Genomic DNA, 72,089 nt, shown 5'->3' on the forward strand with positions numbered 1-72,089 from the left:
CCTAATTAAACCAGTCAATTATGTCCCTAGCTAAGGGCATGTACAATGGTGGCATATGTATACAGATGCCCCATGAGAAAATGTAGGTTGAGGCATCTACATTGATTGTTTCTCTTCAATGCAAGCTACCACTAATGGGCCTCATCAAGGAAAAGAAAATATATACTCCAACTACACATGCATCTCTACTCTTCACTTCAACTTTTTCAGCTTTATGCATTGGACCACATTTTTTCTCTTCAAGCACCCGCTTCCTCCAGAAGATCCCGTTTTTTCATCCGAACCTACTTTTTCTGACACCCGACCCTATATGGCTAACGGAGCATCACCCTAAGGCTATGCATTGGCCATGCCCTAACATGCTTTGTCAGGGAAGAACAACTTGTTCACAATCCGCTGGAGAATTTCCTTCCTTCGGGACTTTGAAGGGTTGAAAGGGGCCGGTGGCTTTTTTCCAAGATTTTTCACTAGCACGAGGCACCAATTTTAGTTTTGGTCTATCGCCTTGGTGAAAGTAGCCTGGAAGATACTTTCTGATGTGAAGCACACGCTACGGTACAACGCCGTGTTGTAGTGTCGGGAACTCGATGACAGGGGGCAAAAAATGAAGAGGACATCCGCTAGCCGGACCAATTTGGAGAGAGAAGAGTACATGTCGATGTTAAGTAACAACATTGTTTGCTTATACTTTGAGTCATCCGCTGCTTGTTCCATGCATCCGTCATTTGCAGATGGCACGGTCGGCGCAAGTCTTACATATTTTCTTGTGAGGCTCGTTGTAAAAGTCGGAGCTGTCGTTTGCTTGCGCGTATGGCTATATGTTGGCATGTGTCGTCATGGCGTATTCCATGTCAGTGGCCAGGTTGGCCGACGGTGCCCATGTCATGTGGGTTGTGTTGTATCAGTTTTAGTCCGGTTTTCCATCGATTAACTGGGCAATTCTCACTCTCTTCTTAATCAATAAAAAATGGCAAGTCTTTTGCCTCGTTTCAGAAAATTATTATAGAGACAACGCCGCATTCTCAGCAACATGTCTTTAAGAAAACACAGACTTAATGCAGTCGTCACAAATTTACTCCCTTCGTTCTTAAATATAAGTCTTTGTAGAGATTTCACTATGGAGCACATAAGGATGTATATAGATGCATTTTAGAGTGTAGATTCATTCATTTTGCTCCGTATGTAGTCTATAGTGGTGCCATTTGATCATGCGCTGGTCTTGAGCTTACGGAAGGCCATGGTTGCACCGTCCATCGGCCTTGGGTGTGGAAGGTAACCGATCTCCGCATTCGGATTCGACAGCTCCCATCTGAATAAAATGATCACATATGCTGTTAACTACCAAATGAGAGTTATATTGCTCACATATATATTATGGTGGTGATTATATGCATAAATAAGAGTTTAGTTAATATACTAGTAGCACTCACTCGTATCCAATGGAGAGGTGATGCAACATGATGGTAAGCTGCAGCCTAGCGAGCATGTTGCCGGCACAGATCCTGTAGCCGCCACCTAACACCTGGTACGTCCCTGGCTTTGCCGGCTCCTGCATGAACGCGTCCATATCGATTCATCCATTAGTTTATTCGCTGCCATTAGCCGATGAATGATCGATGACATAACCAGGTATAGTTTATGTGCTTACATCCCATCTATCGGGGTTGAAGGTGAGGGGATCCCGGTAGAAGCTGGGGTCGGTGTGCAGCGACCTCACCCACACCAGCACCGACCACCCTGCCTGAATCATGTACCCGCCGTACTCCACGTCCTTGTTGGCCACGCGGTGCACCATTGGCGCGATATTGGCCATCCGGATCGTCTCCTCCTCCATCTTCGCCGTGTACTTCATCTTCGGGAGGTCGTCGTGGGTGATCATCAACGGTGAGCCGGCTTTGCTCTCGCTCAGCGCCATGTTCTCCTCTCGGAGCTTCGCGAGGGCGGCGGGGGATTTCGCGAGGTGGTAGGTAGCCCACATGATGGCGCTGGCAGTGGACTCGTAGCCGGCGATGACGAGGGAGACGATGTTGTCCACCACCTCCTCGTCGCCCAGCTTCTTCCCCTGCTCGTCCTTCATGTGCATCAGCCCGCTCATCAGATCGTCGCACTCCTTGCCCACCTTCTTCCTCGCCTCCAGCTCCTGCCTGAAGACCGCGTTGAGCTTCCGACGGCACTACACAAGCCATTATTTTTACCCGCGTTGAGCTTCCGACCGCGTTGATCTGGCCAAACTGGAGCGTCTTGTGGGAATGAGTTCCAGCCTTGGTGGGATCTACTACTAGGTTGGAGAGCCGCGGGACAAAGCCAAGAAAGACCGCGCGGGTACTCCTCCCGCTCCTCTACGTACGTACTACTCCCTCCTTTCCGGTTTATAGGGCTTATCACAAAATTTCTGTTTTTTCATTTTATAAGGCTCAATATGGTTGTTCCTCATTACATGTTCAGATTCCAAGTTGCATTAAATCATTGCATGCAAATATTAAGAGGAAATTGACCAATGCATGTACTTTATGCATGCATGCATTGCAATTAATACATTGGTAAACATTATTTTTTGAGGAAAACAAGAGCATTAATTAGGTGCTTTTGCAAACTACAAAAAGTATTCCACCACTCATCATCTATCTTGGTTGGTGAGATTTTTGAATTGAGCCCTATAAACCGGAAAGGAGGGAGTAGTATACTTATTGGCTCGCGCAACAGAGCAGAGCAGAAAAAAAACGGCAAGGACCGAACCGCCTCGTCCCATGACAGCCGCGGAGTACTTATTATTACTAGTAAATGCGCACGTGCAATGCACGTTAATATTTAGGGAATATATTAATTGCACACGGATATTAGGTATGCTATTACTTTGTGTATTAATTCTTTGATTAGTGTAATATTTGGTACGATATTAATTGCACGTTAAACACGTTGAACGCTCGCCATTGGAGCAGTCTAAATCGTTGGATTGACTTAGTTTGATAGCTGAGATCAGTCTGTCCCTTTGGGTCTTTTTATATTGGTATAGATATAGATATAGATTAAACCGATGGATCGGGAAAAACAAGGAGTCTCCTTTTGCCGTGTCGGCGTAGGACTCCCGCGCGCACGACCGACAGACCACCCCCAGCCCCAGCATGCAACTCGTCAATCGCCGTGAGTTGAGCTCGCCTCTGCTCTGCTGCGGCCTGCTCACGTACCGTACCACCGCGAGGATTTGCATGTCTCCTTCCGATCAGCGCCGCCACTCCGGCGACTCAGTTCCTCCTCCTTCCTTCCCGGCCTTCTTTACCGTGCGTTTAGCCAGACGGCGATGGCGACGGCGACGACGGCGGCTACTGTGCCGCACGGCCGCCTGGAACGGCCTAGCCCAAAGAACGCACGCCACACACACGCGGAACACCTCGATTCCATTCCTTGCCACGCCGGCAATCGCGATTCAGGGGAGCCATAGCTCGTCGCTGCTAGGCGATCGATCGCCTCCCTCGCCGCCAACTATCGCCTCCTTCCTCTCCGGTCAACACGGAATCGTCTGTTCCGTCCGTCCGGCAGCTCCGGCACCTTGTTGATTCCTCGCGCGTACAGACCTCCATCGGTTCCACAAATCCGTCTCCGCGCGCGTGGGCGTCCGCCGGCCGGCCACCTCTGCCCAATCCCACCACCATCCTCTCCGAACCTGAGTACTGGTACGAATTTGTGGTCTCCGCGTGCTGTCTGCTTCGCCGCCGGAACCGCCATTTCTCCTCTCACTGTCGCTGCCGCAGCCGATCCCTTAACTTGCGCGTGCATGCATGCGTGCGACGTGGAGCGCCAGCTTTCGCACCGGCCGTTTACTGCTCTCCCTCACTATTTGCTGTTTCCAAATACGAGATTTCAATATGAACTACCACATGTAGTTTATGTTGAAATCTCTTTGACACTTTTCTAATCAATCCTAATAAAGTAGTTCCATTTTCATGAAATTTCAGTTTCTTAAAACTTTTATCAGCTAATGATACTGCTCTTTTTATTTTTAAAAGATTACAAAAAAAATGGCTCGCGAATAATTGTATTTTCTTTTAGGGAAAGCGAGTAGTAATTGTCTTGACAACGCATGTTACTTTGTAAGCGATCATGACGAGACGCTTGGTACTACTCTATTGGCCGGCATGACGCTTCATGCCGGCCAGGGAGCAGCCATGGAGACAGACATGGGTTACGGACCATCTGCTAGCTAGTCCGCACAAGAGTTCTCCATTGTGTCATGTGAGCTAACATCGGTGCCCAACAAGCATGAGTTCAGACCCAAAGCGACGCCGCACGGATGACAACTCTCCATATTTAAAACGAACGCTACCTCAAAAGGTCTCGAATAACCAGGGAAGCATCTTATATAATGGCGATCCCCTCGCAAACTAAAAAACCAAACCTAAACACACACGCTGTGCTTAAACCAACACACGCCCACCTAACATGATGTGCTTTGTTTCACAGCCTGAACTCCAACTCCATGATGAATCTCCCAAAACTTCAGGAGCCCAAAAGATTTGGTGACAACGTCAACAAGCCAATCATTCATGCAGTTGCAGTTGCTTCCCCAATATTAGCGCTACTTATGGTGACATGAAAAATTTAGATTAGTAGAATCTCGCATCCAATTTAGTGCAACCTCGCTGTTTCTTATGCCCGGTGGGAACCATTCAACCAAACTGGTGGTGGACAACACCATGGCATGGTCGAGGACCGCCAATGGTGCAGTTAGCACTTGGCGACTCCCCTTGAGGCCGTAAGACATCTTCTCTTATGTGGTTTTAGACATGTGGTCGGGTCCAACACCGAGCAAGTGACGGGTGATCATTTCTAGCATCGTTTTTGATGGATTGGCATCTCAAGGTTCTTTGATGGGCATAAAGAGATTGTCTTGGTAGCAACCACCAAACTAGTATAGCAAATTAGGTCAGCTCTGCAGTTATTCCTTGTGTAGTTTCATCCATGTCTTGGTTCTTTTCAGGAATAGTTGATTTCACGAGGCGAGCATGATCTCTTGCGTCATAGGTGTAGTCGGCACCACGGTAGACAACAGTGCAACTGAGCTGCCTTGTTGCCGCCGCATGCGTGTGCGGATGCCATCGTGGCGGCGGTAGTTTGTCACCAACTGCTGCTGATCCCAACTAAGTAATTTAGTCAAAATCATTGGCTAAACAACCCTCGACCTAGAACTGGAGCTGTTAATTTCTTATGATTCAGACTGGTTTCTTGGCACCCTGTCCATGCGTGTGCTGTTAACCACTCGGTAATTATTACTAGTATGTGTTGTCAGTGTGAGCATTCTATATTTATTTATTTATTTTGTCTGCCTTCAAGCAAGGGTATGGATTTACAAGATTCTATATGCTGCCCTCATATACTCAGAATCCAAAATGCTTTCAACAGTCCAGTACAGTATGATATTTCTTGGATAACAAACAACATTGATCTGTAACTTTGACATCCATCTAGTCTAGTAATGAAGCACATAAGGTTCCATATCAAATGAGCTTATTTTACTTAACCCACACGCTCATATATGCAGGAAAGGCAGCTCCGCTCCCCAAGATGAGGGGTCTGCATGCTTGGTGATGCCCAGCATGTGTGGGCGGCATGCGCCGTTTACTGGTACCACTAAGCATTTTGCCTTTCCTCTGTAACATATATGGCGGTGCTAGTGTTTTTCCATCGCGTCGTGGAATTTTCATCTGTGTTCTGTTATTTTGCTTCTCTATCAGCTGGTTGCTTGCTTCTCTATTAGCTGGTTGCTTGCTTCTCGTGGTTAGAAGTTCGAACGTCCTTTCTATGGTCCTGACAGACTTCATGTAGATGTATGTCATGATTTTTTGAACTTGCTAATTTGAATGGAATTGGCTGTAATAGAAATGACATTCTTTTACTTAAACATGGTTATGTTGGAATGATTTGTAGATATGTGAGCACGCTCATGCATGATGCATCGTGTTGCTGATCATGTGAGAATTTTGTATGACTAGCGTACATGGATATATGCTTGCACTGATGTATGATTGTTCCTCTGTTTAAATTAGTTTTTGGCTATGTGGTTCTGTACTAACACCATCCCCTTTCTAACTCGCTTGCTCTCGCAGGCTTCGCCGCCCTCATCCAAACACACCAAGTTTGGCAGTGAGTAGGAAGCTGGCGAGGTAGACAACCTCGCCGGGCCATCACAGACTCCTCCTTGGCCTCCCGCAGCATCTCCGACCCCCCTCCCCATGGGCACAGGCTGCAGGCCCTGGAGAGGTATGCACTCCTCTCCTTCCTTCCCCTTCCTGTCAAATGCGTGTGTTTATAGGCATAGCAATCTTGCTGTTACCAACTTTATATGTTGATTGCCTTGTTTATGTTCTATGTGTAATGACTATCTGTTTGCTAGATCCCCCGGTTAAATTGCAGAGAAATACTAGAATTTCGGTAGGAGGGTACTGTCCACAGTTTAGACAACTTCTTATACCTCCGGAGGAATAGATTTCTTGTTAAATTGGAGAGAAAGATTGCAACTTATGTCTCGTGGGGACATGGCAAATCTTTTGTTTTTTCTTCAAGTTTGTGACCCCTTAGAGTTTACCTTGTCTTAACTGTTGAGACTTGATAGCGTTCATCACATTTGGCCAATCAAATGATGCCCTTATGCAGTCAGAATTCAGAATGCATTCAATAGTCCAGTACAGTATGTTATTTCTTGGATAACGAACTATATTGATCTCTAACTTTGATATCCATCTGGTCTAGTAATGAAGTAGTAAGCACATAAATCTTCATACCAAATGGGTTCATTTTACTTAACCTATATGCTCATATATGCAGGCAGGTCAGCCTCGTGTTCTGCACCCCAAGATGATGGTCTGCATGCTCGGTGACACTCAGTATGTGGGGGAGGTATGTGTTGTTACTGGTACTACTAAGCAGTTTTCATTTTCTCTGTAACATACATATATGTCAATGCTAGTTTTATTGTGTTAGTGTCTTGGGGATTTTGAGCTTTGTTCTGATGTACCATCTTTTAGTTCACTTGCTTCATCTGGTTGGTTACTTCCCGTAGTTAGAAGTTAGAACAACCTTTCTTCGTTCATGACTGCATGTAGATGTGTCATATATTTACTTAGACTTACTAATTTAAATAGAATTGGACATAATAAAAATGACATTCTTGTACTTAAACTGGTTATGTCGGAATAATTTGTATATGTGTGAGGACGCTCATGTATCGAGTTGCTGATTCTGTGAGAATTTAGTACTACTAGTGCACATGGTTATATGCTTGCACTGATATATGATTACACCTCTATTTAAATTCTTTACTGGTTTCCAAATTAGCCCCTTCCTGTACTGTTTGAGTGCTGTGATACTTGTAGTAGCAGCAGCAGTGTGCTCCTGTACTGACGCTACCTCCCTTTCTTGTTTGCTTGTTCTTGCAGGATAGGCCGCCGTCTTCCAAGCATGACAAGTTTGGGTGAGGCAAGCAGAAGAAGATTGAACCCCTTACCCTCCCGCTATCTATCTCTATATCATGTTGCTCTCTCACAGCCTCATCGAGTTTATTTATTGTGTTGTGGGTGGTTTGCAGAAGTGTAGCAGTGGGCAGAGGAAGGAGAAGGTAAAAAAATGAGGTGTCATTCGACCATGCCACCTATGACAAGTTGCTCAACCCCTCCGCCCTCTCTGAGCGCCTCATGCTAACACCATCCTCCTCTAGATCTTACAGTCATCTCATTCTGCATTTGCAGTTGCAAATTGGTCAAAGCATTCTGCATTCTGCATTTGCAGTTGCAAATTGGTCAAAGCATTCAGCATTCTGCATACTTGAAATTTTATAACAAGTAAGCTGAAGATGGGGGATATGTGATGCAAGGTTTGATGATCTGCTGATTGGGGGGTTGTCCCCAACTTCCTGTGAGGTTAGATGAGCAATTTATTTTATTAGTCAACTTGTGATGCGAGTTGCTTGTACCCCTTGACCGTGCTTGCTAGATCTTGGTTGCAATAGTGTGCTAAGCAATCACATGTGGTGCCCGACAATCATGTCAGGCCGTTTTGTGATCATGGCCTTTGAGCAGTGGTAATTTTTAGGGTAGGTTTGGTTCGTGGTGTGGTATTTGCTTAGTCAGTTGAACAATGCTTTGCTATTGTGTTTTTCATAAATTTTTTGTTGCATAACTAAGCGGTTTTATGAACTCCACTGATTTGTGCATACAGGCATATACATTTATATTAGTTAAAATATCAAATCTTTGTTACACCAATTGTTGGGAAAATGAATGGTTGTCGATTAAGTATAGGGTCTCTTTCCACCAAGTGTTGCGTTTTTTCTAGAAATGGTCTCTTGCATGCATATATTCTCTGTAAGATGATAAATCCAGATTTATGGGTCTTGATTGGGGCCTACAGCGACGTGAATTCTTGATATGCGATGGCAATGTTTGTGCTTCCCGTGATTGCCTTATAATAAGAAGCGTCACCATTTTAGTGGATTTAGCATTTGAAGTACTATTGTGATCATTTTATGTACTAGTGATATGATTATCTGATTCATGGTGTTCTTGTATGGGCGCAGGAGCGTGACTTGTCAATGGGCATCTAGCAGTGGTTCTCTCCCCATGCAATGGCAGCGAGTTCACCGGGCCGCAGACACCATTCCTTCGGCTGTGGTTCAGGTAACTACTTGGGCTCCTCCCTGCTCTACTCCATTCTCTATGGTGCCCAGCCATCGTGTCAAGGTCGTGTACTTCCTGCTTTTGAAAGTGTTTCCTTGCCGACGGGCATCTTGACAGGATGTCACTCTTACCCTCCCTCGAGTCTGATCTCGGGAGAGCGTTGTCATCATGGCCTTTGAGCCATGGTAATTTCTAGGGCAGGGTTTGGCTTCTGGCGTGGTCAACTGGCCATACATTGCTTTTGTGATAGTGGCTGTAGCAAATAAACTCTGTATTATATTATGTCAAACTGTGGAGAATGTCACGCTATTCTGGAGAGTGCTCTATGGGTTCTTGTTTATCTGGGTGCTAGCTCTTAGCTCATTTTGCATCCAATTGTTGTCTCTTTGAAACCCAAGGTCCTGCTTCTCTTTAGGAGAGGTGCATGTTTTTTGGAATTTGGAAAATCATGCTTGGTACAGTAGTTGTGTGATAAGTATTATGCTACTGCTTTTGATCCTGTGGTGTGTAGGTTTCATAATAGTCTAGCAAAACACCCAAAGATAATGATGCGCGCTTCCCACAAGAGCTCTGGTTTGAGTCTATACTTTTTTGTACCAAGTATGAGTATTCCAAAATATGAAATGCAGTGTGGCGTCTGACGAAATAGTGTGAGACTGTTGTTCTTCATGGTAGTATACCGACCTTGTTTGATTGTTTAGGTCCGGCATTCCAGTGCTGAATATTGTGCTTTGAATGTCCAAAGGATGTCCCAGGAGGTCCTGTCATGACAACCAAATAAGTAATATTTGGTTCTTACTGTAGTAATACGGATTGTCAATATTCCTGCAGAACTAGTGAACGTCCTGATGGATCATCCTCTGGTTTTGCTTTCTGAATTCCAAAGAGCTAATTATCTTGGTGTTTGATAAAAGTTCATCTTACTTCCGTTGCCCTTGTAGTAATAGGGAAGCAGTGTCATGTTGAAAAAGGCCATGCTGGTGAATTGGCCTTTAGAGTTTAGATTTCCTTCTATCAATGCATCAAGATGTGAAAACGCGTGCGTTGTCTTACTGTTAAGAACTGTGCCATACACGATCTACTCGCGTGTTTTATGTTGCCAGATTTACTTGTTTTTTTCCTTTCAAGATTCTATAGGATTTGCGATGTTACTTACTTGATGAATGTGTTTGTGCTTCAGATGGACGACGGTGGCAGCTTAGTGCGAAACTTTGGCCCATTGTTTGGTGTTGGTGCCGTTGAGATTAATTGATCCTGAAAGTGGCAAAGGCATGGAGGAGAGAAGTGCCATGGGGGAGCAGAAATTTGGAAGCACTGGATAAAAGAAATGGCAAGACTTGCTACTACCTCCTATCCATAATAAGTGTCGTTGTTTTGTTTAGCCCAGTTCAAAACTGCGGCACTTATTTTGGATCGGAGGGAGTACTTGATATATTCCTAGTGATATTGTGTTGTACATACAGAAATGATTAGGTGGCTGGTGGCTGGTGGTATTGAATGAACTTAAGGATGTTGCAATGCAATGAAACGAATATTGTGTTGCTTGTGCTTTGTTTTCTGCCCAACTACTGGTGGCTGGTGGTATTGAATGAAACGAATTCTCTTCGGGGACCAAGAGTGATATTATGTATATACTGGATCGCGAAGTGATTTATGTATGCTTTTGGGTTGCTGCTGAATGTGGAAGTGATGTTGCTCATCCAGTGCCTGATGGGCTCTTGTTTTGGCTCGTTTTCTATTCAAGTGCCGTCGTTTTATATTTTGTGATTTTCAAAGGCATGCGTTGTTGTGGAATGATCCCATTGGAGTAAATGGATAGGCTTCTGATTTTCAAAATTTGGCGCTATTTGTTGCTTTGAATCCGAACCAGATTATGAAATTGTGCGCACAGCTCAAATAAGAAAAATTCATGTCTTAGGGTAGTTTGCAACTTATATCGTAGTAAAAGAAATTGTTCATGGTGCACTGCCGAAGGATGCTTGCTTGGTAGAAGTTGTGCAAAATCTAGTGAAAAGTTGTCAAAAAGAAAAATTGGTCACAATTTGCAAAGCTAGTCAAATGAATCCAGTACAATATTAGTAAATCTGGTGGTACCTTTTGTGAGATTGTAGTCGAACCACGATGGAAGAAAATTGAGTAAACCCTTCAATTCAAACCTGAGTATAAGATAACCTCTCGTAAACCTGAAATGGATTTTAGTCAAAAAAAATATGTACGACTAAGTTACGGGTTGATGCGGGGCCTTCTCTCTTATCTCTCTCCTCCAAACCTCCCGATTTGGTCGATCCGAAGTAATTGGAATGCCAGGTTTTCCAGATTAAAAAAAAAACTATCCCCATATCATACGGGTTCTAGTCAATCCAATACCAGGTTGCCGATGCCGAACCAATCTTGTTGCGTACGCTCCTTAATTGACTCGTACTACGTCCTTCTCCTTGAAACCAGGCGCTCCTTCAATCCGCTCCCACAACCAACGCAACATTGATTGCAACCGCTCCGCCCCATGCACGCGCGCCTCCAACCCCATTACTCCCTCTTCCCCCGTTCTCGTTGCAAGATCCGCGAGGTGCGATCCATCCTGCCTTGATCCATTGGCCGCGGCCTCCTCCCGCGCGCTCACGCGGATCGTGCTCTCATCTGACGCCTCCCCTTTCCCCGCTCGCTCTTCGCTGGACACGACGCCGCGCTCTTCTCCCCTCTATAAATGGACACCCCCTTCCCTTGATCTTGGTCTGCCCCGCCCCACACGTTGACCCTCTTGCCTCCGCTAAGCACCTCCACCTCCTTCTTTCTCCTCAATCCAGCGTGTAGCATTACCTACATCGGCGAACTTGGCCGGCAGTCAAAGGTTGTGCCATGCCACTCCGAGGCACTGTCTGGACGCCGCCCGTGAGATGGACTGCAGAGGGCCACGCCGCTAGACCGGTCAGCGTCGACATGCCTGCCGCCTACCAATCGTTCAAAAATGTGAGGCATCTTGGTTTAGTCCGCCTTCTATCTAACAACATGCCGTTTCTTGATCCAACCTCCTTCTATATATATAAAAACCTTGGCATGCTTGGTGGCACACCAATTGATGAGTTTTTCTTTCGTGTGAACTTGGTGTAGATGGTTCTACTGGGTGTGGAACAGAAGATATAGCCAGGAAGTTGCTGGCAATGTTTCAGATGATTCAGAAGATTTAGATGAATCGTTTCAAGCTAAGTTTAGTGGAAAAAAATCTAATGCATCAGCATTTGATAGATGCATCATTTCGTTTGTAATGTTGTTTTTCTAGGCCTTCATGATTTTAAAGTTGTAACAATAAAGCAAATGTGTGGGCAGGAAGTCGTCGGACAAGAGCACAAAAAACCCGGGCATTGGGTGAGACACGGAGGTACATTCCGAATGACGGGACAACTGTGTGCATGCCATGTTTGATACAAAGACGAGCGAGTCAATTCAAGCAAAGGATAGACGTGCGAGCACTATGCGGGCTGGATGAAGCGCTGCGTGGAGGTATCCCCCTGGGCATGCTCACCCAGGTTATCAGGCCCTTGGGGAGCAGAATAAGCAGGTGCTTGTATGAATTTTTATGGTGTATATGCAGTGTTAGGTCCCATGTTTTTCTAAAAATTTAACTACATGAACATGCAACAACAGAGCTGTAGAAGAAGTGGACCTTACCAAATTTTGTTTTCTGGCACTACATTACGATTTTGTTGTTGGCTGATTGCTGCACCAAGGCTAGCTAGTCCAACTTTCGGTTTGTGTTATAAAATACATTATTCATGCATGCTTTATTAATCATGTTCGGCCCCAAGACATTACAATTTTCCCTCTATAGTGAATCCAAGTACTATGCTAAATTGATATGTCAAGTTCAAGCCACTTACTTTCTCTCGAGTAATTTTATCATTTTATTCTATATTTAGTCTGTATTACATTGTTGAAAGGTCTAACACTTGGCAGTTTTATCCGAAACGCGTACTGTTAGCAGCTTTATTAGAATGATACAGGGGTTTGAACTGCAGAGTTGTGTATACTAACACTCAATGCCAGTTCTTTTTATTGAGGTAGCTTAGTTACAAATTTCAACTCCCAAGTGCCAAGCTTCATGATATACTGCAAGATGATTGAGATTGGCCAGAAAAGCTTTCCTCAAATATTTAGGCAGGAAGACCTAGCACAAAATGTTTAATCTTTCACCTTTACAGTTCTGTTCTCACATACACGACTTCTTCGGCTTTTGTTTCACACCTTCTATTTTTTTGTGTGCAGATGATGGTTGGCAGGATCCTAGTGATGCAACCAACATCATTATTTGATTTCACAAAGAAGTACGTTTTTCTCACACTCAACCAGTGGAAGGTTGATGTTGAGTGATTATCGTTACAGGGTCCATTAAGGATCAACCTTCAGTACCAATTCTTTATTGCTCATCATCAAAGCAAAGGTTTCAAAGCTCACAAACACGAGGTGGAAGGAGAGGGTTTCGTGCTGCTCAAACTTTTGCGACTTTTCTGCTTTGTCTTCTTCTTTTGTTTGCTTACAAAAGGAATGCGCTGGGCTTTTTGCACTTCTTTTGGGATTCTTGCACTTGCTATTCAATGTTCTTTTGGGCTTCTTGTACTTGCTACTCAATGTTCCCACTTGATCTAGTTTTTTTGCGTGCTATTATGCCATGTCCAGTATTGTTAGAATGGTAGATGTTTAATGAGAGTGTTATGCTTTAGTAGAGTTGTTGAATTTAGCATTGGATTTGCCATTTTTTGGTCTGAGCACCAAAGGATCATTTGTTTTATCTTTTAGTTTGTCATTTGTTTGGTCAATTGTTTTTTGCTTATAGACAATAAAGCTTTTTATATAGGGAATGCGTGCCTTGTTGTGTGTGTGTGTGTGCGCGCGCGCGTGCGCGCGCACGCGTGTGTTGCATTTCTGTTGGCCATTGTATACACACTTACTTTCATGATGTACTTTGGTTCTGAATCTTTTTAAGAAAATTGTTTTTTATTTTATTTGATTGTCTTTACTTATCTTTAAAAACTAAAAACATGTGATTTTTGTTTTCTTATTTTTATTTTTAGTGTTTCTCATCTTGTATTTGCAAATCCTGAATATTTAATTCTCACTATTTGAATTTTTCTCGAGTTCTTGTAACATTGAGAAAGTCAAATGGTGAGAGCAAAGCAAGAAATTTAGACCCATATTGTCTTCTTCGCCCACCTTTTTTTGAAACAACCTCAAGCATGTCATAACTATGATTACAACAATGAAGCAAGCCCATCAGTTCTAGTACAAGCTTTGATCAGATAATAAAAAACTATGACCTATTGCTCCTTATCACTAAATTTCAGATCCAGTAAAACACAAGGTAGCATATGTACAAAATCGAACATTCAACATCGCCTAGGGGTGCTTCAAGCATCCCAAGTTTGTGAAACCAGATAGCATAAAAATGTGATTGAATCTTTGTGTAACCTTTTGGATTAAAGATTAAGAGACGTTTAGGCCAAAGTGTTTTCCATTGCTGCATACTTGTAGCTACAGATTGACTGCATTTATGCCTTTTTTCATTTGGATTTCCACTTCACCGAAACCCTCTACTCTTGTCGTCAGCATACCTGCGACTGAAGATTATTGAAATAACTCTATCATCGGTGTCATGATCTTGCACACGGAAGTTTATTTAGAAACTATGTTGTTTTATTTTGAGCTGTTTGATCTTACATATTGGTACAAAACAGAAGACATGGTCATGGAGTGATTGTCGTGTTATTGTGCATGCATTTCTTCCCTTCGCGTTATGCTGCCAAAGTTTGTAGGAAAGGTTCACACGACCTTTCATGTTTGTTTGTTTGAATGGTTGGTCCTGCTTTTGCATTATTTCTGCTTTAGTTTATGTAGACGATTATTCCTTGTTTTGGTTTCCAAAAAAACGTTGTGGAGAACAGTTGAGATGGGTCCATAACACCTCTGTCGAGAGGTATCCAGTCTTTGGTGTAGGTTGTTTTGCTCCTACAATGGTGTGTTTATCAAGAGTTTTTTTAATTTGGAGTTGGAGTTGCCATTGTTGGCTTTGAGCTACAATGGACTACTTTTATTTTATTGTGGTAGTCTACGAAAGATCATAACATTTTCGTTTGTTGCTTGACTGGTGAAAATAAAAAAATTCTTCTAAAAGGTAAAGCTTTGTTTACAGAAATAACTGGAATTTTTGTATGTTTACTTTATATCAGCCGTTCTAGGTACAAAGTAACGAGGTCATCATATATTCTTCTCGGTTTCATGTTGCACCTGGCTTCTGAATCTTTTAGGACAAATGGTTATTTCATTCGGGTTTCTTTGCTCATCTTTAAAGCAAAAAAAAGGGATACTTTACCATATTTTCATTTGGATGTCCTTGCTCATATTCCGACAATGAAGCAACCAAACAAGTTTTGGTACACGTTCAATCAGATGATAGAAAACCTACTAGTGAAGCACATCCTATTGCGTGTAGTCACTAGTCATGTTGTATTTGGTTTCAGAATCTTGTTAAGGCAAATTTTTGGTCTAGAATGTACACAAATTTTGGCAAGGAGAAGATGTATATTTTTGGGGATGAGAAAAATGAGAGAGAGGAGAGGGATCCAATGCTTTGTTGCTTGTGTCATTTTCTTTGCCATGACAAATTGCGATCGCTGATCTATACAGAAGAGAGACTATCTCATAACTGAGACTTTTAGAGTTGTTGGACAGAGCTGTGCAAATGGCCTCAAAGCGGCTGCAAAAGTTTGTATGCCTCTCATATTCAGGGTCTAATCAGTACGCAGGTTCTTCCAAGGAAGAATAGAAGCACATTAGGAAGGCTGCTATATTCCTTATAAGTGTTCTATACTGACTGAATGTAATCTAACAAATTTTATTATTAGACTATGCATGAAAAGCAAAAGAAAGCATGGCCATTTGTGACCCATAACTGCTATTTGAGATCTTTGAAGTCGAGTTAGTCGTTACCACGCCTGTTGGACATGACGTACCACAACCCTGCCGAACCAGTATACTTTATCAGGATGACATATATGGCACCCATGATATTCCACCCCTTATTTGCATAAGCGAGTATGAAAACCCACTGAGATTTATTTAGTACCAAATCATCAAAAGCATTTGTCTAGAGTAGCAAAAGCCGATCTTATTAGTCAAGGTGCCCACATTTATTTAGCAGAATATTTGCAATGAACAAATTTTGGTTCTTATAATGAAGAAAAATGTGAGTGGAGGTCTTCCGGAGTATAGAATAACTATTCATTGTTGTCGGATTATGACTCAGAAGGTTATTTCCCAACCAGGCTTGTCCTTTTGATCTCCTATTACATACAAGGCAACTGCTGACCTCTTCATTTCCTATCTGTATGCGCCCAGGACCAAATGTGTTGTTAATCTTGCGGCTGAGATAATTCTGCAAGATTGCACTAGACATGTTGATGTAACATATGTACATTTGCATTAGATGGCCAGCCCGTATGCTTGACCTCTATGGTTTTTAGCTAAAATGAACGAGCCGGTGGTGGAGTTTTTTTTTAGTTTGCGATGGTGGAGTTGTTGTAATGGCATGCTGTGTTTTCATTCCAATGTGAAAAAAAGGCATGGCCATGGAACGACTGTAGTGCCATTGTGCATGCATTTCTTCCAAAAGCGTAATTATGCAAAAAAAAAAGTATAGCAAAAGTTCACCTGGCCTTTGCATTTCTTCCCAATGTGGCTTACTGACATCACTGTCGCGATTTGTCTCTTGGTGTAGTAATGTTGGGGACTTGGGGTTGACCTTTAGTTCTCCAACAAGCATGTTGCAAAATTTATTCTACAATAGTTTTACGCTCTTGGTGATGCAGCATTTAGTTGCCTCTAAAATCAACCATGTACAGAGGGCAAGCAATATGGCTGTCGGTAATGGCTATTTGTTTCCTCGATATTGCTCTCGTTGATCATCGTTAATTAGGGGAACATTTTAATTTATTCAGCCGACACATCGAGTAGATGGACCAATCTCCTTTTGATATTTATTTTTAAAATTGATTCATGCAAGGCCTAGTTTGGTGCATAAGTAGTTGTACGTATTAGAATACTAGCTTTGGATCATGTGTGTACTGTAGTAGCTTATTAGTACAAAGCACATACAATCATGTATTCATATTATATTATATGGGAAATCTAACTGCCACACCACATCTTTCTTGAGGAAATCTTGGCATGTTACCACTCGATTGAATTGATCAATTTTCGTGTGAACCTTATGATGCAGATGCGAGCAGCAAGTCACGAGACAACAAAAGAAGTCCGGACACTGGGCCAGATGTGGATTGAGCTAGCTATGCTCCTGTCAAGGATGGTGGGCCAGCTGACAAGTGTCTATTTCTGAAGATTCACATTCACATGAGCCAATGCAAGCAAAGGTTAGTGGAAAATAAAATATGCATCAGCATGCATTTGTTCTATGCTTCCTTCCTTACATTGGTAAATATGCTTTCCTATTGCCACATGTCTTGATCTTAAAAGTTGTGACAATGCTTGAATCATTTGGCGGTATGTATAATTGAGCCAATTGGGCATGAAATCCTGATTCATTCCTTGTCTCACAAGAAAACTTTACACTGGTTTCAGGTTCATGTACTTGCTATCCATTGTTCTTATTTGATCTAGTTCTTGCATCCCAATGCACGTGCTTCTAGCTGAAACTACACCGACTTGCCCAGTCCTAGTAGAATGCGGCCTATATCTACATGCATGCCTATGAAATATAGACTCCTGCACAAGATAATGTCAAGATGAAAACTAACAGTAGCGAAATAATTCTTTGTAGAAAAAAAACATGCCTATGAGCTTTTGGTAATACTACATGGTCGCTTATGCTCATGCCATGCATAGATCATAAGAGGTATATCCTTAATTTGTGTTACATGATTTTTTGCTCCCATGGGCATATATTAACCTTTTTTTTCACATAATCAAGTAACAAATTTATATCCTTGTTAAATTTGTGTTACATGATGCTTTGCTCCCATAGATGATAAGTGAATTTGGCATGTAGTAGAATTTTATTCAGGAAGTAATATGACCGTGTTGACATGTTTGGTACCGCCAGATGGCTTTCCGCTCATGCATGTAGTGCGGTTGTGGATGCGTCTGTTCTCGACGCGTTATGCTGTCGAAATTTCTAGCGAAAACTCCCACGACTTGATGCAGCCGTTTCAAAAAAATATTATAGAGACAACGCCGCATTCTCAGCAACATGTCTTTAAGAAAACACAGACTTGATGCAGCCGTCACAAATTTACTCCCTTCGTTCCTAAATATAAGTCTTTGTAGAGATTTCACTATGGATCACATAAGGATGTATATAGATGCATTTTAGAGTGTAGATTCATTCATTTTGCTCCGTATGTAGTCTATAGTGGTGCCATTTGATCATGCGCTGGTCTTGAGCTTACGGAAGGCCATGGTTGCACCGTCCATCGGCCTTGGGTGTGGAAGGTAACCGATCTCCGCATTCGGATTCAACAGCTCCCATCTGAATAAAATGATCACATATGCTGATTACTATCAAATGAGAGTTATATTGCTCCACATATATATTATGGTGGTGATTATATGCATAAATAAGAGTTTAGTTAATATACTAGTAGCACTCACTCGTATCCAATGGAGAGGTGATGCAACATGATGGTGAGCTGCAGCCTAGCGAGCATGTTGCCGGCACATATCCTGTAGCCGCCACCGAACACCTGGTACGTCCCTGGCTTCGCCGGCTCCTGCATGCATGCGTCCATATCGATTCATCCATTAGTTTCTCCGCTGCCATTAGCTGCTGATGAATGATCGATGAGAGAACGAGTTATAATTAATGTGCTTACATCCCATCTATCGGGCTTGAAGGTGAGGGGATCCTGGTAGAAGCTGGGGTCGGTGTGCAGCGACCTCACCCACACCAGCACCGACCACCCTGCCGGAATCATGTACCCGCCGTACTCCACGTCCTTGTTGGCCACGCGGTGCAGCATTGGCGCGATATTGGCCATCCGGATCGTCTCCTCCACCACCTTCGCCGTGTACTTCATCTTCGGGAGGTCGTCGTGGGTGATCATCAACGGTGAGCCGGCTTTGCTCTCGCTCAGCGCCACGTTCTCCTCTCGGAGCTTCGCGAGGGCGGCGGGGGATTTGGCTAGGTGGTAGGTAGCCCACATGATGGCGCTGGCGGTGGACTCGTAGCCGGCGACGACGAGGGAGACGATGTTGTCCACCACCTCCTCGTCGCTCAGCTTCCTCCCCTGCTCGTCCTCCATGTGCATCAGCCCGCTCATCAGATCGTCGCACTCCTTGTCCACCTTCTTCCTCGCCTCCAGCTCCTGCCTGAAGACCGCGTTGAGCTTCCGACGGCACTACACAAGCCATTAATTTCAGTACTAGTAATAGTACACTGCTTGATTATAAAAAAACTTGTAAAAAAGCAATGGGTACGTATATATATACCTTGCGAGCACCATGAAATGCCGTCCCTGGAAAATCCAAGGGAAATGCCCGGAGGCCAGCAACCAAGCCGCCGAACCACTGGTCGATCTGGCACGTCAATGGCGACGGCTCCATGCTTATAAACATCTTGCAGATGTTGGCGAACGTCACCTGTCCAATGTAATTCCAGTGTAAGGAGTAAACTAAGGTCGACATGGACATAGAGAAATACTACGCATGCATGCATGCTCACGGTGAACTGAACTGGCTTAATTTCTTACTTCCTTGATCTCGGTGGCGGCGACGATGGTCCCCATGTCGGCCCACGCCGCTAGCGCCGCCACGACGCGCGGCTGCACAACGGTGGCGATAGTCTGTAGCGAGCTGGGACGGTTGATGGCAGCGAGGATGAAGCCCCGGAGCCTGGAGTGGCTGGCGCCCTCGACGTTGACGACGGACGTGTGGCCGACGAGCTCCGGCATGGGCCACCGCACGCCGAAGCTGTCGGCGGACTGGAGCACGAACTTGTTGGCGGCCGGCGTGCACACGATGACCGCGGGGGAGCCGAAGAGGTGCGTCCGGTAGATGCCGGCCCCGGCCCCGTGCGCGCGCCTTTTCGTGGCGATGAAGGCGTCCGGGTGGCGTGCCAGCTTGAAGTGCCAGAGCAGGGAGAGCGTCTCGCCGAGGAAGGGCAGGCCCATGTGGCCCGGCGGGAGGCGGCGTCGGCCGCCGTGCCTGAGGAAGAAGGCGGCGCGGTACCAGGCGTCGGCGGAGTGCCAGACGGCGAGGCAGAGCAGCGGGGCGGCGCCGAGGACGAGGCCCAGCCACCATGCCAAGTCGCCCGCGCCCATGCCTCCCACCGCCATCGCCATCGCCATCGAGCAGCTAAGCTAAGCTGGCACTGGATAGATAGCTGAAGCTCGATCGATCTGTTTGGTGATGATTGGAGGAGACGATGAGGGAGGAATATATAGAAGATCGAGCCAGGATCCCAAGCGGCTGATCCGTTGCGGCGTGGAGGCACGTGGGAACAAAACTAGGCTAGACGAGAAATTACATCGCAATTGCACGCTCGATAAATCTCTTTGGGTTTTGGTTGCTTGCGTTGTGATTTTGGCTTGATGACTACACGGGTGATGTGTGTGGTTTTGGCTTGATTTGGTAGTGCTTTTGGCAGCACGTACTGGGTAGCTGGCTAATCAGCGTGATTGTTCCGGGCGGTGGATGCCGTATGTGTCCTCGCAGCTAAGTTCCAAGCGGTCATCATGTTAGAACAAATCCAAGACCACCGCTGATCTATCGAGGACCAAAACTAAATTCAACTGTGACCTAGCTTGTATAATAATATTCGACACAAACCTAACAAACTTTACCTTGCCGAATATTCTTCACCACCTTAAATTCATCCATGCGTCGAACCTCCATGTACATTGAATTTGAGATACGCCATGAGCACCGCTGCTACTCCCAAATTCCAGGTGACTCCACCTGCTAGTCCCTTCTCGTCTTCTTCATAGTCAACACTCGAGCAAAATTAAGTTCCTCATTACTCTATTTTATGCTCCCAACTTCCGGAGTTTTCATTCAACGCCATCACACATCAATAACTTATCTGCGTGAAAATGAACAACTCACATATTGGACGCCACATATAAGAGTTACATGAACTCAATGTCGCCGCTCTTTCTTGACTATCTGTCTGAAACTTAAAAGAATTTCACCGTCACTTTGTGTCACCCTAAGTCAAATTGACAGTTGTCTCACCCTTTCTTCGAATAGTCTCTGACATGTCCCATAGCTATAGCACTCCGCCTCCTTCTATACTTGTCATCCGCATTTTTCCATGTGCACTGAACATAACAGAATATATGGTCATGTACTCTCTCAGCTTTTCGGAATTTCAAGCTTTCCGCCACTTTCTCAGATTATCCATGGTCAACTACTGTCCATCAACCGGCACCGATAGACCCAGTCACCAACTTGAATCTGGTACTCGTCAACACTGCTTCAACGCCCCCTGCACAATTTGCCTGACAACATATTTGACCCCTAGTGCCTTGGCATGTCGCTGTGTCCCGTGCTTACCGCACGCCTCGCCGCTATCATTGCGTCGAGCCTCTGCTGTCCTGGTCGAATCTCCCTGTTAGCAAGCCCCCACTGACTCAACCCACCCACCCCCACTACAGAGAACCATCGATCATCATCGACCGATGCCGAGTATCACGTCTCCATCAGACCACTGATACTCTTTCCGATCCACGTGTCTCTCGCTATCCCGCTAAAACAGGCTTCGACTCTCCGAATTCTTACACTGTAGCCCCTCCATCAGCACAGAATGAAGTCGTCCATCAGACTCCAGCTCCACCTTCAACATGGCTCCATGATGGTTGAGACGTGCCACCCCCGCACCCTATATATGGACTTCAAGCTCTCATGTGTACACAAACCTTGAATCAACCATGCGTCATAGTCTCGTCGAAGACGCACAAGCCCTCAGGCCTGCATCACGTGTTTCCACACCCCAGAAGTCGGTCACCATCAGCATCACGCTCATATGTCGTCGTCGCCGAAATCACTGCCGTCTTTTGCTTTGACCAACATCCATGCCAGTCCATCAGACAATCCAGTCCGACCCAGCCGAAATTATCCGACTGCAACCATGCTCCACCCTGCGTCTTGACCGCCTCACACATCTATGCATTGTCTTGACGCCCTGTGTATGCATACTCCTTCCCAACATGCTCCAGGCTCCTGAACCTTATACGCGTGTCGCCCGCGCTTGTCAGCGCGCTTCTGCTGCCTATCTACACACTCCCAGCCTTCTCATCAAACCGACCCAGAAAACCTTCCATGCAAACATAGGACGAATCTATTCACACCATATTTTTCATGTCAATGTTTGATACTAGCTTCTTTTCAAAAAAAATGTTTGATACTAGCTCCTCTGTGCACCTTAGTAGAAATACGATCAAACTTTTGATCCAGCCAAGCTACTCTCGTGCACACGTGTGACCCTGGCAACGCCTTCTTTTCATAAACAAATCTCACACTGCCTTTGATTCATTCGGCTTCTACAACGATGCTCAGCACGTCAGCCTCTCTCCCTTTGCTCCGCCTTGGGCTTATAGACACCACGCCTACGCCTGCACCAGTGGCCCAACCCTTGACACGGGCCATGGCCCATGGCTGCTCCCGCATGCGGCCGTGCTGCTGCCTTGCGCCTGCGCCTAGGCCGAGGCCACGCTGCGCACCATGCAGAGACGATGGAGGTAACTATATGGGCAGCTCGACACTAGTAGTTGAAGGAGTTGAAGACCCTGCAACTCTAGAAGCTATAACTGGCTGCCGCCGCTGTTCTGACCGCCGCCGCCGCTGCCGCCGGCCTCCTCCGGAGGCTCAGCTCCCGGCCGCTCCTGCTCGGGTGGGGGGTCGCATCGCTTCCCATGGCTACCCCTCTCTAACAGCTCGCGCAAGCATCCTGAGGGAGTTCCGGACTAGGGGGTGTCCGGATAGCCGAACTATCATCATCGGCCGGACTCCAAGACTATGAAGATACAAGATTGAAGACTTTGTCCCGTGTCCGGATGGGACTTTCCTTAGCGTGGAAGGCAAGCTTGGCGATACGGATATGTAGATCTCGTACCTATGTAACCGACTCTGTGTAACCCTAGCCCTCTCCGGTGTCTATATAAACCGGATGGCCTTAGTCCATAGGACGAACAACAATCATACCATAGGCTAGCTTCTAGGGTTTAGCCTCCTTGATCTCGTGGTAGATCTACTCTTCTAACCCACATCATCAACATTAATCAAGCAGGACGTAGTGTTTTACCTCCATCAAGAGGGCCCGAACCTGGGTAAAAAATATCGTGTCCCTCGTCTCCTGTTACCATCCGCCTAGACGCACAGTTCGAGACCCCCTACCCGAGATCCGCCGGTTTTGACACCGACATTGGTGCTTTCATTGGGAGTTCCTTTGTGCCGTCGCGATCGGGAAGGATGCCTTCTCCCGTCTTTAAAGACGGCACCGTCGTCAAGAGAGCTTTGGCCGCCGGCCAAACTGTCCGGCTAGGTGGTTTTCTTATGACCGCCTGTTCGGCCACCGCTCCGACGATGACCTTTCAGGTCATCAAAAGCGATCTTCACGTCAGCCCGGAATTCACCGAGCAGTTAGATCCGATTGAGCTCTCCTCTGTAAATGAGCTCTTGGATCGCATCACCGCCCTGGGAGTCGCCACAGACTACGATCAGATTGGGCTTAAACCCGATCTGAGAGAGATTAACTCTCCTCAGGCCACCCACCACGTTGTCGTGGTAGAGGAACAATGCGGCAACCCTTCTTCTACGTTGAAAACCAACTATGTCCGGATTCCCGATCCCTCCAAGCCGGATTCCCGCGAAGGGATGGACGCTAATCAAATACTGAACTTAGAGTCAGGCATCAGACTAGATTCGTTGGAAAGCATCCAGCAAGTCAAGCTTCCAAATCCGGAAACTTCTTGGCCTTTGAGCCTCAGATCGGGCGGGGTTCCGAACTTGATTCCACCCGCCCACCCAAACATAACCGATCTATCTCGAATACGGCAAGAGCCCGACGAAAAAGTACATCATTACTGGGCCAGATTCCTCCTGGTTATGAATAGGATAAAGGACTGCTGCGAAGAAAGCGCGATTTCAATTTTCTGCAACAATTGCACGGACAAGGGAATCATGAACGCCATAAGTCGTCGCGAAGTTACACGCTTCATCGACCTAGCGACTATCGTACAAAAATACTGTGCGGTAGAGAGTGCCGGGAACACCGAAACTAGGTTTTGGGACAGTCCGGCCTTGACCAGAACCCTAGTCCGAAGTAAAAGGGTGCGCCATACTCAAGCATCTGGGTTAAAAACCAAAAAGCAAAGACCCCCTAAAGGGCATGGAACCGTACTGGAGGGCTGGCTCAACGGACCCTGCAAAATCCACAGTACGGAGGGCGCCACTCCAACACACAGCCTTCGAGCATGTTGGATACTACGGCAGGTGGCCAAAAATGGCGAAGGCTTTTTAGCCCCGGGCAAACAGCCCAGCAGTACCGGTACGGTATTAACAGTCTTCGAGACTTTCGCATCAAATAACATGCGAAAACGAACAATCCACGGCCTCGCCGAAGTCTACCAAGTAGCAACAGCAAATCCATGGAGTGACACGGCTATCACCTTCAACGCCAGCGACGAACCTAAATTCCGAACAGCTAGAGCACCAGCCGCATTGGTCCTCAGTCCGATAGTGGACGACTTTCGCCTTACCAAGGTACTCATGGATGGCGGCAGCGGATTAAACCTCATCTACAAGGAAACCCTTCAAAAAATGGATATTGACTGGAGCCGCATCGAGCGAAGCAGCACAACCTTTAGAAGGATAATCCCTAGTCGAGAAGTACGCTGCACAGGAAAAATCACACTAGATGTAGTGTCGGCTCACCGGATAATTACAGGTCCGAGGAGGTCACGTTCCAAGTGGCCCTATTCGGCAGCGGATATCACGCTTTGTTAGGGCGAGAGGCATTCACAATCTTCCAAGCTATACCCCACTACGGGTACATGAAGCTCAAAATGCTCGGGCCCAATGGGATAATCACTCTTGCCAGTGATCCAGATACAGCACTCCGCGCTGAAAATAAGACAGCCGCACTGGCCCTAGAGGCATTGTCCGAAGCCCTAGCGGCAGAGGAACTAACTATGTTGCGCTCCATGGTGGATAGGGACGATGTGATACTCGATAAGAGGTCCAAGTCCACCTCTTTTAAACCAGCGGACGAAATAGTCAAATTTCAGGTCCATCCAACGGACCCCACAAAGACGGCCTCCATGGGGCACAATTAAGTCCTGATGTCAAAGCCGCACTACGAGAATTCCTTCGGGAAAATTGGGACATTTTTGCCTGGCACCCTTCAGACATGCCAGGAATCCCACGCAGGCTGGCAGAGCACAGCCTAAACATCCTAAAAGGATTCAAGCCGGTCAAACAAGCTCTTCGGCGATTTTCCGAACCCAAAAGACATGCAATGGGAGAAGAGCTAGCCAAACTCTTAGAAGCCGGATTCATCAGAAATATAAAACATCCGGACTGGCTAGCCAATCTAGTAATGGTACCAAAAAAGGACAAATCCTGGCGCCTCTGCGTCGATTTTAAAGACCTTAACAAGGCCTGTCCAAAGGACCCTTTCCCCCTCCCTCGCATCGTCCAAATCATCGATGCTACCGCAGGGCATGATTCGTTGTGCTTCCTCGACGCATACTCCGGATACCATCAAATCAAGATGGCGGAGAAAGACCAGGCCGCAACGGCATTCATTACTCCATATGGGCCATTCTGCTTCAACACAATGCCCTTCGGACTCAAAAATGCCGGCGCAACATATCAGCGCATGATTCAAACATGTCTGGCTACCCAGATAGGCAAAACAGTAGAGGCATACGTAGACGATGTGGTCGTCAAGACCAAACACGTCGAAACTCTAGTAGAAGACTTGAGGGTGACATTCGACAACCTCCGAGCATATGACATTAAGCTCAATCCGGAAAAATGCGTCTTCGGCGTCCCAGCCGGAAACCTCTTGGGCTTCATCGTATCCGGTAGAGGAATTGAAGCAAACCCGGCCAAAATCCGAGCTCTGTCACAATTGGATATTCCAAAATACCTCAAGCAAATACAAAAACTAACCGGATGCGTAGCGGCCTTAAGTCGCTTCATCTCCCATTTGGGAGAAAAGGCTCTGCCCCTCTACCGCCTCCTCCGGCGCACCGAACATTTCGAATGGACGGATGATGCCACAGCCGGACTCGAAGAAATAAAAGCCATACTGGCAACAAATCCGGTCCTGGCCGTGCCCAACCTGGGCGAACCTATGTTATTATATATCGCAGCAACACATCAAGTTGTCAGCGCGGTACTCGTCGTCGAGCGAGAGACGGAATGGCACAAATTCCCTCTTCAAAAACCAGTGTACTACGTATCCACTATTCTAACTCCATGCAAGTCTCGGTACCCACATTATCAAAAGATAGCATATGCGGTGTTCATGGCATCCCGGAAGCTGCGACACTACTTTCAAGAATGTTCCATAACGGTGGCCTCCGAAGTACCTCTCAACGATATTATAAACAATCGCGACGCAACGGGCAGGATTGCAAAATGGGCTATTGAGCTCTTACCATTTGACATAACCTATAAACCACGACGAGCTATAAAGTCGCAGGTTCTGGCCGACTTCGTCGCCGAATGGACCGAAGCCGAACTCTCTAAAGAGTACGGCGCATACTCCAATTGGATCATGCATTTCGACGGATCCAAAATGTTGGCTGGCTTGGGGGCTAGCGTCGTCCTGACGTCCTCAACTGGAGACACAATCCAATACGTACTTCAAATAATGTACATGGACTCCAATAACGCAGCCGAATACGAGGCCCTTCTATATGGCCTCAGGATGGCAATCTCCATGGGCATTCAACGCCTAGAGGTGCGCGGGGATTCAAACCTCGCAATATCCCAAGTAAATGGAGACTTTGATGCCAAAGATCCAAAAATGGCAGCTTACCGCAACGCCATCCTAAACATGTCAGCTCGGTTCGAAGGACTCGAATTCCACCATGTAGCCCGGGATAATAACCAGGCAGCAGACGTGTTAGCATGCATCAGGGTGAAACGAGAGGCCGTCCCTCCAAACATCTTCCTGGAACGGCTCTTCAAGCCATCCCTGTTATGGGAAGAGGAGTCCGGAAATAACAATCCGGAGCCAGCTGCATCACCTAACTCAGACCATTCTGACACAATCGGCGGCTCAGCCAACGAAATAACACTTTCAGCTCACGAAATAATGGCAGTAATTGCCCCGTGGACAGAACCATTCCTAGCCTACTTAATTCGGCAGGAACTTCCCGAAGACCAAAATGAGGCCCGCTGCATAGTTCGGCAATCTAAAGCCTACAAGGTCCACGAGGGAGAACTTTATAAGGAAAGCACAACCGGAGTCCTTCAAAGGTGTATCTCCAAAGAGGAGGGGCGGAATCTCTTGGCTGAAATTCGCGCCGGACTCGGCGGGCACCACGCTGCAGCCCGGGCACTCGTAGGCAAGGCCTTCCGTACAGGATTTTATTGGCCGACAACCCGGGCAGATGCTCATGACTTAGTCCAACGATGCGTCGGTTGCCAGCTCTTTGCTAATCAGAGCCACATGCCACCCACCTCCCTCAAAACTATACCCATTATCTGGCCGTTCGCGGTCTGGGGGCTTGACATGGTTGGACCCCTTAAAGGGTGAACCCACAAGCACAAATACTTATTGGTCATGGTGGACAAATTCACCAAATGGATTGAGGCCAAGCCGGTTAAAACGGCAGAATTCAGACCGGTGATAGACTTCCTATCCGGGGCAGTACACCGTTTTGGCGTCCCCCACAGCATCATCACTGATAACGGCATGAACTTCACTGCCGACGAGGTTAAACTCTGGTGCAAAAACATGGGCATCAAGCTCGATTACGCTTCAGTCTATCACCCCCAAACTAACAGTCAAGTTGAGCGAGCAAATGGTCTAATCATGAGCGGCATCAAACCCAGACTAGTGCGGTCCCTCAAGGAATCTAACACGCACTGGGTAGAGGAGCTCGACTCCGTACTCTGGGGCTGCGGACCACGCCAAACCGAACTACTGGATTCACACCATTTTTCATGGTGTATGGCGCAGAGGCAGTTCTGCCTTGCGATATAATTCATGACTCACCTCGTGTGCGCATGTACGAAGAAAGAGAAGCCGAGTTGGATCGGCAGGACAGTTTGGACGCCTTAGAGGAGGAGCGGGACGTGGCAAAGGCTCGCTCCGCATTCTATCAGCAGCAGGCTCGAAGATATCAAAGCAGAGAAGTACGGGCCAAAACTTACAATGTCGGCGAACTCGTTCTACGCCTGCCGGACAAGAAAAAGGACAAACTTAAGCCCAAGTGGGAAGGTCCCTTCATCATTGACCAAGTCCTGACCGGCGGAGCATACCGTCTACGTAAAGCATCTGACAACCGACTCGAGCCGAACCCATGGAACGCAGCCCGTCTCCAAAGATTCTACGCCTAAACACCGGACTCAGAGTTCGTCTGACTCCCCCGTCCACCTTTTTATATTTTTTACTGTCTCTTGTCCCCCTCCTTCTTCCCACCTTTTTTTCAATACCTTTTATAGGCTGATTTGCGCTTTGTTCGCACACACTTGATGTGCTCCTAGCACTCATTATACCTGGGGGCTTCTTTACCAGAAGCTTATTAATATGGGCTTCACGCCCAATACATGTGTCATACTTCCGCATGCACCTTTTATTCACCATTATATGCATCGATATGACTTAAGTTTTGGCCAAGCTGGGTTGCCTGGCTCCTGTGCTTACCCCTACGTTCCCGATTGTTCGGCTAGGAGGTAAAGGGAGCACCTCTGCGATTGTTACTGCCGGGTCAGCCGGATGTGTACCTCAGACTGGGTGAAGCCGAAAGCTAGCGTTCTTAAGAGAATATTCGGTCGGTGACTTGAAAGATGATTTATTACTTACTTATAAGCCCCCAGATGCTTTTTCTTCTATTTTCGCAGTCCGACATTGCACCTTAGGGCATGCCTCCCAGGGAAAGGAACCCTTAACGGAACTATTCTCCCTGGAAGATGTTTCTTACTAACCATGTAATATAACATAACTAGTTGGACACTTGTCTGATAAAGCAATTATGACCCCGACGCCTTGTCTCCATGCATGCCCCGGTTCTTTTATAACCGTAGGGGTATTCGGACACACTCCGGACTGTTGGGTCCCGAGGTTGAAGCGAAACGGTCCGCAAAGACAAACGATCTACAATCCGGCTAGAAGGCATCTTACATGTCATTTCAAATTACATCGTCAAACCGACTGATTGTACTCCTCCTCAATCCCATCTAACAGGCTGTCTAATTTACAGTCCTGTTGTGAATATTTCGCGGCCAGTTCTACTTGGCCATACATCAAGCTCACAGGGATCTTCTTCCCATGAGGCCCCGCAGGTCCGACCTCGGCCATGTGGTTTGGGTCAGCCTTCGGGTAGCGCGTCTTCACCATGGCCCAGGCCTCCCTGGCGCCCTGACGGCAGGCCGATATATTCCACAAACGGAGGCGTCGCCGTGCTCCCTGGAGCTTCTCAGCAAGCTCACCAAGGCCCTCGGGTAGGGAGACGGATGGCCATAAAGCCTGAACGACGCCACTCATCGCCTGCCGAACACGTTCGAACAATTGCGCCAGCTCGGGAAGTTGGTCACCTGTTAAACCAGGCATTTCCTCCGCAGGGCGACCTGTGAGCACATCTAAAGACATATTTCTGTCAAACGACTTCCTCGCCGAATTCTTCTTTTCAAAGGAATTTGCTCAAGCACTTACTATAAATGCCGCGACGAAGTCGCTGATTCTCCTTCAAGGAGCCAGACAGCTGGGCCCGAACACCTTTCAGCTCTTCTCCTAGCTGGGTGTGGGCATCTTGGAGCTTATTTCTCTCCTGCTGCACCTTCATAAGCACCCTCTCGCCAGCCTTTAGCTGACGCAGTAACTGTTGCTTGTCCGGATCTAGTCCGGCGCCCTCTGCAATATTATTGTCAGATTCACGCCGCACTTTATTAATTAATTATATGTTCAAAGTACGTCTTACCAGCGGGGGTCTCTGTGGCTCCCCCTGTGGCGGCCAGTGCGGCCTCAAGTTGGGCCTTGCACTCTTGGAGCTCCTAGGACAGATGGGTATTCTTCTCCGTAAGATCCTGCATAAAAATTGATCCTTAAATCAGTTATCTTAACCATTTTAAGTCTCGGGGCTACTGGCATATATAACTATTAAAACTACTTACACGTATGTCTTTCACATACTGCTCCGTGGCTCTGGTTAACCCATCTTTAGCGGCACGGAGGTGCGCGTTTCCCGCATCAAAGGCATTTAACGCCTCCGGGGAGAAACACGCGTCACGAAGAACTGTCCGGCGACGCCTGTGATTCATGGCACTCTCCACCTCAGACCGGGTGGCGGACAGCCTGTCGGCATCCTCCGTCAGAGGAGCGTCCGACTCATGCCTTGTATTCGCCCCCCCTTCCGGGCCATGCGTTGGAGCATGGCTGGCGGAGGCTTCATTGGCAACCTCTCCGGACACTGTCCGGCGAGCGCTCTTTCTGGAAAAGTTATGGGCATCAATATACCTCCTGGGAATCCTTCCCTTAAAAAATAGCGGTGCTCCGTACCGTTGCGGCGACGTTTCAGTTCGCGTCGCACTCCTCTTCCGCCTGCTGGGCCGGACTGACCCTTGTTGGCCGGTCGCCGCGGGCTCGACTTCCTGCCGTAAAGGCGCTTCCTGTCGAACACCATTGGTGCACGGTGGTCAGAACTAAGCATTAAAAAAGTAACGGCGCCAGGACTTCGGTCGTACTCACCGGGGAAGCCGAACACAAACCGGGGTAGTCAGCCATAATGGCGACTAAAGCATTATCTATGCTGAGCTGGTGGTACACCCCGTCGATCAGTTCCACCACTAAGTCCGGATCCTCTTCGGAGGCCGGATCAAGGGACCTTTCTGGGTCTTCGGGTTGTGGGGCTGGGCTTTTTATGCCCTCCACATCCCGACGCAGTTCCTGTGTCAAAATCATACAATAAGACAATTGCCTTTAAAGGCACGGTTCAGATATGCATGCGACCGCTTACCCAGCTCCGAGGGTTGTTCATGGAAAATCCGTTCAGAGGATTCATGCGGAGGAAGTCCTCCTTCTCCCCCTTGTACAAGCCGGACAGGATCTTCACCAGATCATCAGCCGAGCCAGGTCCCTTGCGACCGTGACGGGTGGCGTCGTCGTCTCCGTTAAAGTCCCACATGGGGTGGCCCCTATATTGGAGCGGCTGCACCCCACGCATAATGCATGTGGCCATGACTCCGATCATGGTTAATCCGGAATGGGCTAGCAGCCGTATCCGGCCCATCAAGTAATGGACGCTACTATCATCTTCTCGTCGAGGGCTCCGTGGGCGCCAACTTAGGCGTTTCTTCAGGGGAGCGTTGCTGAACTCCGGAAGGCCGATCCGGACTGGATCCGGCAGCGGAGCGTCCTCCATATAAAACCACTCCGAAGGCCAATCTTCGGACGTCTTCTTCGGGGTCCCGGACAGGTATCCGGTCCCGGCGATGCGCCATATTTCGGCTCCGTCCACTTGATATATCGACCCCTCGTGAGAGCGGGGTACGAGGCAAAACAGCCTCTTCCACAGCGCAAAATGGGGCTCAATGCCCAAGAACAGCTCACACAGAGCTACGAAGCCTGCGATGTGCAAAATGGAGGCAGGTGTAAGGTGATGAAGCTGGAGTCCATAGAACTCCAGGAGCCCCCGGAGAAACGGATGTATAGGAAATCTGAGTCCCCTTATTAAGTAGGGGACGAAGCACACCCGCTCTCCTTTGGAGGGATTGGGGGTGCTCTCCGCCTGCTTCCCACCTTTGTAGGTGGCCAGTCCGGCTCGAACCGGAACCATGAAGGCCGGGGGAAGATATCCCTCTGCTTGGAGCGTCACTAACTCGCTGTGCGGGACTGAACATCTCCTCCAATCTCCTGGCTTAGGGCTGGGAGCGCGAGAAGAGGATCCGCGTCGACTGTCCATGTTGGAATGGGTTTGGTGTCAGATGCGCCTCGATGAGTGCTTGCGGAAGGAGGATGATGTGATTTGGATCTGGATCCTCGCCTCTCTTATAGGCAGCTTATTTGCGGAGCTAGGGGATAAAACATAAAAATACCCTGGCTTTTCGCATTCGTGCAACGCGTGGAAGAAGACCATTATTGGACGCGGAAGCCAAGGAGCGCAGCATTTATGAAGCAACCGGACACTATCCGGCAAACACATGGAGCATGAAGAAGAACCCGCCTTGCAAATGCCGAAGACAACATATGTGCCGGATTCGTCGTTATTGAAGCCTTGTTCGGGGGCTACTGAGGGAGTTCCGGACTAGGGGGTGTCCGGATAGCCGAACTATCATCATCGGCCGGACTCCAAGACTATGAAGATACAAGATTAAAGACTTCGTCCCGTGTCCGGATGGGACTTTCCTTGGCGTGGAAGGCAAGCTTGGCGATACGGATATGTAGATCTCGTACCTTTGTAACCGACTCTGTGTAACCCTAGCCCTCTCCGGTGTCTATATAAACCGGATGGCCTTAGTCCATAGGACGAACAACAATCATACCATAGGCTAGCTTCTAGGGTTTAGCCTCCTTGATCTCGTGGTAGATCTACTCTTGTAACCCACATCATCAACATTAATCAAGCAGGACGTAGGGTTTTACCTCCATCAAGAGGGCCCGAACCTGGGTAAAAACATCGTGTCCCTCGTCTCCTGTTACCATCCGCCTAGACGCACAGTTCGGGACCCCCTACCCGAGATCCGCCGGTTTTGACACCGACACATCCCCTCTCCAGGCGGCGCACTTCCGAAGAGCAGCGGCTGGATCTTTCCTCTGCCTCCCAACTCCGGTGAGTTGTTGCAGCAATTTGCCCCTCTGGTTTGACTGGCGGTGGCCCTTTTATCTGCTCCTTACCCCCCCCCCCCCCGCCTGAACCATTGGAAGGTGCTCGGGCTGGCTGTATCGAGAGGATCTATTCCCGTGGCTCTGCATCTGGCAGGTGTTGGCATTCTGGTGCCAGCAAGATGCCGTTAGGGGAGAAGCAGAATGCTGCAGTGGGGAAGGAGCCTGTTGAGAAGGCGGAAGGGGTGGACTCCATGATGGGGTGCCTTAACCTCCTTGCGGATGACACTGATTTTGTGGAGATGAGTGATGATGAGGAAGGGGATTGCTCGGTGCCGGTGAAGTGGTCGCTGCTCGGGATGATTCTCTCGCCCTCTGTGATTCATATCAGCACCACCACGTCGGCAATGCGCCCGGCCTGGGGAAATCCCAGGGGGCTCAAGCTCAGGAACGTTCGAGACAATGTGTTTGTGGCTGATTTCGCGAACAAGTCTGACAGAGATAGGGCTCAAGAGGGGACGCCATGGATGGTGGGTAAACATGCGGTTCTCCTTCAAGACTACGATCCCCGGCTTCGCCCGTCAGATATCAGGTTCGACTCAATGTCTATCTGGGTCAGAATCTTGAACCTTCCCTTTGAATGGATGAACAATCGCAAGGGCCTGAAGATTGCAAAACTGATCGACAAGAACTGCACGGTGGATGTGGACGAGGGTGGCGATGCCTCAGGCTCCTTTCTGCGAGCCAGGGTGTCCATCCCTCTTGAAGGGCCCTTGCGCCGGTGGGTGACAATCAGGAAGGGCAGTGAGGATGTGAAATATGACCTACAGTATGAAAAACTCCCCTTCTATTGCTTCAGTTGTGGCCTCATTGGGCATGGTGATCTAGAATGTCAGTCCCCAGCAGACCGAGACCAGTTTGGCAAGCTCCCCTTTGATAGAGGCTTGAGAGCCCCAGAGGAGAGAAGAAAGCGGTTGCAATCCTTTGGGTAGGCTGCTGTTTCGGCATCTCGGAGCAGTGATAACAAAGACAGAGGGGGGGGAGGCGTGGCTCCGTCCCTGAGTCTGCCACGAGCAGAACTTCTCATGAGACAGGGGTGAATGAGACTGTGAAGCCTGGTGAGCAAGAGGCGACTTCACCACTTGCAAAAAACAAGCCTGTCCCAGGAAGAAACAAAGTTTCCGAGATTGCAAAGAAATTATTCTCTACGGACCCGGAGATGCCGGAAAAATCTGTATGCAAGAGAAAACTAGAATCTAGGGCTGGGAGTAAAGGAGGTGGGGCTGCTAAGGGGAAGCTTTCTGCCGCCCCCCTGCAAGGTTCAGACCTCTCTCTGGTCGTCGTGGGCAAGGGCTTAGTGGGAGGGCCCAGTCTCCCGCTCACTGGTTTGGACGAGGACGAAGAGCTGACAAAGAAACACAAGAATGACTAGTTCTGTTTCCAAAGCCAGGGGAATCAAAAGGGGGTGGGTAGAGATCAAGTTGCAACAAGCACAGGCGCAGGGCTGCCTATTCAGCCCTGCAGTAAGCAATGAAGGTCGTCGCTTTCAACTGCCGGAGGCTTGGGAACCAGCCGGCAGTCGAGGGCCTTCTGGAGCTACAGAAGGCTGAAGACCCTGACATCCTCTTTCTTTCAGAAACAAAGCTGGACAGGGAGAGGATGAAGCGAATTAAGGTGTTGTTGGGAATGCCCAACATGGAGGTAAAGGACTGTGAGGGGCAAAGCGGTGGCTTGGCCCTTCTCTGGAAGAAGGATGTAAATGTAAGAGTGAACCCTGGGATGTCGCGCTACCACATCGACGCCGACGTCACTGGGGAGGATGGGTTTGTCTGGAGGCTTACTGGTATTTATGGTGAGCCGAAGCACGGGGAGAAAGAGAAGACTTGGAAACTCTTGCGCATCCTTCATGGACGTTCCTCTCTGCCTTGGATGTGTTTTGGTGACTTCAATGAGATCCTCTTCGCAAGTGAGAAGTAGGGGGGTCCGGATAGATCTCATGCCTGCATGGATAAATTCCGGAGTGCTCTGGAGTTCTGTGAGCTCGAGGATTTGGGCTTCGTGGGGGAACCTTACACTTGGGGCAATCACAGTCACCGGGCGGACTCTTACATTAAGGAGAGGCTTGATCGGGCTGTCGCAAACTTGGGATGGCGCTCCCATTTTCCGGCCTACAAGGCAATCAATGGGGATCCAAGGCACTCCGATCACAAACCCGTGATTGTGGTTTTGGAACCGGAATACCGGGGCAATAGCACTGGGTGCGTGTTTGAACAACCAAAATTCGAGGCAAGGTGGCTTGAGGAGGAGCAATGCGATGAGGTGGTGCGCAATGCCTGACACTTGGCAATGCTGACTGGCGATAGAGGGTTAGCTGCCACAATCAAAAGAGTGGGGATGGAACTGCACACATGGAGCAAAGAGGTCTTGGGCGATCTAAAGAACCGTATCAAGAAGGTCAAGAAGGAGCTCAATCGCTGCAGGAAAAGAGCCATCTCCTAGGAGCAAGTCTCTCTTGAGCAGATGCTAAGGTACAAGCTTGAGAGACTGCAAGACCAAAAAAATACTTATTGGAAGCAGCGAGCGAAGGCTCATTGGCTGCATGATGGAGATCGAAACACTAGCTTCTTCCATGCTTGCGCCTCGGAGAGGCGCAGGGTGAACTTGATGAAATCTCTCAAGAATGACGAGGGCGGTGTGGTGGAGGGGGAGGAGGAGCTGAGAACCTTTATCACTAACTACTACAAGCAGCTTTTCTCTTCTCGTGCAGGAACTAGAGCGGATGAGCCCCTTGACAAGGTCTCCCCCATTGTTACTGCTGAGATGAATGTCTTCCTTAAGAGACCTTTCACCATTGAAGAAATAAAATTGGCTCTTAATTCCATGGGTGATTTGAAGGCCCGGGTCCAGATGGCATGCCAGTGGTCTTTTATAAGCGCTTCTAGGATCTAGTAGGGGACGTTGTGCAGGGCGAAGTTCTTGAGGTTCTGAATGGTGGCCAAATTCCAGCGGGCTGGAATGAAACGGTCATTGTCTTGATCCCCAAAGTCAAGAATCCAACCCACCTTAAGGAGTTGCGGCCGATCAGCCTTTGCAACGTGGTGTTTAAGATTGTCACAAAGGTGATTGCTTGTCGGATGAAGGAGGTGCTTGATGTGGTCATTTCTCCTAGCCAGAGTGCCTTTGTCTCTGGACGGCTGATTACCGACAATATTCTGATCGCTTTTGAGACCACCCATTTCATGCGCCAGAGAAAGGGAGGTAGAGATGGGCTTGCAGCAGTCAAGCTGGATATGAGTAAGGCTTTTGACCGTGTTGAATGGTCTTTCTTGGAGAAGATAATGCTGAAGCTGGGCTTCTCTAATAGCTGGGTGCAACTGTTGATGCGTTGTGTGACCACGGTCACGTACAGGGTTAAGGTGAACAAGAATCTGACTGAGGTGGTGGTGCCTCAATGTGGCCTGAGGCAAGGGTGTCCTCTATCACCTTACCTTTTCATCTTGTGTGCTGAGGGGCTCTCGGCTCTCTTCCACCGGGCCGAGGAGGAAGGATCCCTGCAGGGAGTTCAGGTTTGCCCTACGGTTCCCAAGATAAACCACCTCTTCTTCGCCGATGACTCCTTGATCTTTATGAAGGCGAATGAGCCAAGTGCTCGTAGGCTCCAAGAGATCCTTGCTCTCTACGAGGATGCGTCTGGCCAAATGATAAACAAGGAAAAGTTCGCTGTTATGTTCAGCAAGGGAACTTCTCAGCGAGCAAAAAGGAATTTTCAGAGGATTTTACAAATTCGAGACAAAGCTTTCAATGAAAGAAACCTTGGTCTGCCAATTTTCTTGGGTAGATCAAAAGCCAAGGCCTTTGAGTATCTTAAAGAGAGAATCTGGAAGTTGATCCAAGGGTGGAAGGAGAAATTCTTATCTAGAGCAGGGAAGGAGATCTTGGTTAAAGCCGTGGCCCAGGCGATCCCCATCTATGCCATGTCCTGCTTTGACATCACGAAATCTTTCTGCGATGAAATTAGCTCAATGGTCTGTCGCTATTGGTGGAATAATCAAGATGAGGAGCGGCACCACTGGCTGAGCTGGCAGTGTCTTACAAAGCCGAAAACTGAGGGTGGCCTTGGCCTTCGGGATCTCCACATCTTTAACCTGGCCATGTTGGCTAGACAAGGTTGGCGACTACTACAAGACCCCGAGTCTCTTTGTGGGAGGGTGTTGCGGGCTAAATATTTCCCTGACGGGAAGCTTCTGGACGCTGTTCCCGCCCCTGGCATATCATACACTTGGCGCAGCATCCTAAAAGGGGTGGACTTATTGAAGGAAGGGATTATCTGGAGAGTGGGGGATGGGACTAACATCAAGGTGTGGGAAGATCCTTGGATCCCCGAGGGCGATACAAGGAGGCCTAGATCTCTCCCTGGGCGCTCCCCAATCACTCTTGTAGCAGATTTGCTCAATCCAAACACCGGGGGCTGGGACGAGGCGTTGGTCCGTGATCTCTTTCAGGAGGAAGACGCAAAGGCCATTCTCTCCATTAGCATCTGCGAAGGGATGGAGGATAATTTTGCTTGGCATTTTGATCGGCATGGCATCTTCTCCGTCAAGTCTGCTTATAAGATTGGTGTTATGCTGCGCGATAGAAGGCTGGGAAGAGATGCTGCAAGCTCTAAGGAAAATTCTGCTAACAGCACTGTCAAATTTGATTGGAAGCATGTCTGGTCCCTGAAGGCCACCAACAAAATAAAGATGTTTGTGTGGCGCCTTGCCCACAATAGTCTGGCTAACCGCATGAAAATAAAAAAGCTAGGCGTGGACTTGGACACTAGATGCCCTGTTTGCCATAGGTTAAATGAAGATGGAGGGCACACCTTCCTGAAGTGCAAGAAAGCTAAAGAATGATGGAACATTTTGGCTTTGGGAGAGACCCGGGAAAAGCTCATGCTCTGTAATTCAGCCCACTCCATGCTTCAGGAGCTGTGGAGGTGTGATGAAGACACACAGCTGAAGGCCGTGACCTTTATGTGGGAATGGTGGAATGTTCGCAACAAGGCCAATGCTGGTGAGGCGGCTCCTAAGCCTCAAGTGGTTTGTCACCGGGTGGAGAAGATGTTGATTGAGTCCCTGGGCTTGCGCAAACCAAACAAGCCTCCTAGGCCACCAGACATTCACAAATGGAGCAAGCCCCCCGTGCATCATGTGAAGGTTAACTTCGACGGTGCCTTTGATGAAAATACATGTGCAGGGGGCTGGGGCTATGTGGTCCGTGATTAGGCTGGCGAATTTATCGCTGCTGGTGCGGGCAAGTCCGTGAACCTGAAATGTGCTTTGCAATCTGAATCTGTAGCCTGCCTTGCTGCCATTGATGGGGCGATCAGGATTGGGGCAAATCGAATCATCTTCGAGTCTGACTCCTCAACCCTTATACAGGCTTTGAAGAGCAACGATTATGACAAGGCAACCATTGGTGTTGGTGAAGGAAGCTAGAAGCCTATGCATCCTAAACTTTGATTCCTATGCTTTTTCTTTCAGCCGACGCACTTGTAACTCTGTAGCCCATGAGCTTGCCAAGATGGGCGTTCATTCTGGGTCTGATGACTCCTTCTGGGAGGCCTCTGCCCCCAATTGCATTGTAAAACTGTTACCCAGTGACATTGCTGTGCTTGAAGTTTAATGGAATTTCCATGTTCCCATCAAAAAAAAACTCTAGAAGCTATAACTTGCCGTGAAGCTCTCTCCCTAGCTCAGGATTTGGGCATCCAGAATTTTGTGCTATCATCGGACTGTCTGCAAGTGGTATCGGATATCAACAAAAATGTACATGGGACTTATGGCGCTATCATCACCGAAATAAACCTTAGGGCATCTATTTTTCATTGTATCTTTTCTTTTGAGAGTCGTGCTGTTAATTATAAAGCACATAGCTTAGCCAAGTTTTCGCTATCTAGGAGTCTGGGTCGCCACGTTTGGTTTTGTGTATCCCATGACCAGAGATGTATCTCACACCATGTGAACTTTGCGGATGAATAAACTTGGTTTTACCCCTAAAAAAACAGACAGCCCCACGCTTCAGCCGAGCCTTCGCTCATGACCGATCCGGAATCCACTCCCTGACCAGAACACCCCGCCGCCAAACAAATTGATCTGCTGCACGCGCTTCCGAGCGTTCTCGCCGAATCCTAATGCTTTCCGATCTCGCGGTAACTCGTTTGTGGATTCCGTTGTTTCCTCTCGGCGACACGCCGAGGTATAGCCTCCACGACAATTTGACAATGACGATCATCCTCTGGATCAACTTCCGCATCCTCTTCAAACCTGCTCATGATACCACTTGTTAAAATAAATACAAGACCACCGCTGATCTATCGAGGACCAAAACCAAATCCAACTGTAACCTACCTTGTAGATACAATAATATTCGACACAACTCTAACAAAGAATTGTTACGCAATTCCGGGTCCGCTACCACCAACGTTCTAACCCACATGCGTCAACCCCCCATCCTTATAAATCATGTTATGTCTCCCCCCATAACCGATGCGGGACTAAACCCAACAATCTCCCCTCACACATCGGTCACACATGGGCCCGCTAACACCAGTGTTTCCAGCCAACCAACCATGATCGACCACCCGTGATTTCATCGAGATTTATCCCGAGCACCTGGGCTCTGATACCAATTGTTACGCAATCCCGGATCCGCTACCACCAACTGTTCTGGCCCACATGCGTCAATCAGGCCCAACCGGAGAGCAACACTGACTTACGAGAGGCCCTCTCCCGCCAAAAGACTAGCATGTTAGGAGGGGACACCCACATCCTTATAAACTGTGTTATGTCTACTCCCTTAACCGATGTGGGACTAAATTCAACACACCAATGGAAGCTTAATTAATTAGTATAGTAATATTGTTGTTGCTTTGATGCCTACGTACCAGCAGATTACTATGCTCCAAGAGGAGCTCTTGATCTATCGATGCCTAACCAAACTTGGTTTGTATCCACATGCACACACACACATGCATGACACCTGTCCCGAGTGTTACTAGCAAGAGGATCTAGAGTCGGACTTGACAAATCCGCCACCGGTACGCTAGCGGGCGCGTCCGAATGTGGCGCAAATCGCAGCCGAAGGTTTTGGGATTTCTCGCCAGAGGATGGAAATTGCGGTGGAGGTGGATGAGGGAAAATTGGACGGGAACCCAAAAAAGCACCAACTTCCGCATATATGGAGGAATGGAAGGACTTATTTCTTGAAGCATAAATATGAAGCATTCTCAGCTTTTAAGGAGTGAAAGATTATGATTGAAAGACAAACTGAAAAGAAGGTTAAAATACTTCGCACTGATAATGGTATAGAATTCTGTCCTAAGAAATTTGAGAATTATTGTAAGTTTGAAGGCATTGTCAGACATTACGCCGTTCCTTATACTCCTCAACAAAATTGTGTTACTGAGCATATGAATAGGACCATTATTTTCAGAGGCTGTTGCATGTTGTCCAATGCGGTTTAAGGGCTGATTGTAAAAGTTTTACGAGTCGGGCCCTTTTTAGCGGACCTGCTCGGGCCTTATTTTTGGCCCACCCCGTAAGACGGCCGGGAAAATCTACTTCACTGGCTTATACGGGATCTGTTAGAGATGCTCTAAGTAAAGTTTCAGTATTTACTTTCCCTGTTACTGCTCTATTATGTAGAGGGCAACGAAGTTATATATAGTGCAGTAGGTGTTCATCTCTTGCTCCTTGGCACTAATTTTCAGGAATTTACGAATGAGGCTTCTTAGGCAGAACAAGCTGACAAAGGATGTTGTACTTGAGGCATGCCACTCGCTTTTCCAGTTGTTCGCTCTTCGTGTTTTTAATTACAGGGTAATGAACACATTGTTGTCTATTCATGTCTACCTCAACTCTGCTTGCATGTTCTGGAAGACTCGGTGTGGAGGTACAGTTCGCCTTTGTGTTGTTACACATCAATTACAATTGACTATTTTTATTTTATTGTGGTAGTCTATGCAATATCATAACATGTTGGTTTGTTTGACTGGTGAAAACATATTCTGCTTCTAAAGAGTGAAGCTTTATTTATAAAAATCGCTGGAATTTTTTGTATGTTTAGTTTATATCAGCCATTGTAAATAGAAAGTTACGAGGTCATCATATATTCTTCTTGGTTTCATGCTGCACTTGGCTGCTGAATCGTTTAGGACAAATTGTTATTTTGATTACATTTGGGTTTCTTTGCTCATCTTTAAAGCAAAAAAATAGGGGAAACTTTACCATATTTTCATTTGGATGTCCTTGCTCATCTTTAAAGCAAAAAAAAAAAAACCAGGTGATACTTTACCATATTTTCATTTGGATGTCCTTGCTCATCTTTAAAGCAAAAAAAAAACAGGTGATACTTTACCATATTTTCATTTGATGTCCTTGCTCATCTTTAAAGCAAAAAAAGGGGATACTTTACCATATTTTCAGTTGGATGTCCTTGCTCATATTCTGACAATGAAGCAATCAAACTGGTTCCGGTACAAGTTCAATCAGATGATAGGAAACCTACTAGTGAATCACATCCTATTGCGCGTAGTCACTAGTCATGTTGTATTTGGTTTCAGAATCTTGGTAAGGCAAATTTGGTCTAGAATGAACAGAATTTTTGGCAGGGAGAATATGATGTATTCTTTTGGGGATGAGAAAAATGATAGAGAGGAGGGCGCTCTAATGCTTTGCTGCTTGTGTCATTTTCTTTGTTGCGACTGATTGCCGCTGCTCTATATTGACACTGAGTCGAAGTTCTTTTCACAGAGGTAGCTTAGTTACAACTTTTAGCTCCCAAGTGTCAACCATGTCATTTAAGAAATACATATAGTTATCAACCTTGTGGGATAGGTCAGAAAAGCTTTCCTCTAATATTTAGGCAAGAAGGCTTGGCACAAAAGTTTGTTATAACTCATCTTATACTTATCTATATGGTGTAGTGTTTAAACTTTCAAATTTGCACTGTTGTCCTCACATACACGACTTTTTTGGCTATTGTTTCATGCTACTTGTGAGTTGCGTTGTGATTTCGCCGGAAAGGAGAGGATGATGCAGTACAGTAGAGATATGTATTTCCCTCAGTTAAGAATCAAGCTTATCAATTCTGTAGGAGAATCACACAAAGCCTCGTGAACAACACATGCACACATAAAAGCAAATACTTGCACCCAAAGCAAACAAGAGGGCTGTCAATCCCCTTGGAGGTTATTTGCAAATATTAAATCTTTTAGTGGTAGATAGATAAATTGTAAAGATAAAATAAAATAAAATAGAAAATTACAACAAGATATTTTTGCATTTTTATATATGATAAAAGTAGACCCGGGTGCCATAGTTTTCACAAGAGTCTTCTCTTCCAAGCACATAGTATATGATAGGTGAGCAAATTACTATTGAGCAATTGATAAAAAAACGCATAGTTATGGAGAGAGGCGTTTTGAAGGGCGGGCGACATGGAGCTCGGAATCTCAGCCAGCTGTTCGCTCTTTGGGATGTGTGTATTATGGATTTTCAGTTGTATACTGGCGCTAGTCAGCAGAAAATACGGAGGTGCCGTGGGGTAGTGTGTTAGCTTTCTACATGGGCCGCAGGTGGGTTGTTTGACTGCACGAACATTATGTGCCTCCTGGGCGCATTTAAGCTGGTACGAACGGCTCGCTTACATTTTGTTGCTATCCGCCGCGCTGCACATCTGCTTGGCTGGCGCACTAGTTGTCTAGTCAACGCCTAACTACTACGCTAATTAACTACCACCCCATACGATGGTAAAGAAAATAGCACACCATACGTTGTTTCTCTTTTCTTAGTTGGCGCTGCTATTTCTGTAGCCCACTACACGTGTATGTGTGCACGATTCAAAAGGAAAAAATGTGTGTGAAAAAACTTCTTTCCCACATATATTTTTTGAAAGAAAAATAATTAGTCTTGTATATAAAGGAAGTGAAAAAACGGCCATGTATAGCAAGAATAAAAGTATTCACATATTTATAGAAAATCAAGCTATTTTGAAAATTAGGTCACATATTACTAAAATACAGAATGAACACATAAAAAATACATGATAAACAATTTCTAGATACATGGCACAATTTTCTAAATATGCAGTTGAGCTTTTTAAAGAATGCAATAGACATTTTTAAAAATACACATTGAACCTTTTGTAAATGTACGCGACGCAAAATTATAAAATGCATGAATAACAATTTTTTTACTGTACATGCATTTGCAAATTTTGTTGATAGCTTACCAAGATGACCACTTGGTCACTGTACATGCATTTTACATGTATGGTTCATGGTAGTCTCACGGTGGTCGCTCGAACCAGCCTTTTTTTTTTGTTTCACGGAACATGAACTTTACATGTAATCTGCTCCCTGGTCTAGGTGGGTGTATCCGGAGTAGTTCTCTAAATCGTGTGAGTGGCCTGGTAGCACGTGGGCTACTATGTAATCTGCTCCCGCCTAAGTGGTTGGGTTTCTGTAGCCGTTTCTCCCCTTCAATATATGTCTCCTGCATATTTGACAAAATGAATCTTACATGTGTTTTTCTAATTTGAATATGAATACTTGTCATATGGTATAGTCATGTGACGAATACTACCTGGATTTCATTTTTGTTGTTGTAATTTACTAGTTTGTTAGAAGACGATGATTTTAGCTGGGCACCACCGGCGCCATCAAATCTCAAGATGCACTGAGATACTTTCGCCCGGTGCAAATGGTACAACTGTTTTGATCTTATCAACAAACTTTGTCACAAACTGAACTCGACATGACAGTATTTCATGATTTGACTCTTTTAGCAACGCCATGGCCCATGACGTTTCTACCCAACTTAAAAACGCCGAACTATCCCGCGTTGCTGCCCTGGCCCCACTCGCCGTTGTGGCAGACTAGAAACGCTGAGCCAGATAGCGTTTATAGAAACGCCAAAGGCGTTGGCGTTTCGGCCATCCTGAAGACGCCAAGGGCCATGGCGTTGCTGCCCTCTTCTTTCTGTCGATGTGACATGTTGCAGAGAGGGAGAGAAAGACGTCAGAAATGGATGGGAGGACATGACCTTTTTCAGGGATGGCAGTAGCATTCATGCATGGCAGCTAGCGCATGTAGCTCTTCGTATTTGGGCATGCATGCATGCTGTGTGCGGCTGCTCATGCAGCCACTTCTTTTTATGTGCATATGGATGAATAGGCCTAACGTATTTGTTCATCTTCTGAGGAACATACCTATATGAATTTGACTGTTAACGTCGCAGTCTGTGAAAATTGGGTGTTTTTTAATAAATTCAGGAAAGGCTCTGGAGTATGACGTATACGCTCCACCCGCGGGAAAGCCTTGCGGCAGCCTAGTATCGGTCAAGAATTTGTGTGAAACTTGTCTTGCAAAAAAATTGCCGTTCAAGGCATAGTCCACTATTCAAGTTGTGATCTAGTGTAGCATAAAACTCTAAGCGGAAGTTCAACTTCACAGTCTCCACTAAGCACTGGTATATAAACAATGTTTTAGAACTAAATGATGAGATGTGCTAATGTGACTTTGTGGGCGATTGTTGGAATTTGCTAGTAGGCCTTTGGCCCAAAGCCCAACTAAAATTCTGAAATTCTCTTAGCCCATTCATGCACACAGGTGAGTGGGTGAGTGAGACTAAAGTTTAGTCCCACCAAGGAAGTTGAGTGAGACTTGCACCTCTTTATAAGATGAGCTCTTCTACCACTTGTATGAGCATGAGAAGAGGAGACCAACACGTGCGCTCCTCCTTCTCGCTCGCCTCGCCACGCCATGCCTCGTCACGACGCGCCTCGGGTTGCAGGATTGAGCCGAGCTGAGGACAGAGCTATGCACGTTATCTATATTTTTGCCGCTCGGAAAAATAATAATGAGTCATTAATTAATAATTAACGGACACATTAATTACTGAACTGTTTTCGATTCTTTTGGATCGCGACGATTCGGACGTGGTGTTTACTCCCACGACCTACCCGGCCCGCACTATATAGTCAGGCAGACGTCTACCCTAGCCGCCGCCATTTTGTATGGTTTCGCACCACCATTCTAGATCATTCCGCCGCCACGCAAGTCTTCTCCATCACTCCTTTCGGCCTGCACCGTGAGAAGGGACAGCAGGCTTCTGGAACCCCGCCTCTCGTGATCCTGTACGGGAGAGGGACGATCAGGTTTTTGTGGAGCGCACTCGCGGGACTGCTGGCAGTGACGACTTCGCCAACGACGACTTCTTCCCCGACCTCGGCAACCTCATCCTCAACGACATGGGCGACAACATCAACATCGGCGGTGCTGCTCCCGCTGCACCGTATGTGATTATATCCTTCTTATTCGAGATCGTGGTAGAATTCATGTTTCTAGTATGTGCCCTAGATGTGATATGTTCATCTACTATGCTAGTTCGCATGATTAGTTTAATCTCTACTAGTGCTGTCATGATTTATCTTCTATTTATTCGGATTAAAACTCGTTGTAATTTGCTCATATATTCAACAATCCAAAAACCTAATCATTGGTAATTTACTCCGAGTGGTTTTGTTGTGCATCTGAAGCTGCCTACCTTTAAGGGGGTGCAATATAAGAGGTGGCGCACGAGAGCAGTTTACTGGTTCTAGACCATGTACTGCTATGACGCCACCAAGGGCAATCTCGAGGGCGGTCTTAATCCTACACAACAGGAAGCTTTTGAGAAGACCGATACCCTTTTTAAAGGCGCCCTTCTGAGTGTTCTGGATGATTTCATTGTGGATTCGTATATGTCATTTGACAATGGCAAGAACATGTGGGATGCGCTCGAGGTCAAGTTTGGGGCCTCAGACGCTGGCAGCGAGTTGTATGTCATGGAGCAATTCTATGACTACAAGATGACTGATGAGCGCTCTGTTGTCCAGCAGGCTCATGAGATACAGTCGCTCACAAAAGAACTTGAGTACTTCAAGTGTGAGTTGCCGGACAAATTTGTTGCCGGAGGCATCATTGCCAATCTTCCACCTTCATGGAACAATTTTGCTACTTCCCTGATGTTGGGGAACGTAGCAGAAATTCAAAATTTTCTATGCATCACCAAGATCAATCTATGGAGTAATCTAGCAACGAGGGGAAGGGGAGTGCATCTACATACCCTTGTAGATCACTAAGCGGAAGCGTTACAAGAACGCGGACGAAGGAGTCGTACTCGTAGCGATTCAGATCGCGGTTGATTCTGATCTAAGCGCTGAACAATGGCGCCTCCACATTCAACACACGTGCAGCCCGATGACGTCTCCCGTGCCTTGATCCAGCAAGGGGAGAGGGAGAGGTTGGGGAAGACTCCGTCCAGCAGCAGCACGACGGCATGGTGGTGGTGGAGGAGCGCGGTACTCCAGCAGGGCTTCGCCAAGCACTACGAGAGACGAGGAGGGAGAGAGGTAGGGCTGCGCCTTGGGAAAGAGAGACTCATCTGTTGGGCAGCCCCAAAACCTCCACTGTATATAGGGGGAAGGGAGAGGGGGAGACGCCCTAGGGTTTCCCCTAGGGGGGCGGCGGCCAGGGCAGATGGGATCTCCCCTTTGGGTGACTTGGCCCCCAAGCCAGGAGGTGGGAACCCTAGATGGGGCTCCCCAAACCCCCTGGTCACGTGGGAATAGGTGAGGGGGTGCACAACCCCTTAGTGGGCTGGTTTGCCCCCTCCCCTTGGCCCATGAAGCCCCCAACGCTTGCCGGGGCTCCCAAAACACCTTTCAGTCATGCTGGTCATCACTCGGTACCTCCGGGACACTTCCGGACTCCAACAGTCTACCACTTGCACTAGAGTCAATAATCTAGTTCACATCACTATGTGATTGTAATGAATCGACACCCATGGGGTTTGATCATATCTCGCTTGTGAGAGAGGTTATTAGTCAACGAATCTGAACCTTTCAGATCCGTGTGTGTTTTGCAAATCTCTATGTCATCTCCTAGATGCAGCTACCATGCTCTATTTGGGGCTATTCCAAATAACTGTTCTACTATATGAATCCGGTTTACTACTCAGAATAATCCGGATTAGTGTCAAAGTTTGCATCGGCGTAACCCTGTACGACAAACTCTTTTACCACCTCCATAATCAAGAAAATTCCTTAGTCCACTAGTTACTAAGGAGAAGTTTGACCGATGTCATGTGATCCATTCCTGGATCACCCTTGTACCCCTTGACTGACTCATGGCAAGGCACACTTCCGGTGCGGTACACAGCATAGCATACTATAGAGCCTACGTCTGAAGCATAGGGGACGACCTTTGTCCTTTCTCTCTCTTCTGCCATGGTCATGTCTTGAGTCTTACTCAATACTCACACCATATAACACAGCCAAGAACTCCTTCTTTGCTGATCTATTTTTAACTCCTTCAAAATCTTGTCACGGTATGTATTCATTTGAAAGTACTATTAAGCGTTTTGATCTATCCTTATAGATCTTGATGCTCAATGTTCAAGTAGCTTAATCAAGGTTTTCCATTGGAAAACACTTTTCAAATAACCCTATATGCTTTCCAGAAATTCTACATCATTTCCGATCAACAATATGTCAACAACATATACTCATCAGAAATGCTATAGTGCTCCCACTCACTTCTTTGGAAATACAAGTTTCTCATAAACTTTGTATAAACCCAAAATCTTTGATCATCTCATCAAAGCATATATTCCAACTCCGAGATGCTTACTCCAGTCCTTAGAAGGATTGCTAGAGCGTTGCACACTTGTTAGCATCTTTCAGGATTGACAAAACCTTCTGGTTGTATCACATACAACCTTTCCTCAAGAATATCGTCATGGAAACAATGTTTTGACATCCTATCTGCAAGACTTCATAAATCATGCAGTAACTGCTAATATAATTCCAACATACTCTTAGCATCGCTACGAGTGAGAAAGTCTCATCGTAGTCAACTCCTTGAACTTGTCGGAAAACATCTTAGCGACAAGTCGAGCTTTCTTAATGGTGACACTTACCATCATTGTCCGTCTTCCTTTTAAAATCCATCTGTACCCAACAGCCTTACGACCATCAAGTAGTTCTTCCAAAGTCTACACTTTGTTTTCATACATGGATCCTCTATCGGATTTTATGGCCTCGAGCCATTTGTCGGAATCCGGGCCCACCATCGCTTCTCCATAGCTCGTAGGTTCATTGTTGTCCAGCAACATGACCTTTAAGACAGGATTGCGTACCACTCTGAAGTAGTACGCGTCCTTGTCGACCTACGAGGTTCGGTAGTGACTTGATCCGAAGCATCATGATCACTATCATCAGATTCCACTTCAATTGGTGTAGGTGCCACATGAACAACTTCCTGTGCCCTGCTACACACTGGTTGAAGTGATGGTTCATTAATCTCATCAAGTCTCCACCATCCTCCCACTCAATTCTTTCGAGAGAAACTTTTCCTCGAGAAAGGACCCGTTTCTAGAAACAATCACTTTTGCTTCCGGATCTGAATTAGGAGGTATACCCAACTGTTTTGGGTGTCCTATGAAGATGTATTTATCCGCTTTGGGTTCGAGCTTATCAGGATGAAACTTTTCACATAAGCATCGCAGCCCCAAACTTTCAAGAAACGACAGCTTAGGTTTCTCTAAACCATAGTTCTCACGGTGTCATCTCAATGGAATTACGGGGTGCCCTATTTAAAGTGAATGTGGTTGTCTCTAATGCCCAACCCATGAGATAGTGGTAATTCGATAAGAGACATCATGGTATCCCCCATATCCAATAGGGTGCATCTATGATGTTCGGACACACCATCACACTATGGTGTTCCAGGCGGTGTTAGTTGTGAAACAATTTCCACAATGTCTTAATTGTGTTCCAAACTCGCAACGCAAATATTCATCTCTATGACCATATCATAGACATTTTTATCCTCTTGTTACGAAGATCTTCAACTTCACTCTGAAATTACTTGAACCTTTCAATAATTCAGACTTGTGTTTCATCAAGTAAATATACAACATCTACTTAAATCATCTATGAAGTAAGAATATAACGATATCCACTACGTGCCTCAACGCTCATTGGACTGCATACATCAAAATGTATTACTTCCAGCAAGTTGCTTTCTTGTTCCATCTTACTAAAAAACGAGGCTTTTCAGTCATCTTGCCCATGTGGTATGTTTTGCATGTCTCAAGTGATTTAGAATCAAGTGAGTCCAGACGATCCATCTGCATGGAGTTTCTTCATGCGCACATACCAATAGACATGGTTCGCATGTCTCAAACTTTTCAAAAATGAGTGAGTCCAAAGATCCATCAACATGGGGCTTCTTCATGCGTTTTGTACCAATATGACTCAAATGGCAGTGCCACAAGTAGGTGGTACTATCATTACTATCTTATATCTTTTTGGCATGAACATGTGTATCACTACGATTAAGATTCAATAAACCATTCTTTTAGGTGCAAGACCATTGAAGGTATTATTCAAATAAATAGAGTAACCATTATTCTCCTTAAATGAATAACCGTATTGTGATAGACATAATCAAATCATGTCTATGCTCAATGCAAACACCAAATAACAATTATTTAGGTTTAACACCAATCTCGATGGTAGACCGAGCAGGCGATGCTTGATCACATCAACCTTGGAAACACTTCCAACATACACCGTCATCTCACCTTTAGCTAGTCTCCATTTATTCCGTAGCTCTTTTATTTCAAGTTACTAACACTTAGCAACCGAACCAATATCTTAATACTCTGGTGCTACTAGGAGTACTAGTAAAGTACACATTTAATTCAATGTATATCCAATATACTTCTGTCAACCTTGCCAGCCTTCTCATCTACCAAGTATCTAGGGTAGTTCTGCTTCAGTGACCGTTCCCTCATTACAAAAGCACTTAGTCTCGGGTTTGGGTTCAACCCTAGGTTTCTTCACTGGAGCAGCAACTGATTTGCCATTTCATGAAGTACCCCTTCTTGCCCTTGCCCTTCTTGAAACTAGTGGTTTCACTAACCATCAACAATTGATGCTCCTTCTTGATTTCTACTTTTGCGGTGTTAAACATCGTGAATATTTCAAGGATCATCATATCTATCCCTGATATGTTATAGTTCATCACGAAGCTCTAGTAGCTTGGTGGCAATGTCTTTGGAGAAACATCATTATCTCATCTGGAAGATTAACTCCCACTCGATTCAAGTGATTATTGTACCTAGACAATCTGAGTACAAGCTCAACGATTGAGCTTTTCTCCCTTAGTTTGTAGGCCAAGAAGCTCGTCGGAGGTCTTATACCTCTTGACGTGGGCACGAGCCTGAAATCCCAATTTCAACTCTTGGAACATCTCATATGTTCCGCGACGTTTCTAAAACGTCTTCAGCGCCTCAATTCTAAACCGTTTAACATTACTGAACTATCACGTAGTCATCAAAACGTGTATGTCAGATGTTCGCAACATCCGCACACAACATTCGAGGTTCAGCACACCGAGTGGTGCATTAAGGACATAAGCCTTCTGCGTAGCAATGAGGAGAATCCTCAGTTCACGGACCCAGTCCGCATAATTGCTACTATCAACTTTCAACTAATTTTTCTCTAGGAACATATCTAAAATAGTAGAACTAAAGCGCGAGATATGACATAATTTGCAAAAACCTTTTGACTATGTTCAGGATAATTAAGTTCATCTTATGAACTCCCACTCAGATAGACATCCCTCTAGTCATCTAAGTGATTACATGATCAGAGTCAACTAGGCCGTGTCCGATCATCACGTGAGACGGACTAGTCATCATCGGTGAACATCTTCATGTTGATCGTATCCACCATACGACTCATGCTCGACCTTTCGGTCTCTTGTGTTCCGAGGCCATGTCTGTACATGCTAGGCTCGTCAAGTCAACCTAAGTGTTTCACGTGTGTAAATCTGGCTTACACCCATTTTATGTGAACGTTAGAATCTATCACACCCGATCATCACGTGGTGCTTCGAAACAACGAACTTTCACAACGGTGCACAGTTAGGGGGAACACTTTCTTGAAATTATTATGAGGGATCATCTTATTTACTACCGTCGTTCTAAGCAAATAAGATGCATAAACATGATAAACATCACATGCAATCAAAAAGTGACATGATATGGCCAATATCATTTTGCTCCTTTTGATCTCCATCTTCGGGGCTCCATGATCATCATCATCACCGGCATGACACCATGATCTCCATCATCGTGTCTCCATGAAGTTGTCTCGCCAACTATTACTTCTACTACTATGGCTAACGGTTTAGCAATGAAGTAAAGTAATTACATGGCGTTATTCAGTGACACGCAGGTCATACAATAAATAAAGACAACTCCTATGGCTCCTGCCGGTTGTCATACTCATCGACATGCAAGTCGTGATTCCTATTACAAGAACATGATCAATCTCATACATCACATATCATTCATCACATTCTTTTTGGCCATATCACATCACATTGCATACCCTGCAAAAACAAGTTAGACGTCCTCTAATTGTTGTTTGCATGTTTTACGTGGCTGCTATGGGTTTCTAGCAAGAACATTTCTTACCTACGCAAAAGCCACAACGTGATATGCCAATTGCTATTTACCCTTCATAAGGACCCTTTTCATCGAATCCGATCAGACTAAAGTGGGAGAGACTGACACCCGTTAGCCACCTTATGCAACAAGTGCATGTCAGTCGGTGGAACCTGTCTCACGTAAGTGTACGTGTAAGGTCGGTCTGGGCCGCTTCATCCCACAATACCATCGAAACAAGATAGGACTAGTAACGGTAAGCATATTGAACAAAATCAACGCACACAACAACTTGTGTTCTACTCGTGCATAGAAACTATGCAATAGACCTAGCTCTGATACCACTGTTGGGGAACGTAGCAGAAATTCAAAATTTTCTACGCATCACCAAGATCAATCTATGGAGTAATCTAGCAACGAGGGGAAGGGGGAGTGCATCTACATACCCTTGTAGATCGCTAAGCTAAAGCGTTACAAGAACGCGGATGAAGGATTCGTACTCATAGCGATTCAGATCGCGGTTGATTCCGATCTAAGCGTTGAACAACGGCGCCTCCGCATTCAACACACGTGCAACACGATGACGTCTCCCGTGCCTTGATCCAGCAAGGGGAGAGGGAGAGGTTGGGGAAGACTCCGTCCAGCAGCAGCACGACGGCGTGGTGGTGGTGGAGGAGCGCGGTACTCTAGCAGGGCTTCGCCAAGCACTACGAGAGACGAGGAGGGAGAGAGGTAGGGCTGCGCCTTGGGAGAGAGAGACTCATCTGTTGGGCAGCCCCAAAACCTCCACTATATATAGGGGAAGGGAGAGGGGGAGGCGCCCTAGGGTTTCCCCTAGGGGGGCGGCGGCCAGGGCAGATGGGATCTCCCCTTTGGGTGACTTGGCCCCCAAGCCAGGAGGTGGGAACCCTAGATGGGGCGCCCCAAACCCCCTGGTCACGTGGGAATAGGTGAGGGGGGCGCACAACCCCTTAGTGGGCTGGTTTGCCCCCTCCCCTTGGCCCATGAAGCCCCCCCCCCAACACTTGCCGGGGCTCCCGAAACACCTTTCGGTCATGCTGGTCATCACCCGGTACCTACGGAACACTTCCGGACTCCAAAACACTTCGTCCAATATATCAATCTTCACCTCCGGACCATTCCGGGACTCCTCGTGATGTCTGGAATCTCATCCGGGACTCCGAACAAATTTGGTAACCGCGTACATACCTTCCCTATAACCCTAGCGTCATCAAACCTTAAGTGTGTAGACCCTACGGGTTCGGGAACCATGCATACATGACCGAGACAACTCTCCGGCCAATAACCAATAGCGGGATCTGGATACCCATGTTGGCTCCCACATGTTCCACGATGATCTCATTGGATGAACCACGATGTTAAGGATTCAATCAATCCCGTATACAATTCCCTTTGTCTACCGGTATAGTACTTGCCCGAGATTCGATCGTCGGTATGCCGATATCTTGTTCAATCTCGTTACCGGCAAGTCTCTTTACTCGTTCCGTAACACATCATCCCATGATCAACTCCTTGATCACATTGTGCACATGATGATGATGTCCTACCGAGTGGGCCTAGAGATACCTCTCCGTCACACGGAGTGACAAATCCCAGTCTCGATTCGTGCCAACCCAACAGACACTTTCGGAGATATCCGTAGTGCACCTTTATAGCCACCCAGTTACGTTGTGACGTTTGGCACACCCAAAGCATTCCTACAGTATCCGGGAGTTGCACAATCTCATGGTCTAAGGAAATGATACTTGACATTAGAAAAGCTTTTAGCAAACGAACTACACGATCTTGTGCTATGCTTAGGATTGGGTCTTGTCCATCACATCATTCTCCTAATGATGTGATCCCGTTATCAATGACATCCAATGTCCATGGTCAGGAAACCATGACCATCTGTTGATCAACGAGCTAGTCAACTAGAGGCTCACTAGGGACATGTTGTGGTCTATGTATTCACACATGTATTGCGGTTTCCGATCAATACAATTATAGCATTAATAATAGACAATTATTATGAACAAAGAAATACAATAATAACCATTTTATTATTGCCTCTAGGGCATATTTCCAACACCTGAAACACAAGAGACAGGAGTTTTCCGCTTCGGATCTCACTGGTACTCTTGATGTTGAAGAGAAGGCGAGAGCAAAGGACACACATGCTCGAGTTGCTGAGGGAGCTTCTAGTGCCCACATGGTACATAAGAAGAACTTCCCGCCCAACAAGTTCAAAAACAACAAGAACAAAACTCAGGGCAAAGGCAAGTTTGATACAAAGAACAAGCCGTCACATTCTACCAACTTCAAGAAGAATTCTCATAAGAAGGGGAAGGGACTTTGCCATGTCTGTGGTGATCCTAATCACTGGGCTCCGAAATGTACTAACCGCTTTGAGGAGCGTGAACATGAGAAGAACGACAAGTCCGCTAATGTTGTCATCGGTGATACTGATATGAAGGAATCAGGGTACGATATTTTTCCTACCATCCTTTCAGTACTTCAATCCCCTGATTGGTTAATTGACACCAGTGCCAATGTACATGTTTGTGCTGATGCCTCCATGTTTTCTTCTTACCAGGCCACAGGGACTTCTCCCGTGCTGATGGGGAACGGGTCACATGCCATTGTTTGAGGTGTTGGTACGGTTGATCTGAAGTTACTTCGGGGAAGACCGTGCGTCTGAAGAACGCTCATCATGTGTTGTCCATCAATAAGAATCTCGTCAGTGGTTCCCGTTTATGTCGAGATGGTTTTAAGTTGGTTTTTGAGTCCAATAAAGTTGTAATTTCCAAGTGTGGACAATTTGTTGGAAAAGGCTATGAGTGTGGAGGCTTGTTCCGCCTATCTTTGTCAGATATTTGCACTAAAGTTATTAATAATGTTTGCCAAAATAACGAGTCTGATATTTGGCATTCACGACTTTGTCATATTAACTTCGGTTGCATGACGTGGCTAGCCAATATGAATTTAATTCCTAAAATCCCTATGTTCAAAGGCTCCAAGTGCCAAGTATGTGTGCAAGCTAATCAACCTCGCAAGTCCCATAAGACTGCAGAGGCAAGAGACTTGGCGCCACTAGAGCTTATACATTCTGATTTTTGTGAGATGAATGGCGTGTTGACAAAAGGGGGAAAGAGATATTTCATGATGTTGATTGACGACTCCACTAGATATTGTTATGTGTATCTTATGAAATCAAAAGACGAGGCTTTAACTTTCTTCAAAAACTACAAAGCTGAAGCGGAGAACCAACTTGACTGGAAAATTAAACGTCTAAGGTCCGATCATGGTGGAGAGTATTTTTCCAATGAATCTGATTTGTTTTGTGTGGAACATGGTATAATCCATGAGAGGACGCCTCCCTACTCACCTCAGTCTAATGTGGTGGCCGAAAGAAATAATCGAACTCTAAATGATTTGGTTAACGCCATGTTAGACACATCGGGTCTTTCCAAGGAATGGTGGGGGGAGGCGCTGATGAATGCATGTCATGTCCTAAACCGAGTTCCCACAAAGCATAAGACCATGACTCCATTTGAGGAATGGGAAAGGAAAAGGTTGAAACTCTCTTACCTACGTTCTTGGGGTTGTTTGGCGAAAGTCAATATACCAATTCCCAAGAAGCACAAGCTTGGACCAAAAACCGTGGATTGTGTTCTTCTGGGCTATGCTTTTCATAGCATTTGCTATAGATTTTTGATAATAAAATCTGAGGTATCTGACATGCATGGTGGTACGATTATCGTGTCTAATGATGCAACTTTATTTTAGGACATATTTCATATGAAGGATATGTCGAGTACATCAAATTGGGAGATACCTACTCCATCTAGTGAGGAATTCGCTGTAATTCCCGAACCCACCATTGCGATGGAACACGTTGAGAATCCTGTTGAGGGTGACAATGAAACTCCTGTAAGGAGTAAGAGATAGAGGACTGCAAAGTCATTTGGTGATGATTTCATTGTGTACCTTGTGGATGACACACCCAGGACTATTTCTAAAGCCTGTGCATCTCCTAATGTTGACTATTGGAAGGAAGTTGTTCATAGCGAGATGGATTCCATCTTAGCTAACGGAACCTGGGAGATCACTGACCGTCCTTATGGGTGCAAACCTATAGGATGTAAGTGGGTGTTCAAGAAAAAGTTTAGACCTGATGGTACGATTGAAAAGTACAAGGCACGGCTTGTGGCTAAGGGTTATACCCAGAAAGAAGGTGAAGACTTCTTTGATACTTACTCACCCGTGGCTAGACTGACCACTATTCGGGTGCTACTATCACTAGCTGCCTCACATGGTCTTCTCGTTCATCAAATGGATGTTAAGACTGCTTTCCTCAATGGAGAGTTGAAGGAGGAAATTTACATGGATCAGCCAGATGGTTTTGTAGTACCTGTTCGGGAAGGAAAGGTGTGCAAGTTATTAAAGTCTTTATGTGGTCTTAAACAAGCACCTAAGGAGTGGCAGGAAAAGTTCTAGAGAACATTAGCTGTTGCCGTCTTTGTAGTAAACGATGGTGACAAGTGTGTGTACTATCACCATGGTGGTGGCGAAGGAGTTATTCTTTGTCTCTATGTCAATGACCTACTTATCTTTGGAACCAAACATGATCTAATCAAGGAGGTTAAGAGTTTCTTATCTCGCTGTTTTGAGATGAAGGATCTAGGAGTAGCTGATGTTATCTTGAACATCAAGCTACTGAGAGATGAGAATGGTGGGATCACACTGCTTCAGTCTTACTATGTGGAGAAGATCTTGAGTCATTTTGGGTATAGCAACTGCATGCCTTCTCCAACTCCATATGATGCTAGTGTGTTGCTTCGAAAAAATCGCCGGATTGCTATAGATCAACTAAGGTATTCTCAGATTATTGGCTCGCTTATGTATTTGGCGAGTGCCACGAGGCTTGACATCTCTTTTGTTGTGAGAAAGCTGAGTCGGTTTGTGTCAAAACCGGGAGATGATCATTGGCGTGTGCTTGAGAGAGTAATGCGCTACTTGAAAGGCACTACGAGCTATGGGATTCACTACACCGGGTATCCAAGGGTACTGGAGGGTTATAGTGACTCAAACTGGATATCTGATGCTGATGAGATTAAGGCCACAAGTGGTTATGTTTTTACACTTGGTGGTGGCGCTGTTTCCTAGAAGTCTTGCAAGCTGGCCATCTTAACGAGGTCAACTATGGAAGCAGAACTCACATCATTAGACACTGCCATTGTTGAAGCAAAGTGGCTTCATGAGCTATTGATGGACTTACCTATGGTTGAAAAACCAATACCCCCTATCCTAATGAACTGTGATAATCAAACTATGATCGTCAAGATAAACAGTTCTAAGGACAATATGAAGTCCTCAAGGCATGTGAAGAGGAGATTAAAATCTGTCAGAAAACTAAGAAACTCCGGAGTTATTATGTTGGATTATATCCAAACATCGAAAAACTTGGCAGATCCCTTCACAAAGGGTCTATCATGTAATGTGATAGAGAATGCATCGATGGAGATGGGTTTGAGACACACCGCATGAGTTGTCCATAGTGGTAACCTACTCTATGTGATGCGAGATCCCGTGAAGTAGAAGTGAGAGACAAGTTGTTGGTCAGCTGAGAGGAGAGTATCCCTATTTTAATTATCCCACTTGATGAAGATGCAATACTCTCGTGATCTGCATGGCAGGTTGATATTTATCTTAATGTGTTCCAAGTGGCTTATTTGAGTAAGAAGAGATGTTGTACTGCAGAGCATCTCCTGACACTACTAGGAAAACCCTTACCATTAGCACTGGTTTTTTGGCTATTAGTAGCGCGGGCAGGCGCGCTACTGCTATGGCGCTACATCTATTTTTTTGCAGTAGTGCTTGTTTTAAGCAGCGCTACTGCTACCTATGTCTAGTAGTAGCGCGCCTCTGTCCATCACTGCTGCTAATACTAGTAGCATGACTCCACAACCAACGCTACTGGTAATGCAGCGCTGCTACTACTCCAAAACCCCACGCTAGTGCTAGTATTTTATTTTTTTTATTTTTCTATATTCGTATTTTTACAGGTTTTATTCAATTACAACAGACACATACATTGAAACTATATGAAAAACGAATGTCTCATCATCATCATCGAAGTGGTACAACATAGTCTCATCATATCATCATTACCGAACACAAATGATGTCGATCTCATCATCATCTCGAAATAGCGATACAAGTTAATGATCACATGTCTCTTACATTGTCACAGTAGACACATGTTTCATCATCTACCTAAACTATGACATACGAGATAAGAGTGATCACGATGATCAAAAGCGGTATTATGTAGTAGTTTTTGCAATGGCACTGGTTCTGAATCTCATGTTGTGCTATGAATCTCAAGTAACTAGCTTCGGCTTCTGCTCTGCTATCAAACCCTTTCTGGCTTCCGCCGGAGAAGCCAGAGACTTGGGCCTGACACTCTGGCCACTCATCATACACACCCGGAACATGCCCTACATACACGGCATACCACTTCCTCGCCATCGTTGTGTATACCTGTCAGAGATGCACACACACACACACACACACACACACACACACACACATATATATATATATATATATATATATATATATATATATATATATGAAACAGTTATGAAATAGAAGCAACATATATAGTAAACATAGTTAACAAATTTCATCATACCGAAAGTAATTAACTAGAGCGCGAAACCATACATCTAATAGTTTCATCGTACTGAGACATTCGAAGTTTCGTCATACAGAAAGTAACAAGTAACTAAACAAACACATTGTTTTTAAGCAGTGCACTCTTCCCATTTGTCCATATCCAGGAGGACGGACCCAAGCTTAGTGAAAGGTGTCATGTCCTAATGTTGTAGGGCAATGCGGGTTCGGACGTCAGCTCGCGATATTTGGCCACCGTAGAACATCCCATTCTCTTCGAGGACATCTTTCATGATGATGGACGCAATTTCCTGCTGGATCCGGTAGAAATCATTTCGAAGTCGATTATCTGGCACGGCTCTAAAGGCTTCGCCCATCTCTGGATATGAGTATCGGATGAAGATTTCATGCAAAGTGATTGCACATCCCTTCTGTACTCCATCATTAGATGGATGACGTAGAATCCATCGTTCTCACTTCTTGCCGGTTGCTGAATGCAACAGAAGTCAGTCTTGTGGCCGAAACAGAGCCCGGCCTTATTTGTTTTTTTGCATTGGATGTAGCCACCCCGCATGCTGAAGCCCAGCATAGCTCTATCCAGAGCATGCTTTATGTGTGTGTAATCTTTCTTCTATATGTTCTTCGACGGGTCCAAATATAGAGCGCAGGAGTAATGAGGGTAAAGAACGATGAGAACGGCATGACAGCCCCTGCTGCGCAAAGTACACGATCAAGTTAGCCTCCATGTGTGCAAAGTAATTATTGAAATGCACGAAAGGATGTGTGTGTTATAGTGCTATCCGCGGATGGCTTACCCGAGATGATAAGGTAGGAGAATCGTTTCTTTGTCCTTATTGCTGACCAAGAATTTTTCGATGTACCGACTTGCATATTGACGGTTGGCATCAATAGGAAGCCCTCATGCATGTAGTATGGGTCCGTGACCGCAAGACTGGTGACTTGCTCTCTCCAGACGATGTAGTTCATGTGCAGCGCATACAGGCAGACGAACGTAAAATTGAGTGTCCTCATTTGAAACATGTGGAAGATGTAATCAAACCTCAGGAAGAAGAGGTCCGCGGGACATGTGTGGACGTACATCTTGCAACTACTCGGCACATGAACCGTATAAAGTGGGTATCCTGGATCATCTGAGGTGAGGAGGCTTCTCTCTGTCGAAAGCACATGGTCATGGAGTCTCCTGAGATCCCCTGTTATGACAGCTAGTGCATTCGCTGGTATCATTGGCTCTCCCGCGACATGGATTAATGGCGCATGTTTCATCGGTACACTGTCAACCTTGGTCGAAGGCAGCTGGCTGCTAGAACCAACATTGCCAGCTTTGTTGGATTTTCTCGCCATCGGTCTCTTCCTCTGCTTCTTCTTGGTGGGCTGAGGTGCTTGTGGGTCTGTCAGACCTTCCCTGAGCACCACCCCTTGTGTTGTCGGGCTCAGCATTGGACGACTCTGGCTAATTAGTTGAGCTTGGGTGGAACCGGCATCTGGAGGCGTGTCCTGCGAGGATTTCATGAACAAAGACTTCTTGCACTCCCGAGGACGTTCCGGCTCTGGTACATGCATCTCATATTCATATGGTTGACTCAGTGTTACTTCATTGTCATAGTCGGTATTGATATACTGGAGACGGTCCTCGGCCTCCTCCATGTCATCATCCATATCCTCTTACATGGGGAAGATGGCATCACCTGCCGGAACGGTTGGCCCTCCTTCCTCGTGTCTCTCGATCTCAGGAAGCAGCACGGACGATGGTTGTACTTGTGTAGGAGGGGTTGTGGTCATACCTTCCGGAGGTCCCGTTGGTGTGCTCCCGGCCACCTTGACACGAAGAAGATTTTTCGGCCACAGGATCGGCCAATTTTTGCATTTGCCAAGCTGCGTGGGGGTCTCGTCATCCTCTCCATCGGTTGTATCGGACGAGAGAACCCTTGTAGCCCACTTTGACACTCGCCACGGAGACCCTTAAGGCGTTATCAGGCATCTGCCGGCGGTGGCACAATCGATCCTTGGGCTTCACTATAGTACCCTTCCCCACATCCACCAACCCACCCTTCATGTGGTAAAGGAGGGTGCACGGAGTGGAGTCGCACTACTAGGGAAAACCTTATACACAGAAATTTAGTAGTAGCGCGTGTCAAAAAAGGGCGCTAGTGCTAGATAGTTGTAGCGCTTGAGGTAAAGGGGTGCCACAGATAAAATTTTAGTAGTAGCGCGTGCACACGCAAATGCGCTACTACTAATATTCCCATCACTAAGGCGATAGGCTACGCATAGCAGTAGCGGTCTTGGAAGAAGTGTGCTACCGATAGGAACTAAGTAGCAGCGCGTTTTCTAAGAGATGTGCTACTGCTAATGGAAATAAAATAAAATGAAAAACAAATAGAAAAGTAAATGAAAATGAAAGAAATAGAAAAAGGAGAAATGAAAAAATAAAATGTAAAGAAAAATAAATGAAAAAGCAAAAAAGGAGAAAGGTGTAGCAGTAGTGTCTGTTCATAAGAGGCGCTATAGCTAATATAGCTGCAGCGCGTTTCCTAGACCCCCGCTATAGAAACAGAAAAGGAAATAAGAAAATAAAAGGAAATTACATAGCCATAGCAGTAGCGGGTTTTGTAAAACCGCTATAGCTACCTTAGCTATAGCGCGTTCTTCGAAACGTGCTACCGCTATGTTTGACTTAACCCAAAAACCGTTTCCCCCCGGCCACCACTTCTCTCCCAAATCCCTCGACCCACCCCGCCGCCATCTCCCCGATTCGCCGTCGCCTGCCGACGTCGACGCCCCCGGAGCCACCAGAGCCGCAAGCCATCGACGCCACCGGAGCCGCCCCCAACGCCACCGGAGCCGCGCGGCCTCATCAACGCCACCGGAGCCGCCATCGACGCCACCGGATCCTCCCTCGCCATCACTGAAGACGCCACTGCCTCCCTCGCCACCACCAGAGCCATCCTATGTAAGCCCCCACCCCTCCTCTCTCTCTCTCATGCATAGCACAAACACTAGACAGAAAACTAGCTAGCTAGGTTAACTAGTTTAACTAGGTAATTATCTAGATTAGTGCAAAAAAATAGTTAGGGCTTTGACAGAGAACTAGTTAGGTTAACTAGTTTAATTAGGTTAATTATCTAGGTTAGTGCAAAAATATAGTTAGGGATTTGACAGATAACTAGTTAGGTTAACTAGTTTAGTTAGGTTAATTATCTAGGTTAGTGCAAAAATTTATTTAGGGCTTTGACAGAGAACTAGCTATGTTAACTTGTTTAATTAGGTTAATTATCTAGGTAACTAGGTTCACTAACTAGGTTAACTAACTAGGCTAAATCGGTAGGTTAATTAGGTTCGTTAGGTTAACAAGCTAGGTTAAGTAGGTTGGCTAGGTTAGAGCAAATAATGTGTGTGTGAGAGAGAGAGGAATAGCTAGATCAACATAATTTGGGTTCTGTCCTAGGCAGAGAAGTGTTTAGTGATGTCATTTTGCAAAGGTTTTTGATTTTTGAAAAGACCACTATTTTTCAAGGAAAAGAATTTAGGAAAGTTTTATTTTAAAGATGATCCCTTCCTAGACTTTTATTGTTGATTATATCTTTTCATTGAAGTGGTCATGTTATATCTTTTCATTGAAGTGGTTCGATTGTGCCCAAGTGGCCTTTTGTTGTTTCCAGGGAATGAGGTCGAGTGGCCTATGTTTTGCCGGAATGTTGATTCATTTCCATTCCGGCAAATTTCAGGTGCTCGATTTGTCCACTTTTTAGCAAAGGTCATGGCGAAATTTTCCGTGAATTTCGGCATGACTTGTGCTACAAACTAGGACGTATCGAGTGCCCAGGATTTGCCGCACCAGGAAGGAATCAATGTTCCTGCAAAACATAGGCCTTTTTATGTCATTATTCATTTTATTAGGTCTAGAATTAATTGACTAGATTTAATCGTAGGAAACATGGCTAGCAACAATGAAGGACAGGGTTCTAGTGACTGCCACAACGTCTACCTGGCGGCAGAAGAATTTTTGAGGGAAGCCGACGATCAACAGTTGATGTTGGTGGGTCCACCTGTCACGTCGGAGATTGAGACCAACATTGAGACCGACGCTGAGACTGAGACCGGCATCAAGACCGGCGCTGAGACTAAGACCGGCACCGAGACTAGCGTAGCCGGTATAGAACCGAAAGCAAAGAGGCAATGGCTTCCTAACAAGCTCAGGACTACTAGACTGGTGGTCACAGAGGTGGACGACGACAATTTTGAGCCAACCACGCCCAAGGAAGCGCGCGTGTGCTACGGCAATCAAATAGGCTGCATCATACGGACAACCGCCACCATCAATGATGAGAAACTAAAGAAGATAGATAATATGAGGCCCTCCCTCCTAAAGAAGTTGCACCAGATATTCTTGTTCCCGGGCCAGAATGAAAAGGATTATAAAGATCCAGATAAGGACCCGGCAATGAAGAAGATAAACAAACACGCCATGACCAAGTTTAGCGACGCGTTGGCCGCCTGGAAAGCAAGGGTGAAATATCAGATCGTCATCAAAAAGGAACCCTACTCCAAGATTGTAAAGGATAATCCGACAATCACAGCAGAGCCCTTTCAAATATTCAGGGCGGCTTGCGAGGCGGAACCTGCCAAAAAAAAGTCGAAGTACATGAAGGGGCTTCAACATAGGAACATTGGGTGCCACCACCTCGGAAGTCGTGGTTACGGCGGGAAGAGGTCCATATGGGCCAAGGAGGAGGCGGAAGTCGCGAGTCTGGGCATCCCAAACCCCTTGGCGGAGTTCACCGTCCCACAGGAGCGTGACATCCTCGGGGCCTGGCACCATTGTGACCCAGTGAAGAAGGTTTTCGTGACGAACGCGGTCATGACGGAGTTCATGAGACTACTGGTAATTTTAGTTTTTGATCAATTTGACTGCACGTTATTCATATTTGTAAATGATCCTTGTGCCTTTTGCAGAGAGAGCATCACAGGATTGCGGCCGAAAGCGACTCGCCGTCTGAGGCGTTGGCGAGGCCCAAGTGGGACAATCCATTGAACCGGGCGTTGAACATATTGAAAGGACTCCCGGTGGAGACTCGACCGTCGTATGGACGTGTGCACGGTGTCGGAGATGGCGCCACATGGAAGAAGTACTACCATGAGACCACGGAGGAGAGAAAGGGAAGACAGAGGTTAACTGAAGAAAACATCGACAAGAAGGTTGAGATTGCGGTTGAGAAGAAATCATCTGAGACAGTCGCAGCAGCCGTAGCTATCGCAAAACAGGTGCTTATAGATATGTCTACTACCTTGGTTCCGGCCATTTTCAATTGTAGCAGGCAAAATCAAAAAAAAATGCAGCGGACTTTCCCCTTGCTGACTTCTTGGGGAGCAGCTCGACTAGAGTTGCACCAGCATCTGCAGCTGCACCTGCTCCCGCACCGGCTCCCACACCTGCTCCTGCACCTGCTCCTGCACCGGCTCCTGCACCTGCTTCGGCACCGGCTCCGACACCAGACATGCTCGGCGGTGCTTCATCTCTGGCTGAGCTCGACGCCCTCACAATATCTGTCACACCGGCCCTCTTTAATAAATGTATAATCTCCCATTTTCATTGCCTTTCGGATGTCTCATGTCGTAGACTTTTCTTTGCAGGCCGGCTAAACCCCGTGCACCATATTGTACACCATCGGTGACCAGAAGGTGGACGTGGGGAAGGCGACGATAATGGAGCTGAAGGAACCATTTTTCCACAGCCGGCCGATCCCCCCGAATGTCTTCAAGGTTTCCGTGGCCAGTGTTAAACTGGACCACGAGAATTTGGCTCCTCTGGTACTAGGGGGGATGACGACGGGACCCCGCGGTGGCTTGGTGATTTCAATGGGTGGGTCCTGTTGTGGCCAAAGAGTCTGCTTCGTCTGGAGGCGGCCGGGAGCACACCCACAAGCACGCAGTTAGGTATGAACATCTGTTGGGGAACGTAGTAATTTCAAAAAAATTCTACGCACATGCAAGATCATGGTGATGCATAGCAACAAGACGGGAGAGTGTGTCCACGTACCCTCGTAGACCGAAAGCGGAAGCGTTAGCACAACGCGGTTGATGTAGTCGTACGTCTTCACGGCCCGACCAATCAAGCACCGAAACTACGGCACCTCCGAGTTCTAGCACACGTTCAGCTCGATGACGTCCCTCAAACTCCGATCCAGCCGAGTGTCGAGGGAGAGTTTCGTCAGCACGATGGCGTGGTGACGATCTTGATGTTCTACCGTCGCAGGGCTTCGCCTAAGCACCGCTACGATATTATCGAGGTGGACTATGGTGGAGGGGGGCACCGCACACGGCTAAGAGATCCAAGGGATCAATTGTTGTTGTGCCTAGAGGTTCCCCCCTGCCCCCGTATATAAAGGAGCCAGGGGGAGGGGGTCGGCCGGGCAGGAGGGGCGCGCCAGGAGGAGTCCTCCTTCCACCGGGAGTAGGACTCCCCCCCTTCCTTGTTGGAGTAGGAGAGAAGGAAAGAGGGGGAGAGGAGGAAGGAAAAGGGGGATGCACCCCTTGTCCAATTCGGACAGGAGGAGGGCTGCGCGCCTCCTTCCTTTCGGCCTCTCTTCTCTATTCCCGTATGGCCCAATAAGGCCCATATACTCCCCGGCGAATTCCCGTAACTCTTCGGTACTCCGAAAAATACCCGAATCACTCGGAACCTTTCCGAAGTCCGAATATAGTCGTCCAATATATCGATCTTTACGTCTCGACCATTTCGAGACTCCTCGTCATGTCCCTGATCTCATCCGGGACTCCGAACTCCTTTGGTACATCAAAACTCATAAACTCATAATATAACTATCATCGAAACCTTAAGCGTGCGGACCCTACGGGTTCGAGAACAATGTAGACATGACCGAGACAAATCTCCGGTCAATAACCAATAGCGGAACCTGGATGCTCATATTGGCTCCCACATATTCTACGAAGATCTTTATCGGTCAGACCGCATAACAACATACGTTGTTCCCTTTGTCATCGGTATGTTACTTGCCCGAGATTCGATCGTCGGTATCTCAATACCTAGTTCAATCTCGTTACCGGCAAGTCTCTTTACTCATTCCGTAATACACCATCCCACAACTAATTAATTAGTTTCAATGCTTGCAAGGCTTATAGTGATGTGCATTACCGAGTGGGACCAGAGATACCTCTCCGACAATCGGAGTGACAAATCCTAATCTCGAAATACGCCAACCCAACATGTACCTTCGGAGACACCTGTAGAGCACATTTATAATCACCCAGTTACGTTGTGACATTTGGTAGCACACAAAGTGTTCCTCCGGTAAACGGGAGTTGCATAATCTCATAGTCATAGGAACATGTATAAGTCATGAAGAAAGCAATAGCAACATACTAAACGATCAATTGCTAAGCTAACGGAATGGGTCATGTCAATCACATCATTCTCCTAATGATGTGATCCCGTTAATCAAATGACAACTCTTTTGTCCATGGCTAGGAAACATAACCATCTTTGATTAATGAGCTAGTCAAGTAGAGGCATACTAGTGACACTCAGTTTGTCTATGTATTCACACATGTATCATGTTTCCGGTTGATACAATTCTAGCATGAATAATAAACATTTATCATGAAATAAGGAAATAAATAATAACTTTATTATTGCCTCTAGGACATATTTCCTTCAACATCAACACCCCACCTACTCAATTAGTGTCGGCTATCGTGCTGGGTGATAGCGGACGGGGTGAGGAAGAGCCTCCATTAGTTGCTTGTGACGTCGCCATAGATGAGGATGAGGATGATGATGACACTCAACAGTATGTCAATACTGGCGCCTACTTAGGGTTTGAGCATCATGAGTCGGTGCCTGATCAATTGCCGTGTCCGGAGTCTGAACGTATTATGGACGACCTTCCAGTAGCAAAGAAGGGTAGGAAGAGACCGAGGAAAGGCAACAAAGCGGCCTCTATAATCCAGCCGCCTCAGCAGCCTCGGGTTCAAGACCGTATAGATATCCCCGGTGCGGCAAAATTGCATATCGCCGGTGAACCAATCCTACCTAAAGCGGCGCTAGAGGGCAGATTCGGCGATCTAAGGAGACTTCATGATGATATGCTGCTGATAGAGAAAGGCCTCATCGCCTCGAAAAATCCAGGATACCCACTCTACGTGGTTAACGTGCCGCGGCAATTGTTGTACGTCCACACATTCCCCGCGGAGAAGTTCTTCCTTCGATTTGATTACATCTTCGACATGTTTCACTTGAAGAAGCTGGATTTTACGTTTGTCCGTCTTTATGCCTTGCACATTAACTACCTCATCGGGTTTGAGCAGATACTTTATATCTGTGTCACTGACCCATACTTCATGGACGAGGGCTTCTTATCAGTCTGCACAAAGCACTGTGAATACTCGAGGGACTACCTCATCAATTTCATGCTCTCCAATAAGGACAAGGAGGCGATTATCATGCCTTATCATGCCCTGTAAGTCATTCGCACGGATATCCTTCCTTCGATTTCAATCATTCATTTGCACGGTGGAGGCTAACTAATTTGAGGTGTACTTATTTTGCGCAGTGGCGGGTGCGTCGTCCTCATCATCCTCTACCCCCGATACTCCCATGCTCTTTACTTGGACTCGTCGAAGAACGTTAACAAAAAGGATTACACCCACATCAAATATGTTCTCAACATTGCTATCTTTTACTATGGCACACGGGGTGGAGAGGTCAAGGACAAGAAGTACAGGGACGGCAGGCCCGCCTGCAGCCATAAGACCGACTTCTGCTGCATCCAACAACCGAGTAATTCTCTTAATGATGGATTCTATGTCCTACACCACATGCTGGAGTACAGACGGGATCATCAGAACCTTCACATGTCACCTAGATCCAGCGATGCGCATATTCTGCAATGGGCAAAGAACTTAGGAGATATCAAGGATCGTCGACTTCGAGCTGAGTTCTATCACATCCAGCGCGAACTTTCCCAAATCATCATGAAGGAGGTCGTCAAAAAATAGGCATGTTCTACGAAGAAGGACAAATGTCCTGGGAAGACGTCCGAACACGCATAGCCTCTCAGCATCTCGACATGAAGCCTTTCACTAAGCTCGGGGACTATCTCCCTGAACTGGATGGATGGCACGACATGTTGGAGTGATTGTCGATATATGACAATGTGTCCGTTTAGTCCATACTTTCTGTATGACAAAACCTTGAGTTATGCACGATGAAACTTTATTTGGGATGTAATTAAACCGTCCTCCTCGACTAGCGAAGATCACTCTAGTTAGGGCATTTTGGGTACGATGAACTTTGTTATTTATGCTTATGATATGTTGCTTCTATTTTTGCCAAGTCTGTCTCTTTCTGTTGCTCAAATATATATGTTGCATATCATCGACTCATGTGACGATTCAGGTCCATAGATCATCGATGGCGAAGAAGTGCTACGCCAGGAGTATACTGTTGGGGAATGTAGTAATTTCAAAAAAAATCCTACGCACACGCAAGATCATGGTGATGCATAGCAACGAGAGGGGAGAGTGTGTCCACGTACCCTCCTAGACCGAAAGCAGAAGCATTAGCACAACGCGGTTGATGTAGTCGTACGTCTTCACGGCTCGACCGATCAAGCATCGAAAGCACGGTACCTCTGAGTTCTTGCACACATACAGCTCGATGACGTCCCTCAAACTCCAATCTAGCCGGGTGTCGAGGGAGAGCCCTGTCAGCACGACGGCGTGGTGACGATGATGATGTTCTACCGATGCAGGGCTTCGCCTAAGCACCGCTACGATATTATCGAGGTGGATTATGGTGGAGGGGGGCACCGCACACGGCTAAGAGATCAATGATCAATTGTTGTGTCTATGGGGTGCCCCCCTCCTCTGTATATAAAGGAGGAGAGGAGGGGCCGGCCAGGAGGAGGAGGCGCGCCCAAGGGGGGCAGTCCTACTCCCACCGGGAGTAGGATTCCCCCCTTTCCTACTTGGAGAGGGAGAGGGAAGGAAGAGGAAGGAGGGAGGAAGGAAAGGGGGGCGGCCCCCTTCCCAATTCGGATTGGGCTTGGGGGGTGCCCCCTCCCTTGCTCCTTTCCCCTCCTTTCCACTAAAGCCCAATAAGGCCCATATACCTCCCGGGGGGTTCCGATAACCTCCCGGTGCTCCGGTATTATCCTGATCTCACCCGGAACCATTTCGGTGTCCAAATATAGTCATCCAATATATCAATCTTTATGTCTCGACCATTTCGAGACTCCTCATCATGTTCGTGATCACATCTGGGACTCCGAACTACCTTCGATACATCAAAACACATAAACTCATAATATAACCGTCATCGAACTTTAAGCGTGTGGACCCTACGGGTTCAAGAACAATGTAGACATGACTGATACACGTCTCCGGTCAATAACCAATAGCGGAACCTGGATGCTCATATTGGCTTCCACATATTCTATGAAGATCTTTATCGGTCAAACTGCATAACAACATATGTTGTTCCCTTTGTCATCGGTATGTTACTTGCCCGAGATTCGATCGTCGGTATCTCAATACCTAGTTCAATCTCACTACGGGCAAGTCTCTTTACTCATTATGTAATACATTATCTCGCAACTAACTCATTAGTCACATTTCTTGCAAGGCTTATAGTGATTTGCATTACCGAGAGGGCCCAGAGATACCTCTCCGACAATCGGAGTGACAAATCCTAAGCTCGAAATACGCCAACCCAACAAGTACCTTCGGAGACACCTGTAGAGCACATTTATAATCACCCAGTTACGTTGTGATGTTTGGTAGCACACAAAGTGTTCCTCCGGTAAACGGGAGTTGCATAATCTCATAGTCATAGGAACATGTATAAGTCATGAAGAAAGCAATAGCAACATACTAAATGATCAAGTGCTAAGCTAACGGAATGGGTCAAGTCAATCACATCATCCTCCTAATGATGTGATCCCGTTAATCAAATGACAACTCTTTTGTCCATGGCTAGGAAACATAACCACCTTTGATTAATGAGCTAGTCAAGTAGAGGCATACTAGTGACACTCAGTTTGTCTATGTATTCACACATGTATCATGTTTCCGGTTAATACAATTCTAGCATGAATAATAAACATTTATCATGATATAAGGAAATAAATAATAACTGTATTATTGCCTCTAGGGCATATTTCCTTCAGTCTCCCACTTGCACTAGAGTCAATAATCTAGATTGCATAGTAATGATTCTAACACCCATGGAGCCTTGGTGATGATCATGTTTTGCTCGTGGAAGAGGCTTAGTCAACGGGTCTGCAATATTTAGATCCGTATGTATCTTGCAAATATCTATGTCTCCCACCTGGACTTGGTCCCGGATGGAATTGAAGCGTCTCTTGATGTGCTTGGTCCTCTTGCGATATCTGGATTCCTTTGCCAAGGCAATTGCACCAGTATTGTCACAGAAGCTTTTCATTGGACCCGATTCACTAGGTATGACACCTAGATCGGATATGAACTCTTTCATCCAGACTCCTTCATTTGATGCTTCCGAAGCAGCTATGTACTCCGCTTCACATGTAGATCCCGCCACGATGCTTTCACATATGTTACTTGCCCGAGATTCGATCGTCGGTATCTCAATACCTAGTTCAATCTCACTACGGGCAAGTCTCTTTACTCATTATGTAATACATTATCTCGCAACTAACTCATTAGTCACATTTCTTGCAAGGCTTATAGTGATTTGCATTACCGAGAGGGCCCAGAGATACCTCTCCGACAATCGGAGTGACAAATCCTAAGCTCGAAATACGCCAACCCAACAAGTACCTTCGGAGACACCTGTAGAGCACATTTATAATCACCCAGTTACGTTGTGATGTTTGGTAGCACACAAAGTGTTCCTCCGGTAAACGGGAGTTGCATAATCTCATAGTCATAGGAACATGTATAAGTCATGAAGAAAGCAATAGCAACATACTAAATGATCAAGTGCTAAGCTAACGGAATGGGTCAAGTCAATCACATCATCCTCCTAATGATGTGATCCCGTTAATCAAATGACAACTCTTTTGTCCATGGCTAGGAAACATAACCACCTTTGATTAATGAGCTAGTCAAGTAGAGGCATACTAGTGACACTCAGTTTGTCTATGTATTCACACATGTATCATGTTTCCGGTTAATACAATTCTAGCATGAATAATAAACATTTATCATGATATAAGGAAATAAATAATAACTGTATTATTGCCTCTAGGGCATATTTCCTTCAGTCTCCCACTTGCACTAGAGTCAATAATCTAGATTGCATAGTAATGATTCTAACACCCATGGAGCCTTGGTGATGATCATGTTTTGCTCGTGGAAGAGGCTTAGTCAACGGGTCTGCAATATTTAGATCCGTATGTATCTTGCAAATATCTATGTCTCCCACCTGGACTTGGTCCCGGATGGAATTGAAGCGTCTCTTGATGTGCTTGGTCCTCTTGCGATATCTGGATTCCTTTGCCAAGGCAATTGCACCAGTATTGTCACAGAAGCTTTTCATTGGACCAGATTCACTAGGTATGACACCTAGATCGGATATGAACTCTTTCATCCAGACTCCTTCATTTGATGCTTCCGAAGCAGCTATGTACTCCGCTTCACATGTAGATCCCGCCACGATGCTTTCACATATGTTACTTGCCCGAGATTCGATCGTCGGTATCTCAATACCTAGTTCAATCTCACTACGGGCAAGTCTCTTTACTCATTATGTAATACATTATCTCGCAACTAACTCATTAGTCACATTTCTTGCAAGGCTTATAGTGATTTGCATTACCGAGAGGGGCCAGAGATACCTCTCCGACAATCGGAGTGACAAATCCTAAGCTCGAAATACGCCAACCCAACAAGTACCTTCGGAGACACCTGTAGAGCACATTTATAATCACCCAGTTACGTTGTGATGTTTGGTAGCACACAAAGTGTTCCTCCGGTAAACGGGAGTTGCATAATCTCATAGTCATAGGAACATGTATAAGTCATGAAGAAAGCAATAGCAACATACTAAATGATCAAGTGCTAAGCTAACGGAATGGGTCAAGTCAATCACATCATCCTCCTAATGATGTGATCCCGTTAATCAAATGACAACTCTTTTGTCCATGGCTAGGAAACATAACCACCTTTGATTAATGAGCTAGTCAAGTAGAGGCATACTAGTGACACTCAGTTTGTCTATGTATTCACACATGTATCATGTTTCCGGTTAATACAATTCTAGCATGAATAATAAACATTTATCATGATATAAGGAAATAAATAATAACTGTATTATTGCCTCTAGGGCATATTTCCTTCAGTCTCCCACTTGCACTAGAGTCAATAATCTAGATTGCATAGTAATGATTCTAACACCCATGGAGCCTTGGTGATGATCATGTTTTGCTCGTGGAAGAGGCTTAGTCAACGGGTCTGCAATATTTAGATCCGTATGTATCTTGCAAATATCTATGTCTCCCACCTGGACTTGGTCCCGGATGGAATTGAAGCGTCTCTTGATGTGCTTGGTCCTCTTGCGATATCTGGATTCCTTTGCCAAGGCAATTGCACCAGTATTGTCACAGAAGCTTTTCATTGGACCCGATTCACTAGGTATGACACCTAGATCGGATATGAACTCTTTCATCCAGACTCCTTCATTTGATGCTTCCGAAGCAGCTATGTACTCCGCTTCACATGTAGATCCCGCCACGATGCTTTGTTTAGAACTGCACCAACTGACAGCTCCACCGTTCAATATAAATACGTATCCGGTTTGCGATTTAGAATCGTCCGGATCAGTGTCAAAGCTTGCATCGACGTAACCATTTACGACTAGCTCTTTGTCACCTCCATAAACGAGAAACATATCCTTAGTCCTTTTCAGGTATTTCAGGATGTTCTTGACCGCTGTCCAGTGATCCACTCCTGGATTACTTTGGTACCTCCCAGCTAAACTAATAGCAAGGCACACATCAGGTCTTGAAAGTGCGTTATATCGACTAGAGGGGGGTGAATAGGCGATTTTTATGAATTCTTCACTGAGGAATTCGCCGGTGAGGAAATTCCTTAGCGAAGAACTACTTGCAGCGGAATAAGTACTCAGAAGTAAGCACAACAGAATACAGGCATAGTCATCATGATGAAATGAAGACACGC

At 46.2% G+C, this 72,089-nt stretch overlaps 1 protein-coding gene, 2 long non-coding RNA genes and 1 pseudogene across 4 annotated transcripts; 2 read left to right on the plus strand and 2 right to left on the minus strand.

Moving 5' to 3' along the window:
• Positions 1 to 1,206: 1,206 nt before the first annotated feature.
• On the minus strand, positions 1,207 to 3,578 carry LOC123038922 (ent-kaurenoic acid oxidase 1-like). The gene is made up of 4 exons (XM_044462304.1): positions 3,573 to 3,578; positions 1,649 to 2,173; positions 1,431 to 1,549; positions 1,207 to 1,309 (listed from the first exon to the last, which is right to left on the minus strand). Exons 1-4 carry the CDS (start codon positions 3,576 to 3,578, stop codon positions 1,207 to 1,209), a joined length of 753 nt encoding a protein of 250 aa, XP_044318239.1.
• Positions 3,579 to 5,538: 1,960 nt separating this feature from the next.
• Positions 5,539 to 7,584, plus strand: LOC123040331 (uncharacterized). Of its 2 annotated transcripts, XR_006418129.1 has the most exons (5): positions 5,542 to 5,619; positions 5,753 to 5,822; positions 6,102 to 6,255; positions 6,820 to 6,891; positions 7,431 to 7,584. It is a non-coding gene; the product is annotated as an uncharacterized lncRNA (long non-coding RNA). The 2 variants fall into 2 exon arrangements; XR_006418128.1 differs by lacking the exon at positions 5,753 to 5,822 and having other exon boundaries at positions 5,539 to 5,619.
• Positions 7,585 to 7,684: 100 nt separating this feature from the next.
• LOC123040330 (uncharacterized) lies at positions 7,685 to 10,098 on the plus strand. The gene is made up of 3 exons (XR_006418127.1): positions 7,685 to 7,910; positions 8,567 to 8,666; positions 9,847 to 10,098. It is a non-coding gene; the product is annotated as an uncharacterized lncRNA (long non-coding RNA).
• Positions 10,099 to 18,095: 7,997 nt separating this feature from the next.
• On the minus strand, positions 18,096 to 20,008 carry LOC123040332 (ent-kaurenoic acid oxidase 1-like; annotated as a pseudogene).
• Between the last annotated feature and the right edge of the window lie 52,081 nt (positions 20,009 to 72,089).

The sequence above is a fragment of the Triticum aestivum genome, chromosome 2B, assembly GCF_018294505.1.
Source record: "Triticum aestivum cultivar Chinese Spring chromosome 2B, IWGSC CS RefSeq v2.1, whole genome shotgun sequence".
Taxonomy (NCBI): Eukaryota; Viridiplantae; Streptophyta; class Magnoliopsida; order Poales; family Poaceae; genus Triticum; species Triticum aestivum.

Bases quoted from the DNA above. Each gene is read 5' to 3' on its own strand.
- LOC123038922 (XM_044462304.1), bottom strand. The intron at 1,550-1,648 runs GTAAGCACATAA...GCGTTCATGCAG, and splicing joins TCAACCCCGATAGATGGGAT to GAGCCGGCAAAGCCAGGGAC. The intron at 1,310-1,430 runs GTGAGTGCTACT...CATTTTATTCAG, and splicing joins CACCTCTCCATTGGATACGA to ATGGGAGCTGTCGAATCCGA.